The 60,899-nt window shown below is 38.0% G+C and overlaps 1 protein-coding gene and 2 pseudogenes across 1 annotated transcript; 1 reads left to right on the forward strand and 2 right to left on the reverse strand.

Moving 5' to 3' along the window:
• Positions 1-853: 853 nt before the first annotated feature.
• Positions 854-56,023, forward strand: CFAP206 (cilia and flagella associated protein 206). The gene is made up of 13 exons (XM_025383748.1): positions 854-965; positions 2,666-2,778; positions 3,423-3,506; positions 6,638-6,728; positions 8,552-8,740; positions 9,539-9,697; positions 11,073-11,281; positions 19,053-19,172; positions 20,311-20,509; positions 22,719-22,859; positions 26,514-26,707; positions 52,553-52,696; positions 55,582-56,023. The coding sequence occupies exons 2-13, from the start codon at positions 2,671-2,673 to the stop codon at positions 55,810-55,812; spliced, it is 1,869 nt and encodes a 622-aa protein (XP_025239533.1). The 5' UTR covers positions 854-965; positions 2,666-2,670; the 3' UTR covers positions 55,813-56,023.
• LOC112622129 lies at positions 33,046-34,095 on the reverse strand (annotated as a pseudogene).
• On the reverse strand, positions 36,668-52,077 carry LOC112622130 (annotated as a pseudogene).
• Positions 56,024-60,899: the final 4,876 nt, after the last annotated feature.

The following is a 60,899-nucleotide window of genomic DNA, read 5'->3' on the forward strand; positions in this document are numbered from 1 at the left end:
AACATAATTTTAAATACCTGCCTGACGTTTTACTTAAATATCGTGTTTAGATTTCCAAGGTTGTGGTATTATAAATCATGTTACTCTGAACATCTATTTTTACACAAGCTTCATCCACATTCCGGGAACATTTTCTAGAAGGTGGAAATAAAATTGTGTTATATTATGATGTGTATTCTTGAGTTTTTGTGTTGATTCATTTCCTAGTAATCAGGGAATGTCCTTAAGCAAAGCATATTCTGCATGTTTGTTTGCAGTTTGAGAAAAGTTACTGTCTAAAAATAAAACCTTGTTGTTTGATGCTCTCCTTCTAATGCGTATTTAATCCTTTTTCACACTTTCACGTCTGAAGGTGGGCCTAACGACATTATCGTTAAGGGATAAAACTTCATTATTTTGACTCGGACACTAATGTGTTCTTATCATGTGCTTCTTGAATGAGCAGTTTTCTCTTCGGGCATCTTGGAGCGTTCTGTTACAGACTTCCTTGAACAACGGGACATGAAATAAAACCTCGATACTTTTTACTTTTGTTTTTTAAATCTAGATACTTTTACAAGAACTCTATTTGTCCAGGATACAGCCCTTCCGTTTTCCCAGCCTCTCCAACTGGCTCCTCCCTCTCCCCGACCCCGCTTTCAAAGCCGCCCCATCGTTCCCACGCTAGCAAGTTAATGTCCTTATTTACGAGAACTTGTGTTTCACAGTCTTAACCACGGAGGTTAAGATGTCTCTGCCTGGAATTGCCTTGTTTTTAAAGTTTTTCCAGCCCATCTTTCGCGGAAAAGACCCTCAAAGTGGGACCCAGCCCCGCCCCCACCTGGCCCCACCCCCTCTGGTCCGGAGTCTTCCATCTCCATGGTTACGCGTCGGTTGCTGCGAGAGCCCAACTGCCCTGACGGTCGCGGTGAGGGCCCCAGGACGGAAGCAGACAGACACGGCTCCTGCTGTCGATTCCGATCCAGGTCAGCCTACTCGGGGCTCCGCGCCCTTGACCCGGAGGTGTGTCCCGCCAGGCGGCGAGCGTGGGGCAGCTGGCGGAGCCCGGGCGGCTGGAGGACCGCGTCCTGCCTAGTCGAGACTTAGCTCTCAGTCTCGATCCTTTAGGCTGCGCCGCCGCTGAGCTGGAACAGCGGTCCATTCCCGCCGGAGGCGCCCAGGGCTGCAGGGCGGCCCTCTAGCCACTGCGCGGGTGCCTGAGGCCTTCCGCCTCTGTTCCACTCCACTGGCTACCCCAGAAGCCGGACCTCGGGAGACTTAGTAATTGGTGGGTGGATGCCGGGAAAATGCTGAGCCGCGTCCCTAGCGACCCGGCAGCGTTGCGCATGCGCACACAGACCCGGAGCGGGACGGACTCTCCCACAGACTGACACTCGCGCATGCGCTGCCTGCGATCCTGGAGTACTGATTCAAAGCTGTTTTAAGCGATTCCCTTATGCCGCGAACTGTTGTAACCACAAAACAGATAGGACTAATTTAGTCCTCACGCTTCTGGAAAGAAGTGAAACAAGTGCCCAAGATCTCACAGCTAGACAGTGGTCGGGTCACGATGGAATCCAAGCAATCTGGTTTCACTGGACAAAATGCCTCGTGCTTCCGTACCCATCCATCGGAAAGCTAATAATGCTGAGGAGTTGGCTTTATCTACCTGATATTGCCTTTGTTATACTCTACATGCCAAGTTCCATTGTGCTCAGTTACTAATATTCAGGAAAATCAGAAAACTCGGTCAAAAGCTGCCACTTTTTCCTTATAGTAAATGGAATTAATAACCAGGAGTTCATTTTTTTCCATGATGCATAACTCTTACGTTTGGTTTTTGCTTTTGTGTTTTTTATCGACAGTCTGAACTCCATTTTAGATGTGCGGAAAAGATTATTTTAATGATCTGAGCAAGAATTGTTTTCCAAGATTCTAGTACAATTACGAAAGGTTATTTAGTGAATGTGGTGGAATAAGCATTTCCTCTTTCAAGCTGTACTCTTGGGTTTCTCGTTAATTTTACCTTCCTCCCCTACACATACTGCTTAGCCTTTTTTTTTTTTTTTTTTTTTTGAGACGCAGTTTCGCTCTTGTTGCCCAGGCTGGAGTGCAATGGCGTGATCTCGGCTCACCGCAACCTCCGCCTCCCGGGTTCAAGCGATTCTCCTGCCTCAGCCTCCGGAGTAGCTGGGATTACAGGCGCCCGCCACCAAGCCCGGCTAATTTTGTATTTTTAGTAGAGACGGGGTTTCTCCGTGTTGGTCAGGCTGGTCTCGAACTCCGGACCTCAGCTGATCCGCCTGCCTCGGCCTCCCAAAATGCTGGGATTACAGGCGTGAGCCATCGCGCCCAGCCTGCTTAGCCTTTTTTTTTTTTTTTTTTTTTTTAAATTAAGAATATCATGATAGGAATATATGTTTAGTGACCATAATTTAAATAATTGAAAATGTTAATTATCAGATGTTTCAATTATTTGAAATCCCAATCATTGTCTGTCTTCAATAAAGTCCTTCATTTTTAAAAATAATGAAAAACAGGAGAGGCCTAGATACTAATAAAAATACTAATAAGCTAATAGATGATATTATGACTCTTTACAAATACAATATTGGAGAAATCAGAAGAGAAAAAAACAAATTTGCATAAACCCACGTTTTTAAAAAAAAATTGTTGTTTTATTTAGCCAGAATGCCTCCAACTCAGGCCGAAAGTGTTATAAGGAGTATTATACGAGAAATAGGACAAGAATGTGCAGCCCATGGAGAGATTGTTTCTGAAACTCTGATTGCTTTTATGGTAAGAAGAAATCATTTTGTGATTACTACTTTATTAACAGCTTTTTTAAGATGTGGTGTCCATTTTCCCCTTTAAATTCTGTGAAGCTTTCATAGATGTTTTTCAGCTTAAACATAATGAGATCATCGGACAAGTTAGTGAAAACATTTTAAAAACGTTTATAGAGCATGTGAGTTGTAGATTTACAGAGACTGATTTAGAAGACCTTGATGAGTTTGGAAAACATAAATAATGTTCTCCTGTGTGGGAATTTTTTGGTGTGTATTTTTGTTTGCCGTTGTTAAAAATTACTCATTGCTATGGTTTCTCTGTTCTTGCTTTTGGTTAAGATAACAATACACAATAAAAATACAGTAAAATATACCATAGTTTCCCAACTGAAAACCTAGCCATTGCTTTCAACTTATTTCCCCATATAACTTTTCTAGCACCCCATTCAAATTTGATGTTTGTCGCTTCTTTTCTTCAGCCTCTAACAAGGGTACTGATGAGTTCAGTAGTAAGAAAAATAGTTGAAAAACCAACCCCACTGTAATCAGGAGGTAGTTGTTTAAAAAATGGAAACACATTAAACTAATAATATGAAATAAAATTGCTTAATGGATTCTTTCCTACTTAATGGACTTGTTCCTACTTTTTTCCAGGTGAAAGCTGTTGTCCTGGATCCAAGTAATGGCTTTAACATGGATAGAACCCTCATGAAAAGTGATGTGCAGAATCTTGTTAAGGTGATTACCCAACAGTCCTCAAATTTGCAATTACTTATTCTCAGTTGTAAACACAGTATTTGTGTTAGTCATTATTGCCTTCAGCTAAATGAAACAAAAGCCCACAAAATAGTAGTACACATGAGGTATTTTTCTCATAACACAAAGTGTGGAGAGACATAGACCCTTCTTCCTGGCTTCCTGGGGCATGCCATCCTTGCAATATGGTCATCTGATGGTCAAAAGATAGCTACCCTACCTCTAGGTAGAAAGAAGGGGGGAAGGCAAAGGGCAAAATACATGTGCCAGTTGGGTCTATCACCTTCTCTCCAGAAAATAATAATTTTCCCAGAATCCCTTCCATCTACTTACATTTATTGACCAGAATGATACTGTAAGTGACCTAGGGACATTCACTTCTTTTTTATTTTTTAGATGAATAAATCCCTGCCCCAATCCAAATTGAGGCTCTGTTAGTAAGGAAGGAAGGGCAGGGAAATTGGGCAGGCAGCAGCATCTGCTACAATATTTTAGTGAAACCTTGTTATTAATCTCTTACATTGCAAATATTAACTGGTTTGTCATGCACTGTGAAGTTAAATAGAACTAAATTAATTTGCATTTCTCTAATGCTGAGTGATGTTGAGCATTTTTTTCATGCTTGTTGGCCATTTGTATGTCTTCTTTTGAAAAATGTCTATTCATGGCCTTTGCCCACTTTATAATGGGGTTATTTGTTGTTGTCGAGTTGTTTGAGTTCCTCGTAGATCCTGAATATTAGTCCTTTGTCAGATGCATAGTTTGTACATATTTTCTCCCATTCTGCAGGTTTTCTTTTCACTCTGTTGATTATTCATTTTGATGTGTAGAAGCTTTTTAGTTTATTTAAATCCAATTTGTCTATTTCTGTTGCATTTGCTTTTAAGTAATGAATTCTTTGCATAGGCCAATGTCCAGCCCTAGGTTTTTTTCTGGTATTTTTATAGTTTCAGGTCTTACATTTAAGTCTTTAATCAATCTTGAGTTGTTAATTTTTGTATATGGTGAGACATTGGGATCGGTTTCATTCTTCTACATATGGTAATCCAATTTTCCCAGCACCATTTATTGAATAGGATGTCATTTCTCCAGTGTATGTTTCTGTTGACTTTGTCAAAGATCACCTGACTGCAGGTATGTGGCTTTATGTCTGGATTTTCTATTCTGACAATGAGATACAATCTTACACCAGTTAGAATGTCTTTAAAAAGTCAAAACATAACAGATATTGGGGAGGATGCAGAGAAAAGATGGTATAAAACTTGTTCTTAGCAATAAGGGAAGTGATTATGACAGTCAGAAATGTTATTGGAAAGCTGTGGAAGAGAATCAAGGAAGGGCAGAAAATAAGTTGTTCTCCTTGTCAGGACCCAGGAAGACTTCTCCATTCCCCTCAAGCTCCAACTCAACTACGTTGGAAAGAATCAAGCCAATATACTTTTAATATGACAGGTACATAAACTAACAACGTATAATTCAAGTGACAATATTTTTCTCAACTAAAAATCATGTGGATGAGCTATTTTTTTAAAGTGTGCATTTTAAAACAGTACTTCTCTATGTGGAAGGATCCAGGTGCACAGGCTTCTGCAAAGACACAGTGTCCAGTCCTCAGTCTTGCATTCTCCCCTCCCTCCTTCCAGGAAAGCAGGGCTGGTGCTCAGGGAGACAGGTTGAGAGTGAGCTGCCAAGTGCCTGCCAGCTGCAGTATATTCAGCCTACAGGGTGAGCAGTGAAGGAAGTGGGGGAGGGAGGTGATGAGTAGAGATGAGAGAAGGAAAGAAAAACTGAGGTTGATATTCAATCTAAAGAGGCAAGGCAGAGAAGGGAAATGAGCCATCCATGTGGGGGCTCATGGGAGAAAACAGACCAGGAGAAGAAATAGCAAGGGTAGAACTAGAGAAATTTTGTGAAGAGAGGGGTGGTAGTTACAGCAGCTTTTAAATTTAAATTTTATTTAATTTTATTTTATTTTTTGAGATGGAGTCTCACTCTGTCTCCCAAGCTGGAGTGTAGTGGCACGATCTTGCCTCATTGCCATGTCCACCTCCCAGGTTCTCAAGCAATTCTCCTGTCTCAGCCTCCCGAGTAGCTGGGACTACAGGTGTGCGCCACCACGCCCAGCTAATTTTTGTATTTTTAGTAGAGACGGGGTTTAATCATGTTAACCAGGCTGGTCTCGAACTCCCGACCTCAGGTGATCTGCCCACCTCAGCCTCCCAAAGTGCTGGGATTACAGGTGTGAGCCACTGTGCTGGCTGCAGCAGCTTTTTATAAAATAAACTTAGCAGTGTTGTTCAAGGCACAAATAAATAGTAACGAGGAAATCTAGAAGAGTTTTAGACTGGAATATAAGCTTTGTGGAACATTTACCCACATTTAGACTGCCCAAACTAACCAAAACATCAGGTTTCTTGCCTTCAACTAGACTACTAGCCACCCGGGCATAATAATTATTGGTTAACTCAAGGGAAACGACTTATTGCTTAACAAAAGTTATTGGTAGTAAAGATATGGAATCAACCTAAGTGTCCATCAACAGATGATTGGATAAAGAAAATGTATATACACATACATACAATGGAATACTATGAGCCATAAAAAATGATGAAATCATGTCTTGTGGCAACATGGATGGAACTGGAGGCTACTATCTTAAGTGAAATAACTTAGAAAGTAAAATACCACATGTTCTCACTTACAAGTGGGAGCTAAATAATATGTACACAGGGACATAGAGAGTGAAGCAGTAGACATTGGAGACTTGGGAGGGTGAGAGGGGAGTGAGGGATGAGAAATCACTTAATGGGTACAGTGTCCACTATTCAGGTGTTAGCTACCCTAAAAGCCCAGGCTTCACCACTACACACAATATATCCATGTAACAAAATGACACTTGTACCCCCTAAATCTATAAAAATAAAAAAAGTTATTGGTTAAATAAACTATAAAGCCTGAAGTCTTCAAGGAGAAAAAATAATAATAAAAGGGGTTATTGGTGAATAAATATCAGGAACCACTGCTTTTCCCTTTATTTTTGAAAATAACTTTAGGAAATACTTACTTGTCTCAGAAACTATAACTAGAAGTATTCATGGGCTATTCTTTTCTAGCTTTGTATGACTCGGCTATTGGATACTAAAAATCCATCCCTGGACACTATTAAGATGCAAGTCTACTTTGATATGAATTATACAAATCGAGGTAACATATACTACCTATTTTTATACTTAAATTTCGTATTGTATTTCAGCTAAGAAGGGCTTCATTTGGCTGACAATGAATTTAATTGTTTAATCAATTTAACAATTTAATTTTTGGCAATCTTTTGAAATGTTTTTCAACTTTGAGGACTATAACAATGTTAGAAATGCTAAATGAAAAAAAAACCGTTGGCCTTTGTGAGGGTTAAAAGCGAATTCCAATTATTATGCTCATAATTATTGTTTCCAAGTCTGTTGTCTTTTAACCTTTATGGCACTAATACATAATAATTAGGAATTCGAACAACCAGCCCATTGAAGTTAAAAGTTTTTAATTTGTAGATTTCCCTGTTCCTGGTTTATGTTATTTTTTCATAATAATTACCTAAATTATATAACTATTCAAAAATGAAATGAATGATGGGGAGTTTAGAAAGCTTTTCAATATGTAACTTTTTTTTCTTTTCAGACAGAGTCTTGCTCTGTCACCCAGGCGGGAGTATAGTGGCACGTTCCACAGATCACTACAACCTCTGACTCCGGGGTTGAAGCAATTCTCCCACCTCAGCCTCCCGAGTAGCTGGGACTATAGGCGTGTGCCACCTTGCCCAGCTAATTTTTGTATTCTTAGTAGAGACGGGATTTTGCCATGCTGCCCAGGCTGGTGTTGAACTCCAGGCCTAAGCCTGGAGTTCTGTCCGCACCTTGGACTCCCAAAGTGCTGGGATTATGAGTGTGAGCCACCACGCCCAGCTCATTATGTAAATAATTTAATGCATACATCAAACACAAGTTGGAAACAAAAGAAAAAGGAAAATGTAATTCTCTATGGACCGCCTCTGCCCCTGCTGTATAAAACAAATCTATTTCTCTATGGACTACCTCTACCTCTACTATATAGTACAATCATTATTAACAATTTGATGATTTTTCTCTTTATTAGTTTCAGTTATGCTACCTATGTAAAAGTATGTATCTTGCATTTTTGCTTAATAGGGAAATTTTAAAGTAATAAAATAGTCATAGAATTGATAAAATTTAACCTATACATTTTTACATTTGTTATTTAAACATATTTTTAATTTGCAAAGTTCTCAGTTGGTTTTGTGGCAAGAGTATAGGTATAAACTGTGTGTGGTGGATATGTTAATTATTGCCCTTGTAATGGTAATATGGGTTGTCTTACAGAGTCTTTGCAAGAACTGTACTTGCAACAACTCAGTGAACAGTGTCCTGTCAAAGTTAAGCCTATCCCTCAGCATATCACAGGAGGAATGAGGAGGGATACAGTTCTCGATGCAACATCGTATTATCAATAATGCTTTTCAGAGGAAATTTATCTAGAACTGAAATAAAAATACACGTAACCAAAAGGAACATATATACTACATATATATTTCTGCTACTATATACGCTTATGTATAGTATACGACATGTGCTTACATATAGCATAAATATATAATATGTATATATTTATATTTTCATATAGTATTATATATATGCTGTAGAAATGGCCTTCTTTATTTTCTGCTTAATTGGGAGGTTTTAACCTTTTCTGAAATTTACTGTTTAGTTTGGCTGTTTAAAGTCTTAGGTGTTTTGACAAAGTATTCCATTTAAGTCACTGTCATAAATCTTTCCTACTGGATTTTTGTCTTGAGGCTACTTGCTGGCTACTGTTTTTCATTTCATTACTACAGCTTAAGAAATTGCTTGTTTTCCTGAAGTAGAATTGCCATATCCAATCCCAGTTTTTCTCTAGTTCTTATGTAAGAAGAATTCTAAAAATCAAATATATAGAACATTGTTATTTGGCAATTTTAGTGGAATTTCTTGAAGAACATCACCGGGTCCTAGAGTCTAGATTAGGCTCTGTTACCAGAGAAATTACAGATAACAGAGCATGTGCTAAAGAAGAATTGGAAAGCCTGTACCGGAAGATTATCAGCTATGTGTTACTCCGCTCTGGCCTTGGATCCCCTACAGACATCAAGACTGTCAGAGAGGTAACAGGTAAAAAGTATAACCAATTTCCATTTCATAAGTGAAAATATATGATCATTGTATTTTATAAAATATGTTAAATTAGAGGTGTTAAAAATTGAAGTTTCCTTTTTATCTGAAAAAAAAAAAAATCAGCACGAATGAGTTAAAACGTACCCACTCTCCTTTTACACTGTGTGTCCGTTCTGAAACTCAAGTAGCACCTCTAGAAAGTGAAATATTGCTAATTTTCCTAGAGCTGCACATATCTAGGGACCTATTACACCTCATTAGAGAGACATTGATAGTAGGATTGAGGGTACCAGGCTGATTGAGTAAATGGAAAAGCTGGAAAGGGATATTTCATATTGATGAAAAGAATTGAGTCTGTCATTTAAAATGGATGATGGAAAGGGGCACTGTTTATCCTTAGGAAATCTTTGCCCTCTTTCATCCTTCAAAATGAGGAACAGGAAAAATGTCTAGCTCTCCTATGGCCTTCCTTCATAATTATTTTAAAGCATCCATTTTTCAGCTCAGATCCCTAATTAGAAAGCTCGTTTTCATGCCCGTTGCCAAACAGTTACTGCTGGATGTGCTTAATTATTAAAAATGGACATGAGGCAATGGCATAACTCTCAGTAATCCAGCTTTGATGTGTGCTACATTTTATTATGTATTCTGTAACCAGGTATCAGTAATTTAAAGAATCATGTAAGTAACTCAGACTCTTAACTTGCTGCTAAAGAAAAAAACTTATTTAACTTCTGATATCTTTATTCTATCATTTTGTTTTCCTTTTTTTTTTTTTTTTCTGGTTTATTTTAGCTGCTCTACAGAGCATTTTTCCTCAGGCTGAGCTTGGGACGTTTCTAACTCTGTCTAAGAAGGACAAAGAACGCCAGCTGAAAGAACTCACCATGATTGTTACTGGAATTCGTTTATTTAACAGAGACTGTGGAAAAGGTGGAGAAGGCATTGATGATTGTAGGTATATCATTAGGTTAATGCTAAAGGTCATGTATGTTTAAAATTTAAGTTGCACAGTGAGGAAAATAATAAACAACACACCAGGGGCATTCTTAAATTTAAGATTTGCATTTTTTTACTGTTTCCTGAAGAATAACTACTGTTTATAATGTATAGTGATTTTTACTTTTGCTGGGGCAAGACTTTACATTTTATGTACCATGAAGCTAGTAGGAGAAAGTGAATCAGTGAAAGCGATGAAGGGCCCTGCTCAAAGCTAACCTCCCTGTTCAGCGGGGCTTTGTGTTCATTACTGCAAGTCAGTAACCAAAAGGGAGTACAATTTAGTTATTTAAAAAATAAAAATCTTCCTGAAAACAGTTCCTGGTGCAGTTAATGGAATGAAAAGATCCACAAAGAGATATTTAAAATCTCTAAATTCGGGGGCATCTGCTTTGTGGTTATATACTTAATGCATTCTTTATAAGTTTGAAAGTACTTATGAAATATTTAATGAAGTATCTACCACTAGAAGTAACTTCCTTATGAAATTTGGTACTCCTGTATGTCCACCGATAAGGTGTTAGTGTCTTTCACTAAATCGCTAATCTAGAATAAAAGGGTAATTTTTTTCTAGTTTAAAACCTGTTCTAAAAAGTCAAATTTCCATTTTCATAAATGACCCTCCCTTGCTAGACTATTCTGTCATTTTTCACCATCCAGATGAGTTTCTTAACAAACATTCCTTTTTTTTTTTAAATAACTAGAAGATATACAAAAGGAAGGGTCAGTGGCTCTTCTGGAAGCACATGGTTAACAACACATAATACCAAACTCTGCCTATTCTCTAAACTCTTCTATATTTAGTGGCAAAAGCTGACTTACTATAACTGGGTTATTCTGATAATATCTTTTGTTTGAACTTGTTTGTTTTAGGTTTTTTTTTTTTTTTTTTTGAGATGGAGTTTCGCTCTTGTGTTCCAGATTGGAGTGCAATGGCGCGATCTCGGCTCACTGCAACTTCCCCCTCCCGGGTTCAAGTGATTCTCCTGTGCTGAGATTACAGGCGCGCGGCACCACACCCGGTTAATTTTTGTATTTTTAGTAGACACAGGGTTTCACCATGTTGGCCAGGATGGTCTCAATCTCTTGACCTCATGATCCGCCCGCCTCAGCCTCCCAAGGTGCTGGGATTACAGGCGTGAGCCACCGCCCCCAGCCTAGATTCTTTTCTTTATGTGGTGGGACCCATGAAACACATGCCTCATTATTACTAATTTGATTGGGGAAAAAACCCTAACTTAATGCTTAAAATGTAACTACTTTCTAGGCTTCTTCTCCTTAATTGTTTTTAGTCTCCTTTATGACTGCCTTTTTATACTCTTACAAACAGTGCCAGCTGTTCTCCATGTAGCAATCCCAGCCACCATGCAGCATATTGATTACCAGCTTGAGACTGCCCGGAGCCAGGTATACCGCTACACAGCCATCCTTGAGAAGGCAGCCAACGACCCACACATGAGAGCTGAACTTCAGCCATATATGTTAAAAGAAGCGCTCTATAATATACGACAATATGAGGTCTTCCTTCAGATCATTTTGGTGAGTTAAGTTCATAAGATATAAGTATCTTTTTCCGTATAACGCAATCTCTTTATATAAGGCCACATCAGGTAGAACCAGGTCACTAATTAAGGAGACAACCTCAATAACTGCTCGGTTTATATTGCTTTGGTAGGGTTAGGAATCAAAATAGAAATAGAAGAGTTGGGTTTTGATTTTAATGAAAATCTTTTGGTAGAAATTGAATTTGTATTTTTTCATTGGTACTTGATAATATGATTGTTAGCATACTGTAGTTAAACAATGGTGTGTATGTAAGTAATACTATGTTTATTTTAGTTCAGAGCAAGTAGCTAACATTGTTTGGCAGGTGGTTGCCTTTCAAATAATTTTTGTGTAATTATTTGTTCTCACTGTAACTGGTAGAAAGGATTTTTTTTTAAAGGTTTTTTGTAGGCCAGGCACAGTGGCTCATGTCTGCAATCTTGGCACTTTGGGAGGCAAAGGTGGGCAGATCGCTTGAGCCCAAGAGTTCAAAACCAGCCCGGCCAACATGGCAAAACGCTGTCTCTACAAAAAGTAAGAAAATTAGCCGGGCACCGTGACATGTGCCTGTATTCTCAGCTGCTGAAGAGGCTGAGGTGGGAGGATCACTTGAGCCTGGGGGGCAGAGGTTGCAGTGAGGCCAAGATCACACCACTGCACTCTGGCATGGGTGACAGAGGGAGACCCTGACCCTGACTCAAAAAAACTTAAAAAAAAAAATATAGAGTGGGGTCTTGCTATGTTGCCCAGGCTAGTCTCGAACATCTGGCCTCAAGCAATCCTCCTGCCTCGGCTTCCCAAAGTGCTGGGGTAACAGGCATAAGCCACCACACCTAGCCAAATAAGATTTTTATATCTGGTGTTTCTAGATCTAATGAACAAGCCACACAGTATCCCTAGAGAGTTAGAAAATATGGTAAAGTGGTGGTTATAACCTTTTTAAAAAGTAGCAGTGCCCTTTCTGTCAGATAGAAACTTACTCAGAATCTTACAAATATAAAACAGATATCTACATAAAGGGATTGGAGGACCTTTTCACTAAGGGATATCCCCATGACACTCTAGGGTTGTAAGGAAGACAGTCTGTTAATTACTGCATGATGCCAAGTTATGTTCCCACTCATCACCATTTACTTTTACACAACCTCTGTTTTCCAGTAACTATGAGATTCTCGGTTAATGGATGAGTGAATGCTAATTTCTTGAGGGGTAGAATAGGATGTATTCTGACCACCTCTTCTTTTTAACTTGTATTTTAATGACTTGGTACTACTATTGGATGCACTTGGTCTGTCCTCTCTCCTTACCTAGCTGTCCAGATGACATGACTTCATTCAGACTAGGGGTTGTCCTCACAACTAGCCTATCTAATTGTCTTCAGAAGGAGGATCCTAGCTGGGAGGCTGAGGTTAGAGAACTGCTTGAGGCCAGGAATTCAAGACCAGCCTGGGCAACATTACGAGACCCTGTCTCTACAAAAAATAAAATTAAGCAAGCGTAGTACTAATGGTACTAACTTATAATCCCAGCTACTCAGGAGGCTGAAGTAGGAAAATTGCTTGAGCCCAGGAGTTTGAGGATACAGTAAGCTTTGGCTATGCCACTGCGCTCCAGCTTGGGTAGCCAAGGAAGACCCCATCTCTAAAAAGAATAAATATATAAATAATAATAAAAACCAAGTCACTCTCTTGGGGTAGATATTTCCCTTTACATTACCTTGTGGCTATCAGCCTTATGTTAACTAGTCAGCTACTAAGGGGATTTTGTAATCAGTTTATTTTGAAGTGCATGTGAGTCCACAGGAGTAGAACTTTGCATTCACATTTGTCACCTGCATTCAAAGGCGATACTATAAGAAAGAACCTTGGGAAACTGTCACACAACTGTAAGGATGTTGCAGAAGATGTCATTCATTATATAGAATCTTCTCATAGCTTTCAATCATGAATCCACCAACTGTCTTAAATTCTTATTGGCGTTCTACTTCTCACAGCTAGAGAGGGACAGTGAGTAAAGTGTAGAAGTGATGAGTGTGGGCTTTGCAACCAGACTACATGCATTCTAATCATGACTTTGCCAATTACTAAATCTGTGTCCCTAAGGAAGCTGCTTAACTTCCCTGTGCCTTGGTTTCCATATCTGTAAAATGGGGTTATTCATAGTCTTCACCATGTAAATAAGGCAGCATAGCGCCTGGTGCAAAGGCTCAATAAAGTGATGATGATGTTGTTTATGATTATCATCATCATCGTTAGGGTGTTAGCTGAACAGCTGTGATTTCATTTGTCTAGTGGAACAGCTGAAGAGCTTTTATTTTTCCATACAGTATCTCATTTCCAAGCTCCTTGCTGCTCATGTTGGTGAAAAAGTTAATTTTCTTATCCAAGCGCTCTTTATGGCCATTTTGTGCTGACCTTAGTCAGGATCAGGATGAGTTTTAACTTTCTGATTCTTTGCTCAAAGAGTCTTTTTTGTTTTGTCTTGTTTTTAAACTATTCAATCCTTCCCTATCAGTCTTAGTGACAATTAAGGTTGATTATTATGAAATGGATATTGGTTTAATCAGTATTATCTCTAGATTATAAACTGCATCAATTTAAAATTAGCCAAGATTTTTCCTATATTAAAATCTATGAATATTCTTTTTAAAGTCACATTATTTGAACAGATACTAATTAAAAATTTTAAAGTAGCAATTTTGATTTTTAAAAATTCTCTCCTCAAAGTTTCAGTTTATGTGAACATTTAAAAAATCCAATATGGGCCGAGTGCGGTGGCTCATGCCTGTAATCCCAGCACTTTGGGAGGCTGAGGCAGGCAGATCACCTGAGGTCAGAAGTTCGAGACCAGCCTGGCCAACATGGTGAAACCCCATCTCTACTAAAAATACAAAAGTTAGCTGGGCATGGTTGTGGGTGCCTGTAATCCCAGCTACTCAGGAGGCTGAGGCAGGAGAATCGCTTGAACCCAGGAGACAGAGGTTGCAGTGAGCCAAGATTGTGCCACTGCATTCCAGTCTGGGTGACAGAGTGAGACTCTGTCTAAAAAAAAAAAAAAAAAAAAATATATATATATATATATACACACACACACACACATATATATATATAGCCTATGTAAGATAGTGAATTATTTTGTTTTGATCAGGCCTTTATCTGCTGCAGTGAACACACGGAAATATTCTAGAAAAGAAAAGGAAGTGATGATCATAGTTTTGCTGACTCTTTACTGAGAGAATAAAATTCCATCCTCCATGGGCTTTTAAAGTGCAAGGCAGACACCAAAGAGAGAAAGCTGCATGATATTGTGCAAGTAAGAGTTGCATTTGACAGCACATTTGTTAAAACCTGTAAGTCAAGATTTTTGTAGAGTTCTTTCCCCCCAAGCTATTTTTGCAGGGCCCATCCACAGACACACAACACAGGGCTTCTTGATTCTCCTTGATAAAGCAAGTAAACAAATCAGGTGGAATTTGTGCTTGTTTTATTATATTTTATTTCTGTTGTAATAAGAACATTAAACATCAGAGATTCCGTTCTAATTTCTGCTTCTATAAGTTTGACTAGACTTGTTGAAAATTGTCCGTGGAAGAAAGTATGAGGAACTTATAAAAAATGTTTAAAAGGTAGGGGGAAGCGGAAGAAGACAAAGAAACATGCTGGGATCACATGCTTTTGCCAAACATTTGAATGTTATGATAAATTTTTTTTAAGTGATAGCATTTTTAGAGGACTAATATTATAATTAAAAACTCTAGATGGGCTGGGTGTGGTGGCTTGCGGGAGGCCGAGGCGGGCGGATCACCTGAGGTCAGGAGTTCGAGACCAGCCTGGCTAACATGGTGAAACCCCATTTCTACTAAAAATACAAAAAATCAGCCAGGCATGGTGGTGGGAGCCTGTAATCCTAGCTACTCAGGAGGCTGAGGCAGGAGAATCGCTTGAACCCGGGAGGCAGAGGTTGCAGTAAGCCAGATCGCACCATTGCACTCCAGGTTGGACAACAAGAGTGAAACTCCATCTCCAAAAAAAAAAAAAAAGGTCCGGGTGCAGTGGCTCACGCCTGTAATCCCAGCACTTTGGGAGGCTGAGACGGGTTGATCACGAGGTCAGGAGTTCAAGAGCAGCCCGGTCAAGATGGTGAAACCCCATCTCTACTAAAAATACAAAAAATTAGCCAGGTGCGGTGGCAGGCGCCTGTAATCCCAGCTACTTGGGAGCCTGAGGCAGGAGAATCGCTTGAATTCGGAGAGCGAAGGCTGCAGTGAGCCAAGATTGTGCCACTGCACTCCAGCCTGGACGACAGAGTGAGACTCTGTCTCAAAAAAAAAAAAAAAAAAAAACTCTGGATGATTGTGAATAAATTCTTTTTAGTAAAATGTAAATAATTTCTAGGATATTATTAGAAAAAAGCAAGAAGCTCTGTGTGCCTACTCTGAATGGATCCTGCAAATATAGCTTGGGGGAGGGGTCTACAGTATTTTTTTTTTTCTTTTTGAGACAGGGTCTCGCTCTGTCACCCAGGCTGGAGTGCAATGGCGCGATCTCCGCTCACTGCAAGCTCCGCCTCCCGGGTTCATGCCATTCTCCTGCCTCAGCCTCCCGAGTAGCTGGGATTACAGGCGCCCGCCACCATGCCCGGCTAATTTTTTGTATTTTTAGTAGAGATGGGGTTTCACTGTGTTAGCCAGGAAGGTCTCTTATCTCTTGACCTTGTGATCCCCCCCTTGGCCTCCCAAAGTTCTGGGATTACAGGCGTGAGCCACTGCCCCCCGCCCAGCCTTAGAATATTTTCAATTGTAGGTTTTAATAAGTATAGCATGTCAAATGCCACTTTTACTTTGGAGAACGTGTGCAAATGTATTCCTGTTTCTTGTTGCTGTTGCACAAATCTTAAAAGACTTTAAAGACTGCATTTTCATATTGATTCCTAAAACAAAACTTAACAAGCAAGGGGAAAAAAACTGTATGAGGGTAGACAAGAGACCTGTTCGATGTAATAGATAATAGTGTATGGAAGAATAAAGCAGGAGGAGGAGTAATGCTTAAACAGCAGTATGGGTAAAATTAAAACAGGATACATATTACATTTATGAATAAAAATTTGTTAGTTGTAATACAATGATAATAGCTGATGTTACTCATGAAGTAATTATTTTTGTCATTTAAAAGAGTCTAGAAAGCATTTAATTAGGTTACATATAGATGTCTGAGGATGCAAATGTACTTTTTTCTCTTCAAATAGATGTCATTCTTTTATGCTATACTGATAAACCCACACCACAACCATTTCTGGTGACATCTGGGGCAACACGGTATAATGGTTAAGAGCTGGGCTGTGGGCTCAGATGGTTTGGGATCCACCATGATGCTACCCCTTATTAGCTGCATCTACTTAGACAATTTACTTACCTTACTATTCTTTGATTTTCTCACTTGTATTTATCCCTTTTCGTATTTGTAAGTATTTAATGTGGTGCTTAGCATATAGTAAGAATAAATATAATTCTTTCTTTCTTTTTTTTTTGGGGGGGGACAGAGTTTTGCTCTGTTGCCCAAGCTGGAGTGCAGTGGCTCGATCTTGGCTCACTGCAACTTCTGCCTCCTGAGTTCAAGCTGTTCTCCTGCCTCAGCCTCCTGAGTAGCTGGGACTATAGGCACGTGCCACCACGCCAAGCTAATTTTTTGTATTTTTAGTAGAGATGGGGTTTCACCGTGTTAGCCAGGATGGTCTCGATCTCCTGACCTCATGATACACCTGCCTCAGCCTCCCAAAGTGCTGGGATTATAGGCGCGAGCCACCATGCTCGGCCAAATATAATTATTTCAAATTCAGCGTTTAGCAACTTATTTTCAGACCATGATTGTTGTATCAAATATATTGTTTTTCTCTCAATGTGGTAACTTTTAAGATTTTCTGCATTCTTCAATGTGATTTTTTTTGTTTAATTTTTCATACTTTATTCCTTGATTCCTTGTATCAATAGATTAAGAAAGTAAACGTTTCCCAAGTGTTGATTTATAATGTTTGTGTCACACAAAAAGTTCAGTTTCACAAAGAGTAACATTCAGTGATCTATTTGAATGTAATTTTAATCCTTTTCTTAAACTAAAGGCTTTACAATAAGCTAAATACACACAAACCTGTATATCCTGAACTGCAAAAGCAGTTTCCATAGCCATATATATTTTAATCAAGTACACATTTCCACAATGAACAAGTACTTACAAATATGTTAATAGAATATTATCTGAAATGCTTATCCTGTCATCAACTTTTAAAACTATTCTTGCTACTGAAAGCATTTATTCTGAGAAGATTTAATCTGATGTGGGAACATGAGTTCTCCTAAAACTTAACAGACAGTATTTTATAAGCCTCAGAAGGTTTTAAATCAAAAATGCCTTCTAACAAGCATTCACATGAAACTTAGTTTCTTGAAAAATAATCACTCTTGTTATATGAAGAAAAGAATATTAAGACAAATTATCTTTTAAGACAGATAAAAATTCTTACAAAGAACCGTATTTTTCTTTATCATCTCCTTAGAAGGATCACAAACCAGTTCACTACCTTTAATAACCTTTCAGTTTAGTTGTCTAAAAACTTAAGGATACATGAAGCATTTCTTAGTTATCATAAAGTCAAAGATGTCTTTTAGATCTTGCATAATAAATAGCTACAGTATAGCTTACAATGGCACAAATATAGCTAACATATAAATACTACTTCATCCTTTAGATAGTCAAAAGTCAGAAAGAAATAAATGGTTTACAAGGTACTTTAACTTATTATGTGTGATCATTGAAACCCAACAAGTATTTCAAGTATGCTTATTATATAAAGACAGGTGATTAAAGGCTCAAAGATCACCCTAAAATTGAAGGCATGAAAATAAAAGCTAAAAACTTTGTGTTTTTCCATCTTTCATTTACATGGCTTGATATCTATCAGGACCTTACTATAGAAAATATACAGTTAATGTATGTACTTCCCCCAGATGATAATGAAGTTTCAGAAAGTACAAAAGGTGTCAAGATCCATAGTTTGCTTCATCAAATGGTTTTCAGTTCATTTCAGGTCTGCATTCATAGTAATCAAGCCTTTAACCCTAGCAAACTTCCTTGGGTCCCTTCAAATCAAGAAAACAATATTGTAAACTTGTACTCAACCTTGTCTTCCAATTCACAGTGCCTTGTGAGTCATTTCAATGATGAACTCTATGACAGGGTCTTCAAGAATATCCCCTGACTCAGTACAAGGATTCTGGTCATCCCCTAAACCATATGTCATACATCACAGGTGAGATCTCTCTAGCTTGCCAATCTGCAGTGCCCTGCTGGCTCACTCCTAACAGGTTTTTCTCAATGTGATTTTATTAAATCTTGTTATCAACATAATTATCAGAGGAACCCCTAATTAGTTTTATCATTGAGGAATAGGAAAATAACAGCTATACAAAAATGGATACTTGAGGATCCATTTCTCAAGAATGCAATTATACTTAAATCTAAGAATACCTGTATACATTTAAGAAAAATTATATCCATTGTATTTCAAAAGATTCATCCAACTCACAAATATCTTGGAAGCCCCATACATATGCTGATACTGTTCTAGGTGTTGAGGATCTCACGGAGAACAGACTTCCTGCTGTCATTGAGCCTACTTTCAGAAGATGTGGGGAGCAGGTATGGTCTGAAACACATATGATTTTTATACTAGAATTATAAAAATATTAATGCAAATTATATTGTTTTCACAGTCAGATATAATTACTGGTGCTCAAGAAGTGGAAATGATGACAAAACAGTTAGGAGCCCATCTGGAACAACTAAAAATGACCATAAAATCAAAGACAGCAGTCCCAACATCACAAGTCTTTGTAAGTATTTGTCATAAACTTTGACCTTAAGGTGAATTTCCTTTTGAGCCCTATAATATTGGATCACAAGTCATTATAATTATGTTTAATTTCTAAAAATACAATGTTTTATATAAGTTTATCCTGTTCTTTATGGTTACTTTGCCATAATAGTAAATTATAAGTTGGATGAGAGAATTCCCCTACATAAGCAACTGCTACTAAAGGAACTGCAACTGTATAGTATGATAACCATATCAGTATTGGCTGTGACAACAGAAATAATCATAGTACTGTGGTTGAAAATGTATTCATAGTAGCTGGTCAGAAATTGCCTCCAGTACAGACATGATGTAACTCGTGACCTTTCTGAAAAGACAGATAATAATCACTTTGTTTACCAGGCCTGCACTTAAATACTGGTTTTCTGATTATCTGCACCATTTTATGGACAAACCTGGCAAACCTTATCTGGATAAGGAGGTATAAAATGTATGTGCAGTATTTTATTTATTTATTTATTTATTTATTTATTTATTTATTTGAGACAGAGTCTCGCTTTGTTGCCCAGGCTGGAGTGCAGTGGCACGATCTTGGCTCACTGCAAGCTCCACCTCCCGGGTTCACGCCATTCTCCTGCCTCAGCCTCCCAAGTAGCTGGGGTTACAGTTGCCCACCACCATGCCCAGCTAATTTTTGTATTTTTAGTGGAGATGGGGTTTTGCCATGTTGGCCAGGCTGGTTTGAACTCCTGACCTCAGGTGATCTGCCCACCTTGGCCTCCCAAAATGCTGGGATTACAGGCGTGAGCTACTGTGCGTAGCCCTCTTTTTTTTTCTTAAGACATTTTTCCCTTGGTTTTTTGAGATGAAGGGTCCATAAATCTTTCTTAGGTGATCACATGTGTTTGGCTTTTTAAAGTAAACTAACTTTATAATAATCATACCAAAATAAAATGCTTTGAAATAAAATGCAAATTTACTTTCTCATAATTTATGAGTTAAATTTCTATCTAAAGTCTGCTGTCTAAGTTCGTAAGACTTTTGCTTAGGGAGAATTAACTTCTTTACAAATGACAATTGTATTTATCTTAAAGAGTACAGTGATTTATAATTTTATTACACAGTTGCATTTTGAATTTTTTTTTTCTCTGCCTCAGCCTATCTTCATTGCACTTTCTACTCTGTGGACCAGCTTGCAAGACGAAACTATTGTGGTTGGTGTCCTCAGTAATTTATTCACTCACATTCAGCCGTTCCTGGGTGCTCACGAACTTTACTTTCCTGAGAGAGCAATGCAACGTCATCTTAATGGAGCGACTGTGAAAACTGATGTGTGTAGAATGAAAGAGCACATGGGTAATGAAAATCATCCATTATTTCCTCTTCTTTTTAAAATTACCTCTAGAATAAAGTCACTCTTTTGTTCTAAAAATTTCATATCTTTCTGATAAAGCATTAAACATTTTTCTTGATTATAAAGTACTAATGAGGGCCGGGTGTGGTGGCTCATGCCTGTAATCCCAGCACTTTGGGGGGCTGAGGCGGGTGGATCACCTGAGGCCAGGAGTTCGAAACCAACCTGGCCAACATGGCAAAACTCTGTCTCTATTAAAAATACAAAAATTAGCCGGGCATGGTGGCGGGCGCTTGTAATCCCAGCTACCCGGGAGGCTGAGGCACAAGAATCGCTTAAACCCAGTGGGGCAGAGGTTGCAGTGAGCCAAGATTGTGCCATTGCACTCCAGCCTGGGTGACAGAGTGAGGCTCCATCTCAGGGAAGAAAAAAAAAAAAAAGCACTCATGTTCATGAGAGAAAGTGTGGAAAACAGAAAAAATGTAAACTGAATAACTTACTATCCAGCAATAACCATTCCTAGTGTTATCGTTCATGTTTTGGTTAACAATCATTTTTTGTGCAGATGTGTTTCTATTGCAGTCCTAGTAATTTTATTATTGATTTGTTGGAGAAAAGAATATTAATCCTTGCTATTTTGTTGCAAATAAAGCTCCATTTCTTTAGAATGTTATTTGTTACATATCTACCTCAGATTCAAGTTGAGAATTTACAAACCAATAAATGTTATCCCTGTAAAATTAATTGAGCTTATTTAGGTCCTTTAGAAGATGCATTGATTCTTACAGAAAAACAATCTTTATCAATAAACTTTTAACCATTTTAGACCCTTCTATCTTAGCTAAAGACAAGTTAACATTTATGAGGAATGCCAAAAAAGAGCCTGGGACTTGAGATGCTGATGTTGCATAAAAAGAGAGTTTTTTCAGAAAATAAAATTAATAATTTACGAATTTTCTTTTCAAATTCTACTTTTTAAAGATGAAAAATAAAAATATAGCAGTGATTTCTTAAACTATTAGAATGCATAAAAACTGAAAACTAAATCAGAAACTAAAAAATATCCTTTCAGTTCAAGTTTTTTATTTCTCATTTCATTTCATTAAAGCAGCATATCTAAGCAAATATTAAATGAAATTGAAAAGTTAAAGTAGCTTCAACAGTGGATGTTAAGCTAACCATATTGGCAAGACTGTTTACCTGCAGCTTCTTAGATTTAGATGTGTCATTTTCTACCGTACGTCAGAACTTTTTATTCACTACAACACTATTAAATTACTGCTCCAGTGAATTGGTCAAGCCAGTGTTCTAAAAGAATTTCATTTACACCTTCCACATACTGTCATTGTTAGAGGCTTTCAGGCATATCAGGAAAAAAGAGAGAGGATTTATTTTCTATAAATTATGCATTTACTTTTAGTGGTAGCCACAAGATCATTTGTGGTGCCTGCTTTTTGGGTTTAGAACCAGGCATAGAAGTGTACATGGGATTGTGAAAGCTAAGAAACTTCGGGAACCATGTTTTATAAATACGTGGTATTATTTGTGTAAAAATGTATTCAGTTTGCTTATCAAATGTAAACAGGTAAGCTAACCAACAGTAGGAAGAATTTTTAAAAATACAAAGAACAAAAATTACACACCTTGTTATCAAAATCAGTTAACATTTTCTTGACTGTCTTTGCTCAGAACCTTCTCTGTTGTTTCAAGAAGCAATAGTCCTAGTTTATAAGCGTCATATTAAACATATGTTGCCACCTAGCATGTTATTAAGAACAACGCTATATTGAATGAGGTCAATGTATCTCTGTCTGGGTCACATAGCAGCTAGTCTATTCTGCTCAACTCCTTGGGTTATTTACTCTGCAGCAGCAGGAAGCACCACACACTTTCGGAAGTGCCCCAGTCAGCTTTTCTCTCAGCAGCAGAGCATGCTTGTCAGAAATGGCCTCTCCTTTCTGTTCTTCATTCTGGAGCAAAGTCCTACCTCCAAGTTTGCCCCAGAAACTTTACATGCCACTGAGGTCATTTGTACTTCTTTGCTTCAATAGACTTCCTCATAAATCTGGTTTTGTGAATATCAAGTTTTTGCCCATCGGGAAAAGTACAAAGCAATAAAAAGGTAATGTTTAGAATGAGCTCCTGCTGATTTATTTTGGAAATTTAACCTTCTCACTGAATTAAAACTTTTCTTGTTCTCCTTTATTTCAGAAGATAGAGTAAATGTGGCAGATTTCAGAAAACTAGAATGGCTTTTCCCAGAAACAACAGCAAATTTTGATAAACTATTAATTCAATATCGGGGATTTTGTGCTTACACGTTTGCTGCAACAGATGGTCTTCTCCTTCCAGGTATATCATTGGAAATGAGACTGCTCTCCTTTCCCCAATTTTTTCTTTATATGGAGTTCTGTCATTGTCACTTGAATATTCACTTTAAAAACTTTATGAACTCTAATGGTGAACTAACGAAGGATCTACAAAGATGATCCAGACAAAGTCTTCATTTTGGAGGTGCTCTGGTAGACTGACATAAGTAAGAAATTGTAAGTGATTAGTAATGGAAAGCGTATATGTGTTATGAAATATGGATGCTGTAGTACCATTGAAAGGGGATGACTTATATGGCCAATGAAGAATTCTAGAAATGTTACACGACATTGACTGGATGCAGTGGCTCATGCCTGTAATCCCAGCACTTTGGGAGGCCAAGGCGGGTGGATCACTTGAGGTCAGGGGTTGGAGACCAGCCTGGCCAACATGGTGAAACCCTGTCTTTACTAAAAATGCAAAAATTAGCCAGGCGTGGTGGTACATGCCTGTAGTCCCAGCTACTCGGGAGGCTGAGGCAGGAGAGCCACTTGAACTCGGGAGGCAGAGATTGCAGTGAGCAGAGATCATTTCACTGCACTTCAGCTGGGCAACAAAGTGAGACTTCCTTTCAAAAACAAAACAAAACAAATGTTACACAACATTACTAAAAATACATAATCTTCCAAAGTAATTACTGAAAGAGCAACACTTATTTGACTGACATGTTTGTTTAAAAATATTCTTTGTTACTTTACAGTTATATTTCACTGGCATAGATCAGGATTTCTCTGTTAGACCCCATAAGGAAATGGCTAATATCAAGTAAAATTTCTCTATGATGTATATATTATTAGAGCTTCTCCAAAATAAAGAATAAATCAGAGATAGAGATGAAATAAATTACTATCCAAAAAGTGCTGTGTGAATTGTGAATAAGAAAAAGCCTGCCAGGGCTAGAATGAAAACTGTGACAAGATTGTGTCTTAATTTACTTTACACCATTAACCTTATTTTTCTTCTTTCTCCTTTTTTTTTCTTTATTTCTTTTGTTACATTTCAAAATTGGGTATTTTTTCGTTAAAAATAACTATTGGGATTGTATGTATACAGGCTAGAGAGAGCACACAATTGGCTCATTTAAAAAATGTTATTACATTTTTGATAATGGGAATAACAAAATATTTACTGTGGGAAATTGAGAGTAATATTCTGAGGCCCAATGAGGGTCACTGGTACTGGGGAGAAAACAATCAAGAGCCTTGCAGAGGTAAAATGCAATGGAATGTAGATAGTTTCCTTTTCTTTCTCCTCCCTCCCTCTCTCCCTCCCTCACCTCCCTCCTCCTCTCCATTCCTTCCTTCCTTCCCTGTTTCACACAAATAAGAAAGGAAAGGAGAAACATGGATGTGGCATGATGGCAGAGGAAGCATGATGTGGTTGGAAAAGCTATGGGCTAGGGTTCAGAAGAGCCTGGTCTGTGTCCTTAGTGAACTAGGTAACATTTATGAAATCTCACACCTTCTGTGAACTTCAGTTTCCCCTCAGGAAAATGAAAAGGATCAACCAGGAGGTCTGTATGGTCCCTTCCAGGGTCTCCCAGCTATAAGTCTAAGAAGAAAGAGGGCAAAGTAGAGAAGTAGAAGAACTTGTGGGGCCATGAGTTTCAGATTCCTCTCTGAATAAGTGAATTCTGACTATTTCTGCTTGCTACATTATTTCTACTTCATTATTTTCTGGGCAGCAGCAACCTGCATTACCTCAGATGAATTCTGTAGAACTTCCCTTCTTCCATTCAGGAGTGGAGACCACATGACTTAAATCCCAGGGTAACACTGGTGCTTAGCAGTCAGGGTCCTTTTCTGATGACTTCATTGCCTACCACACCTTCCCTTGTTTGCTCCATTCCAGTGGCTCTGGCTTTCTTGCTGCTATTGAACAGTCGAAGCCCACTTTCACCTCAGAGCCTTTGCACTCTACTTGGAAAGCTCTGCCTTCCAGGTTGCTACTTGCCTTGCTGCCTCATTTTATTCAGTCTTCCCTAATCACTCAATTTAAAATATCACTTGTACACTTCTTCCTTTTACTATGTGTTTAACCTCCTTTATTACTTTTTTCATGTAGCACTTGTCACTCTGTGGCCTATGATATATTTGTGATTTTTTGAGAGCAGGGAATCTGTTCAGGCTTGGCACGAGGAACATGGTCAATAACTATTTGTTGGATAAATGAAAGAATAAATGAATAAGACAGTTACTCTTTCTAATACAACTTCCACAAACTATGTGGATATTTAATTATCTATAGTCTATGTAGTATCTTTTTACAATGAAAAATATTTGCTAATATGCAAATTTGCATTTTGGAAAAGATGTCCCATGTTTGTAGTTCTTACTGGGTTATTTTAAACATAGACCTTGCAGTAGTTAGTTGAAGTAGCTTTGAAAAATCTGCCAGATGAGTAAGTGGCTTTTCATAAAAGATTTTAAAAATTATTATATCTGAATAGTGGAAAGTATTTTTACATAAAATACAGTTTAAAATCATACTTTAACATAATATAATTAGTATGGATTTCACATATCATTTAAAAATGTATAAATTAAAATGCTAATTATAACATCTTAGCAAAAAAAGCATAAGTAATATGTTAAAAATGGAGTGGAAGGGGCTGAGCGTGGTGGCTCATGCCTGTAATCTCAGCACTTTGGGAGGCTGAGGCAGGTGGATCACCTGAGGTCAGGAGTTCAAGACCAGCCTGACCAATTTGTTGAAACCCCATCTCTATTAAAAATACAAAAATTAGCCGGGTATAGTGGTGCACACCTGTAATCCCAGCTACTCAAGAAGCTGAGACAGGAGAATTGCTTGAACCCGGGAGGCAGAGGTTGCAGTGAGCTGAGATCATGCAACTTGACTCTGGCCTGGGTGACAGAGCAAGACTTTGTTTCAAAAAAAAAAAAAAAAGTGGAAGGGCCAGGAGTGGTGGCTCATGTCAGTAATCCCAGCACTTTGGTAGGCCGAGGGGAGCAGATCGCTTGAGTCTAGGAGTTTGAGACCAGCCTGGGTGACGTGGTGAAACCCCATCTCTCCAAAAACGGGTTAGCTAGGTGGGGTGGCAAATGTCTGTAGTCCCAGCTACCTGGGAGGGTAAGGCAGGAGGATCCCTCGAGCCTGGGATGTTGATGCTGTAGTGAGCTAAGATTGTGCCACTGCACTCCAGCCAGGATGATAAGAGTGGGACACAGTGTAAAAAAAAAAAAAAAAAAAAGGAGTGGAGGAATGGCTCTATGGTATGTTACAAACACAGAGTAACAATATTTCTTTTCTTTTTTCTTTTTTTTTTTTTCTTGAGACAGAGTCTCGCTCTGTCACTCAGGCTGGAGTGCAATGGCACGATCTCAGCTCACTGCAACCTCCGCCTCTCAGGTTCAAGCTATTCTCCTGCCTCAGCCTCCTGAGTAGCTGGGATTACAGGCGCATACCACCATGCCCATCTAATTTTTGTGTTTTTAGTAGAGACGGGGTTTCACCTTGTTGGTCAGGCTGGTCTTGAACTCCTGACCTCAGGTGGTCTGCCTGCTTTGGCCTCCCAAAGTGTTGGAATAACAGGTGTGAGCCACCGTGCCTGGCCAGAATAACAATATTTCATAAATGATCAAGACATTTCATGTTTAATTCTTTTTTTATTTTCAGGAAATCCAGCAATTGGAATTTTAAAATATAAAGAAAAATATTACACATTCAATAGTAAAGATGCTGCATATTCATTTGCAGAAAATCCTGAACATTATATTGATATAGTTAGAGAAAAGGCCAAAAAAAATACAGAGTTAATTCAGCTATTGGAACTTCATCAACAGTTTGAAACACTGATTCCATATTCTCAGGTAAGCAGGGTCAATATTTTATGAATTTATTATGACATTTAAAAATATAGTTAATTAAAAAGTTGTATTTTGTTGTAGAATGCTTCCCAAGTCCAGGCAGAGAGAGAGAGTCAGCTGAGGGTCTTTACAGGTTGTCTGAAAGGGATTCACATCTGAAGATGAAAACTAATGGAATAAATAAAGAATAATGAAAACAGGATGTGGAGTCAAATTGATGAATTAGGAAATGGGGAAATCTGAATGCAAAGGACTTCATTGACTTGTAAATAATTGAAGCTGCAGTATATTTCTGTATCTAACATTGGAGGAGCTCAACACAGATAACATGGATAGTAACTTATACTCAGAGCTGCAAAACAATTTAACAGGTTTAAACTGTAGTAGTCTGAAAGGCCACAAAATGGATCTCGCGGTGGGTTTCTTGTATGTCTGTGTCTATTGATTAATTCATTCATCTTATTTAGTAAGCCACTTATTGTGTGTTGGTAATTATTCTTGGCATAAGGGATTTCATTAAACAAAACAGATAAAAATCTCTACCAGTTTGGAACTCACATTTGAATGCTATATATTCTCACATTCTTCCTCTTTGTCTCTCATTTTCATTGTTCATCTCTTTTTATGTTGTTTTTAGAGACAAGGTCTCACTCTGTCACCCAGGATGGAGAACAGTGGCACAATCATAGCTCACTGTAGCCTTCAACTCCTGGGTTCAAGGGATCCTCTTGCCTCAGTCTCCCAAGAAGTGGGACTACAGGCAAGTGCCACCATGCCTGGCTAATTTTTTAAAAAAACTTTTTTTGTAGAGATAGGGTCTTGCCATGTTGCCCAGGCTGGTCTCAAACTTGTGGCTTCAAGTTATCCTCCTGCCTTGGCAACCCAAAGTATTGGGATTATAGGCATGAGCCACCATGCCCAGCCTGTTGTTCATCTCTTAAGTGGTCTTTCTGTCTCTCCTCTCTCTTGTTGAGTTCCTCTCTTTTAAACTCACTAAAATGAAAACATTTTGAAATACATGGTTTAAAATGTCTATTGTTTGCTTTTTTTTTTTTTTTGACCAAGTCTTGCTCTGTTGCCCAGGCTGGAGTGCAGTGGCGTGATCTTGGCTCACTGCAACTTCCACCTCCCAGATTCAAGCAATTCTCCTGTCTTAACCTTCTGAGTATCTGGGACTACAGGCGGACGGCACCACGCCTGGCTAATTTTTTGTATTTTTAGTAGAGATGGAGTTTCACCATGTTGGCCAGGCTGGTCTCGAACTCCTGATCTCAGGTGATCCACCCACCTTGGCCTCCCAAAGTGCTGGGATTACAGGTGTGAGCCACCACGCCCGGACTCGTTTGCTATTTTTTGTCAACATTTTAACTATGAAGCAGGTGGGCTTTGTGCCACTGACCTGGCCAGCAGAGATCCAACCAGTAATTCGGGAGAGGACTGTTGGGCTGGTGACAGTGGAGCACAGAGGATGGTCTGAACACTTGGGCAGGAAGATCAGAAACAAGCTAAGGACGTTGAGGCGGGTGGGGGGAAGTATGGCAGTCAGGACCATGGACAGCTCAGTTGGTGCTGTTATTCTGACATCCTGATGTGCTGTGTTCTGACATTGGGTTATTCTGACATTGTGATGACATCGTTGATGTAGCACTCCAGCTCCCCTTTCCAATGAAGCTATTCTGCAGAGCCTTCTAGGTTCCTCCTGTTGTGATGAGAAATTGGTCTTGTCTACAGTGTCTTTCTGTATGTGAGCCAAATAGTAGGTAGGCCTACAATTTTTATTTCCACTAAAAGGTTAGTTACTCTGAAAATGTACCAATTTAACTTCATTATAAGGCTTGTCAGTTATCCATAATCCTGCGAGGACTTGTTAATACCTCAGTTTGTAATATTTGCCAATTTGATGAATTTAAAATGGTACTTATTATTGTTTCTTTTTTTTTTTTTCCTGAGATGGACTCTTGCTCTGTTGTCCAGGCTGGAGTGCAGTGGCGCGATATCAGCTCACTGCAAGCTCCGCCTCCCTGGTTCAAGCAATTCTCTGCCTCAGCCTCCTGAGTAGTTGGGATTACAGGCGTCCACCACCACGCCTGGCTAATTTTTGTATTTTTAGCAGAGACGGGGTTTCACCATCTTGGCCTGGCTAGTCTTGAACTCTTGACCTCATGATCCACCCACCTTGGCCTCCCAAAGTGCTGGGATTACAGGCATGAGCCACCGCGCTGGGCCCTTATTACTGTTTTATTGTGCATTTTTCTAATAGTGAAGTTTAGCATTTCTTCTTATTTATCTGTTCAGGTTTCCCCTTCTGTGCATTGCCTATTTATAACTTTTGCCAGTTTTTTTTTTTTTTTTTTTTCCATTCGCTCTTTCTGTTTTTAAGTTGTTGATTGGCAGTTCCTTTCTATTCTAAATATTAATCTTTTCTAAGTTATAGAAGTTGCAAATGTCTTTCCCAGCCTGACACCTCTCTGTTAACTTTGTAAGTCGAATCCTTCATTGAAGACACATCTTTAATTTTAATGTAGTCGTATCTAATGATTTTTTCCTTTAAAGATTGTACTTTTTAAAAATCTTATTTTAGAAATTCTTCTCTGTCCTAAGATTATTCTTTTACATTTTATTTTTATTTTATTTTTATTTTTTTGAGACAGAGGCTCACTCTGTAGCCCAGGCTGGAGTGCAGTGGCATGAACATAGCTCACTACAGTGTTGACCTTCTGGGTTCAAGCAATCCTCTTGCCTTGGGCTTTTGTGTAGCTGAGACCACAGGCATGCACCACCATGCCTGGATAATTTTTTTTTTTTTTTTTTAGTTTTTCTAGAGACGGTGCCTCACTTTGTTGCTCAGGCTGGTCTTGAACTCCTAGGCTCAAGCAATCCTCTTGCCTCAGCCTCCCAAAGTGCTGGGATTACACGCGTGAGCCACCACATCCAGCCCATTTTCTTCTTTTTAAATTGTCAATCTAAATAACAGATACTCTCTAAAAGAAAATGATATTTGCTCAGGACAAGGCACTGCAATGGGAATACACTTACCATAGTAAACTATGTGTGTATTCAGAGAGGTAAAGAAAGACAAAGTCTGTTAAGGGAAAAGTTAGGAGGATTACATAATTGTTGAAGATAATTATCCTGGCCAGGCGTGGTGGCTTATGCCTGTAATCCCAGCACTTTGGGAGGCTGAGGTGGGTGGATTATAAGGTCAGGAGTTCGAGACTATCCTGGTCAACATGGTGAAACCCTGTCTCTACTAAAAATATGAAAATTAGCTGGGCGTTGTGGCGCGTGCCTGTATTCCCAGCTACTTGGGAGACTGAGGCAGGAGAATTGCTTGAACCAGAGAGTCGGAGGTTGCAGCGAGCCGAGATCACACCACTCCACTCCAGCCTGGCAACAGAGCGAGACTCTGTCTCACAAAAAAATAATAATAATAATTATCCTTGGCTTGGTTGGACAGGCAGTTGCTGGGCAGATGTCATCACAGAAATATTTTTTCTGTGTAAGGTTGTGGTGACCTTTGTGCAGGATTGTGTTTTTTGGAGAGTCTTTTTGATAATTTTAAAAAGGGATTTGCCATGGGAGCCCTTCCTTCCTGGCCGTCCCTGGCTCTGTTTGTCAGAGTTTTTAACACAAGTGACACCATTTTGATTCTGACAACTTTCACACAATTTATTTTTTACACTGAGATCTTTAGTCTATTTGGAGATAATAAAGGATTCTAACGTTATTTTTCTTCATGTAGTAAGCCAGTTTTCCTAATACGATTTACTAAATAATGTAAGTGTATTTCCCACAAAATATGATGCACCTCTATTGCATTAACAACTTTCATATGAAATAGGTTTATTTCTAGGCTTTCTATTCCATTGCATTGGTCTATTTATCTCTATCCTAATGCCACACTGCTTTAATTACTATTGCTTTATAACATATTTTATTATCTGATAAGGAGGCTCTCTTCTTTGCCTTTTAGTTTTCAAAATTTTCCATGTAAGTTTCTTAATGAATTTGCTAAGTTTCCCCAAAAAATCTTACTGGAATTTTAACTGGAATTGCATTAAACTAATGAAATAATTTGTGGGAGAATTTATATATTTATTGTACTGAATTGTCCCCTCAATAAAAATACCATTTTCATAGTGTTTTTTTCCTATAGTAGTTTCATTAATTATGCCTTCATAAAACTTGATGGATTTAGTTATATTTTATTCTCTACTTATTTCTAAAATAGTAGTTGAATTTTTGCCATTCATGTATGTATTCCTAAATAATATATATCTGTGAAACAACTTCATTTTGCCCAATTTTCTGTTCGTTGATTTCTCTTTATCTTAGTGATTTGCAGGAAGTGTTTTTTCAAAATTATATTTTGGATATGAATTCTTTGTTAAATATATGTTTTGAGGATATGTTTTCTCAGTTTGTGGCTTATGTTTTCATTCTTTTTGTGGTATCTCTTGATGAACAAGTCTTCCATTTTAATGTGTAATGTGTCATTTTTTCTTCATGTCTTGTTTAAGAAGTTCTTATGTATTCTGAGGTCACAAAAATATTCTTACCTTTTTTTTAAAAAAAGAAATGTATTTTGTCTATTATGTAGAGCCTTTAGTTCACTTGGATTTTATTTTTGTTTGTGGTGGGAGGTAAAGAACCAATTTTATTTTTTTCCCATTTGTAGTGAAATTGTTGTAGACCATTTGTTTAATAGTCTCTCCTTTCCTCACTGATCTACAGTGTCTTATCAATAACCACAGGCTTATTTTTGCACTCTCTATTATGTTCAGTTACTCAATTTTTAAAAAATTCCTGTATTGATGTCTTCAATAGCTTTATAAGTCTTGATATCTGGTAGAGTAAATTTTCACATTCTTTCTTCTCTGAAAAGTCTTGTCTGTACTAGACTTTTTACTTTTATAAATTTGAGAAGTACATAATGAAATTCCATTAAAAACCCTTGAAGGAATTCTGATTGAAATTGCCTTGTATATGTAGGTTAGTAAGAGAAGAATGGACATTTTTACAACATTGAGTCTCCCTGTCCAAAGCATCAATGTAGTTTTGTAATATTTCCTATCAAAGAATTGCACATTTTTTGGTTAGATTTATTTGTAGGGACTTCATATTTTTTGTTGCTATTTTAAATGCTGTTGATGCTTAGGATTGAATTTTAGTTCATTATTGCTTATATTATGGAAATACAGTTTATTTCTGCATATTGATTTTATATTCAGCAACCTTAATAAACTCCCTTACTAATTCTAATAATTGATATTTGACAGTCTATTGATATTTAGAGTCTGTTAGTTGTTTTTTTTTTTAATGTGGGCCATCACAATATATGCAAATAATAATTCTTTCCCCTAGACTTTGTATTTTTTTAACGCTATATTGCTTTATTACAGGAGGTGAGTGTTGTTGTGGGGAGTGGGGGGCATCCTGGTGAGGAAATAAATCAGAGGACTGCAAATGCAGGGAGCGATAATGTTAAAATCGTAATATGCAAAATGAATAATTGCAATCATTTTCTTAAGACTCAACTCATAGATGGAAAATTTTAATTGCTATTGCAGAAAGCATCTGTATGAAGTAGAAAGTGGTTTTGATAACATAAGTAGAGAATATCTAGAAAATAGAGGTAAATTGGATGTAAAATTCTGGCAGCAATGTAATGTCCCCAGTGGTAAGGCTGAGGCCAGCGCCTAATGAGGATGACAGTTCTGTGGGGAATTTTGGGTGGTACTTGGAGAAATATTACACTATGCATAAACCAAGCTGAACTGCTTTCACAAGTGTTACAAAGTTTCATATAGTAAAAGGTTTGTTTGTTTTTTCTACAAGCACTCCATTTTCACAGCAAGAGTGTACTGAATACTTAAACAAGGAAGAGCGTATACATGGAAGATATAGTATGTAGCTCTTTGATATACTAATGCATAAAATTCAAAATGATTAAACTATAGCACATGTGGGGCTTTTTTTTTTTTCTTTTTTTTTGAGACAGAGTCTTGCTCTGTCGCCCAGGCTGGAGTGCAGTGGCACGATCTCGGCTCACTGCAAGCTCCGCCTCCCGGGTTCACACCATTCTCCTGCCTCAGCCTCCAGAGAAGCTGGCACTACAGGCGCCCGCCACCACGCCCAGCTAATTTATTTGTATTTTTAGTAGAGACAGGGTTTCACCGTGTTAGCTAGGATGGTCTCGATCTCCTGACCTCGTGGTCAACCCGCCTGGGCCTCCCAAAGTGCTGGGATTACAGGCGTGAGCCACCGTGCCCGGCCCATGTGGGGCTTTTTACAATGACAAGGTGGTGGTTACAGAAAGCATGACCCTAGGGTATCAGTCTCTAGAAAGCAACCATCACCCTTCTATGGGTGTTTTCATTTTGCATTTTTTCTTCATTTTTCTTAATCAGCTCTGCTGTTGGCTGCTTCTTAGCAAAACCGCTAAGAACAAAATTGTAATCATTGAACATAGTACTCTGGCAATCAGGACATTTAAAACCTTCCATATTCTAGGGGCAAAGAAAGTAGTGTGTGACATTTAAAACTATGATTTACAAGCAAGGTAGCACAAATTTTCCTGCATGAAAGACTTCCACAACTTTCCCAGCCAGGTCATCATAAAAGGTCTGACTTAAGGTTGTTTTGAAGCTAACATAAAAAAATTATGTTTCTGGAGTGATGTGAATAGTCTGGTAAATTCCATCCGATTTCATTCCATTGATTGAATACCCACAAGGATTTAACAGTGTGGCAGAACCTAGTATTAGGTCACTATTTCCACTCTCATGAGTGACATCCTTTGTAGTGATGCCATCTTTCATGTAGGACTGATTCATAACTGCTTGGTCAAGCTCACTATCAAAATTTCCAGGGTTTAATCTGTTTGCTTGCCAGATTCTCTGGGAAATCCAGAGTATGTACAAGTACCAACAGTCAGAATTCACACATTCCATACAATATGCTATTCCACTTGGGAAAATTATATTAAGAAACTGTTTCTTCCTGGAAATTCTGGTGTGGGCACACTTGGTGAGAAGGCTTCATGAAATTTCAGGCAAATAAGAGAAGCTTTTCATTGAGCCAAATCCGCTGTAATCCCTAGCAGGCTTCAACAGGTGAACCAGTGCTTTCAGCAAAAGTTGGTCCCATATGTCTTCCAAATAAAACGTCTCTTGGAGATAAACGTGCTACTGTCACTGAGTACATAAGCTTCCTGATTGTCAGTTTTTGTCACACTTACAATGGAACATTGCAGATCCTTCCAAAATATGTCACCCTCAGATCTTGGAGTGGTAAAAAGATTTCCAGATTTTTGGTTTGCATGGGGTTGCTGCCAGGAGAACCTCCAGCAGCTTCTAGGTCCCATTGAAAAACCGTGCAACTTCCGTCATCGTGAGACTAGAGAACAATCAACAACCACAGTAAATCAACTAAATGAAATACTTTTTTATTCTGCTGCTGCTGCTGCAAATTGTTCAGGATGTGTTACATTCCGCTTCCTTTTTTGCTATAATTTTATATTGATATTTTTTAAGGATTAAAAACTCTTCCTGCTTTTTCTTTCTTTCTTTTTTTGATAAGTAAAAGTTGGACTTCAGACTGAAAATAGAGGCAGATACAATTCAGTCTCCTGTAGTCTGTTGTTTCACCATTAGAGAGTACAGTGAGCACTAGCTAATGTTGCAGTCTGTACTGTGGAGGGCTGTAGATGTCATTATACTCTACTTTTGTCTTATCTTCCTACATTGACAAGCAACTCTAGTATAGTATTAAATAGAGGTAGCGAAATTGGGTAGCTTTGTCTTCTTATCCCCCCAAATAATTTTCTGATATTTCATAATTGCAGTGCTCATTGTAGCTTTTTGTGGATTTCGTTTTCTTAAGGATTTCCTCTCTAATCTCATTTGCTGAGAGTTTTTTATATGAATAATTATTGAATTGTATCAAATACTGTTTCTGCATCTTTTGAGATGAGCGATTGGCATTTATCCTTTAATCTGCTAATGTGGTGAATTATATTATTTCTAAAATTAAGCCAACTTTGCATTCCTGGGATCAATCCAACTTGGTATGGTTTATTTATTTAAAAAATACATTCTTGAGTTCAGCTTTTTAATTTTTCTTTGGCAGTTTTACATTTATATTCCTCAGTGCAATTAACCTATGCATTTCCTTTCTTTTACTGTCCATTGTTTTGATGTGAAAGTTATACATGTCTTATAAATGAGTATGAATGTTTTACATTTTCTTTTCTCTGAAATAATTTATGTATAATTGGAATTATCTGGTAATGTATGCTGATAAAGTTCTCTGGGCTTCTTTGGTTGGAAACATTATAACTATGCTAAATTAAACTATAAATTTAACTACTTCTGTGATTACAGGAATTTTTTCCAGGTAGTTTATTTCTTTTGTATCAGATTGAATAAGTTGTATTTTTCTAGGAATTTATTCAAATCATCTAAGTTTTTAAACTTATTCTCATGAAGATTTCACAATATCCTTTTATTATTTGCTTAATCTCTAAATTATCTTATGGTCTCTTTTAAACTCCAGATATTGTTTATTTCAGCCTTCTCTTTATTTTGATCAATCTTGCCAGAGCACTAGTTTCTCAGTCTTTCTAAAGAATCAGCATTTGACTTTATTGACCCTATTTCATGACTGCTTTCATTTTATATTTTCATCTCTGATCTTTATTATTTTCCTTTATCTAGTTCATTTATTTTATTCTATTTGTTTTTTAGCTTTTAAAGATAGATGCTTAGCTCATTAGTTTTTAGCCTTTCTTTTTAACTTAATGCAATACATTTCCTTTTTACTATACTATGAGAGTTGTATGTCACTTAAGTTTTTAAAAAATAATTACAACCTTTATTTTAGATTCAGGGGGCACATGTGCATGTTTGTTACATGGGTTTATTATAAGCATGAAGCCGAGGTTTGGGGTATGATTGATCTTGTCACCCAGGTAGTGAGCATAGCTCCCAACAGTTTTTCCGCCCTTGCCCCCCTCTCTCCCTCCCCACTCTAGTAGCCCCCACTATCTATTGTTGCCATCTTGATGTCCATGAGTGTCCAGTGTTTAGCTCCCACTTTTGAGTGAGAACATATGGTATTTGGTTTTCTGTTCCTGCATTAATTTGCTCAGGATAATGGCCTCCAGCTACATCCATGTTTCTGCAGCATACTTTTAAACATAGTTATTTTCATCATAGTTCGGTTCTGAATATTTTTTTTTTTTTTTTTGAGACGGAGTCTCGCTCTGCCGCCCAGGCTGGAGTGCAGTGGCCGGATCTCAGCTCACTGCAAGCTCCGCCTCCCGGGTTTACGCCATTCTCCTGCCTCAGCCTCCCGAGTAGCTGGGACTACAGGCGCCCGCCACCTCGCCCGGCTAGTTTTTTGTATTTTTTAGTAGAGACGGGGTTTCACCGTGTTAGCCAGGATGGTCTCGGTCTCCTGACCTCGTGATCCGCCCATCTCGGCCTCCCAAAGTGCTGGGATTACAGGCTTGAGCCACCGCGCCCGGCCGGTTCTGAATATTTTCTAATTCTCTTTAGCATTTCTTCTTTAGACTACAGGCTGTTTATGTTTGTTAGTTATACTCACAAAGAGTTTCCATTTTACATTGCAAAGCTATTATTAATATCTAATTTTTAAAAAGAATCCAAGAGACTTTTAAAATTTGTTTTAAATATTTTTAAGGTTTAAAAAGTGTTTAACGTTTGTAATTCCTAGTAGGAAAACATTATCTGAATGCATACCCTAATGGCAAACCACTGTAAAATGCTTCAGCTGCATTTGGGGTAGAGGGGTAGGGATTATCCTCGAAGCACCCCAGCTCTCTTGATGAGAAAGTCAGAGGTAGAGTGGTTTGTATTATTGCAACATCCATTAGATGGTCCAGGTTGCGCTTCCTTCACCAAGGGCTTTTTTTTTTTTTTTTTTTTAATCAGATGGGTATTATGCCTGACCTCCAAATTTGGCTGACAATTTACTAATGAGATTTGTAACCTTTCCATTGTACCGGTATTTTGACATACTTGCTGGGTTCTAGGCCACATCCTAGAAGGCCACCATAACTTCTGGACCCGCATGGCTGCAAGAACCTCTGGCTCACTAAGAATGTCATTGCGTCCAGGCATTCCTGCCATTCCAGGCATTCCTCCGTGAATATTACCAGGGCTTTCCACAGGAAAGCCAGCTGGGAAAGAGAGCCTACTGAGTTCCTGATCCTTCTGGGCTCTCTCATGCTCTTTTTGAACCTTTTAAACTATTTTTTCTTTGATCTCTCACTCTTTATGATTTTGCTCATACTTTCTCTGATGTTCTGCAATTTTCTAGGCCCTAAGTTGAACTTTCAGCATTGTGCCAGCATCTTCATAATCCAATTTACAGACAAGGGGCAACATCACGGGCCGCTTCTCCCCAGTGGCCCAGAAGTCTGTGTGCGAAAACCACTTGTAAGGCTTGCCACTTGTAAGGCTGGGCTGAATCAGGATTTATTTCTATGGCTCTGTTACAGTATCAGATGGCAGCATTTGGCCTCTGTAATTTGTTGAAGACACTGGCTCTCATTAGCATACAGAATGGTCAAGAGATTCAGCTTGAAGGCATCTGTGAATAAGTCAATGACTTTTTGTGGTTCACCATCATTTAGGGCTTCAATGGCAGCCACTTTCTTATCATTTGCCTGATCCAGCATCTGTTATCTCTGCATTTTCATCTCCCTTTTCTTTTTTATTTTTAAAATTTATTATTACTTTTAAAATTTTAAGTTCCAGGATACATGTGCAGGACATGCAGGTTTATTACAGAGGTAAATGAGTGCTGTGGTGGTTTGCTGCCCCTGTCAACCCATCACCTAGGTATTAAGCCCAGCATGCATTAGCTATTTTTCCTGATGCTTTCCCTCTCCCTGCCCCTCCAACAAGCCCCGCTGTGTGTTGTTCCCCCTCTGTGTCCATGTTTTCTCATTGTTCAGCTCCCACTTATAAGTGAGAACACGCAGTGTTTGGTTTTCTGTTCCTGCGTTAGTTTGTTGAGGATAATGTCTTCCAGCTCCATCCATGTCCCTGCAAAAGTCATGATCTCATTCCTTTTTATAGCTGCATATTATTCCATGGTGTATATGTACCACATTTTCTTTATGCAGTCAACCATTGATGGGTACTTAGGTTGATTCCATGTCTTTGCTATTGTGAATAGTGCTGCAGTGAACATACACATGCATGTGTCTTTATAATAGAATAATTTATATTCCTTTCGGTATATACCGAGTAATGGGAGTGCTGGGTCAAAAGGTATTTCTGGTTCTTAAGTCTTTGAGGAATCACCACACTGTCTTCCACAATGGTTGAACTAATTTACACTCCCACTAACAGTGTAAAAGCATTGCTATTTCTCCGCAGCCTCACCAGCATCTGTTGTTTCTTCACTTTTTAATAATCGCCATTCTGACAGGCATGAGATGGTATCTCATTGTGGTTTTGATTTGCATTTCTCTAATGATCAATGATGTTGAGCTTTTTTTCATATGTTTGTTGGTTGCATGAATGTTTTCTTTTGATAAGTGTCTGTTCATGTCCTTTGCCCACTTTTTAATGGGGTTGTTTGTTTTTTTCTTGCAAATTTAAGTTCCTTATAGATTCTGGATATCAGACCTTTATCAGATGGATAGATTGTAAAACTTTTCTCCCATTCTGTGGCCTGTCTGTTCACTCTGATGATAGTTTCTTTTGCTGTGCAGAAGCTCTTTAGTTTAGTTAGATCCCATTCATCAGTTTTTGCTTCTGTTGCTGTTGCTTTTGACATTTTTGTCATTTAATCTTTGCCTGTGTCTATGTCCTGAATAGTATTGCCTAGATTTTCCTTTAGGGTTTTTATAGTTTTATAGTTTTGGGTTTTACATTTAAGTTTTTAATTCATCTTGAGTTAATTTTTGTATAAGGTGTAAGGAAGGGGTCTAGTTTCAATTTTCTGCATATGGCTAGCCAGTTCTTCCAGCACCATTTATTAAATAGGGCATCCTTTCCCCATTGGTTGTCAAAGATCACATGGTTGTAGATGTGCAGTTTTATTACTGAGTTCTCTATTCTGTTCCATCAGTCTATGTGTCTGTTTTTGTACCAGTACCATGCTGTTTTGGTTGCTGCAGGTTGCAGTATAGTTTGAAGTTGGGTAGCATGATGCCTCCAGCTCTGTTCTTTTTGCTTAGGATTGTCTTGACTATATGGGCTCTTTTTTGGCTCCATATGAATTCTAAAGTAGTTTTTTCTAATATGTGAAGTATGTCAATGGTAGTTTAATGGGAATACCATTGAATGTATAAGTTACTTTGAGCAATATGGCCATTTTCACAATATTGATTCTTCCTATTCATGAGAATGGAATGTTTTTCCATTCGTTTGTGTCTTCTCTGATTTCCTTGAGCAGTGGTTTATAGTTCTCCTTGAAGAGGTCCTTCACTTCCCTTACTAGCTGTATTTCTAGGTATTTTATTCTCTTTGTGGCAATTGTGAATGGAAGTTCATATCATGATTTGGCTTTCTGCTTGTCTATTGTTGGTGTACAGGAATGCTTGTGATTTTTGCAAATTGATTTTGTATCCTGAGACTTTGCTGAAGTTGCTTATCACCTTAAGACGCTTTTGGGCTAAGACAGTCGGGTTTTCTAGATAGAGGATCATGTCGTCTGGAAACAGACAGTTTTACTTCCTCTCTTCCTATCTGAATATCCTTTATTTTTTTCTCTTGCCTGACAGAACTTCCAATACTATGTTGAATAGGAGTGGTGAGAGAGGGCATCCTTGTCTTGTGCTGGTTTTCAAGGGGAATGCTCCCAGCTTTTGCCCATTCAGTATATTGGCTGTGGGTTTGTCATAAATGACACTTATTATTTTGAGGGATGTTCTATCAATACCTAGTTTATTGAGAGTTTTTAACATGAAGAGATGTTGAAATCTACGGAATGCCTTTTCTGTGTCTGTTGAGATAATCATGTGGTTTTTGTCTTTTGTTCTGTTTCTGTGATGAATTACATTTATTGATTTACATATATTGAACCAGCCTTGAATCCCGGGAATGAAGCCAACCTGATCATGGTGGATAAGCTTTTTGATGAGCTGCTGGATTCAGTTTGCATCAGGATTGCATTGAGGATTTTTACATCAATGTTCATCAGGGATATTGGCCTGTAGTTTTTGTTGTTGTTGTATCTCTGCCAGGTTTTGGTATCAGGATGATACTAGTCTCAAAAAATGAGTTAGGGAGGAGTCCTTCCTTTTCCGTTGTTCGGAAGAATATCAAAAGAAATGGTACCAGTTTCTCCTTGTACCTCTGGTAGAATTCAGCTGGAAATCTGTCTGGTCCTGGGCTTTTTTTGGTTGGTAGGCTATTTATTACTGCCTCTATTTCAGAACTCGTTATTAGTCTATTCAGGGATCCAACTTCTTCCTGGTTCAGTCTTGGGAGGATGTATGTGTCTAGGAATTTATCCATTTCTTCTAGATTTTCTTTTTTATTATTATTATACTTTAAGTTCTGGGATACATGTGCAGAACGTGCAGGTTTGTTAAATAGGTATACACATGCCATGGTGGTTTGTTGCACCTATCAACCTGTTATCTAAATTAGGTGTTTCTCCTAATGCTATCCCTCCCCTAGTCCCCCAACCCCCGACAGGCCCCAGCATGTGATGTTCCCCTCCCTGTGTCCATATGTTCTCATTGTTCAATGCCCACTTATGAGTGAGAACATGCGATGTTTGGTTTTGTGTGATCATAGCCCACTGCAGCCTCAAACTTCTGTTTCAAGCAATCCTCCTGCCTTGGCCTCCCAATTAGCTGGGACTATAGCCACATGCCACTGGACCTGGTTTTAGAATCTCTTTTTAACTTGAGTTTTCATGTGTCCTTAATTTTTAAAATTTTCTATTGATACATAATAAATGTATATATTTGTGGGGTACATGTAATATTTTGATACATGTATATAATGTATAATGATCAAATCAGGGTAACTGGCATATCCGTCACCTCAAATGTTTACTACTTCTTTGTGTTGGGAACATTCAGAATCCTCTCCTCTAGCTATTTTGAAATATAAAATACATTTTTGTTAACTATAGTTGCCCTACTGTGCCCTAGAATACTAGAACTTATTCCTCCTTTCTAACTGTAATTTTGTCCCTATCCACTGCCCTTCCCAGCCTCTAGTAACCACTATTCTCCTCCCTACTTATATGGGCATGATCTATGGGATCAACCCTTTTAGCTCCTACATGAGTGAAACATGGTATTTGTCTTTCTGTGTCTTGTTTATTTCATTTAATATAATGTCCTCCAGTTCAATCCATGTTGCTGTAAATGACAGGATTTCATTCTTTTTTATGGTTGAATGATATTCTATTGTGTAAATATACCACATTTTCTTTATCTGTTCTCCTGTTGGTGGACACTTAGGTTGTTTCCATATCTTGACTATTGTGAGTAGTGCTGTGATAAACATAGGAGTGCAGATATCTCTTTGAGATACTAATTTCCTTTCCTTTGGATATATGCCCAGCAGCGGGATTACTGGATCATATGGTATTTCTATTTTTAGTTTTTTTGAGGAGCCTTCATACTGTTTTCCATAATGACTTGCATTCCCATCAAACTTGCATTCCCATCAAAAGTGTATGAGTTCCCTTTCTCGGGCCGGGCGCGGTGACTCACGCCTGTAATCCCAGCACTTTGGGAGGCCGAGGTGGGTGGATTACGAGGTCAGGAGATTGAGACCATCCTGGCTAACATGGTGAAACCCCGTCTCTGCTAAAAAATACAAAAAATTAGCCAGGCATGGTGGCAGGCGCCTGTAGTCCCAGCTACTTGGGAAGCTGAGGTAGGAGAATGGCATGAACCCAGGAGGCAGAGCTTGCAGTGAGCGGAGATTGTGCCACTGCACTCCAGCCTGGGAGACAGTGAGACTCTGTCTCACAAAAAAAAAAAAAAAAAAAAAAAAAAAAAAAAAGTTCCCTTTCTCTACATCCTCACCAGCATTTGTTGTTTTTTGTCTTTTTTATAATAGGCATTTTAACTGGGATGAGATGATAGCTGATTATGCATTTCCCTGATTATTAGTGACATTGAGCATTTCTTATATACCTTTGGCCATTTATATGTTTTATTCTAAGAAATGTCTCTTCAGATCATTTGCCCTTTTTAAAATTGGATTATTTGTTGTTTTTGTTTTGTTTTTGCTGAGCTGAGTTCCTTGTAAGTTCTGGATATTAATCCCTGAATGGATAGTTTGCAAATGTTTTCTCCCATTCTGTAGGTTGTCTCTTTCCTCTGTTGATTGTTTCTTTTGCTGTGCAGAAGCTTTTTAGTTTGATATAATCCCATTTCTCTATTTTTGCTTTGGTTGCCTGGGCTTTTGAGGTCTTATCCAAAAGATCTTTGCCCAGACCAATGCCCTGAAGCATTCTCCTCTTTTCTTCCAGTAATTTCATAATTTTGGTTCTTACATTTAAGTCTTCATTTTGAGTTGATTTTTACATAAGGTGAGAGATAGAGGTCTAGTTTCATTCTTCTGCATATGGATATCCAGTTTTCCAAGCACCATTTATTGAGGAGACTGTCCTTTCTCCAGTGTGTGCTTTTGGCACCTTTGTTGAAAAATCAGTTGGCTGTAAATGTGTGGATTTATTTCTGAGTTCTGTATTCTAGTCTATTGGTCTCTGTGTTTTTATGCCAATACCATGCTCTTTTGGTTACTATAGTTTTGTAGCATATTTTGAAGTCAGGTAGTGTGATATCTCCAGATTTGTTCTCTTTGCTCAGGATTGTTTGGCTAATCTGGGTCTTTTGTGGTTCCACATGAATTTTAGGATTATTTTTCTATTTCTTGAAGAATGTCATTGGTATTATGATAGGGATTGTGTTGAATTTGTGGATTGCTTTGGGTAGTATCATGATTTTTTAATGTACCATTTCTTTATAAATGTGTGTATATATTTCCTTTGAATAAAAAATGAAAATGTGTGTGTGTGTGTGTAATTTTGGAGCTATGATATAGCCACTTACCATAAAAAGTCTCAAAGCTACTTATGGCAAAAAAAACAAAAACAAAACAAAACAAAAAAAAGGTATGTTTCACCCTTCAAATTACCACCAGATTGAGAGGCAGAGCAAGATGGCAGAATAGAACCCTCCAGTGATCATCCCCCGACAGGAACATCAAATTGAACAAGTATCTACGTAAGAAAGGACCTTCATAAAAGAACTAAAAATCAGGAGAGCAATCACAGTACCTTTTGTAAACATCATATCAAGGAAAGAGGTACTGAAGAGGGTAGGAAAGACAGTCTTTAATTGCCTATACTACCCTTCCCTCATGCCCCAGTAGCGGCCACGTGACACAGAGAGAGAATCTGTGTTCTTGGTGGAGGGAGAGTAAAGTGATCGTTGGGACTTTGCATTGGAATTCAGTGCTGCCCTGTCACAGCATAAAGCAGTACAGGGTAGAATTCAGCCAGTGCCCATGGCGGGAGCATTCAGACTAGCCCTAGCCAGAAGGGAACTGTCCATCTCAGCAGTTGGAACCTGAGTTCTGGCTAGGCCCAGTATCATGGGCTATAGTGTACTAGGGTCCTGATAAACTTGAAAGGCAGTCTAGGCCACACTGACTACAGTTCCTGGGCAAGTCCTGGTGCCATGCTGGGCTCAGAGCCAGTGGACTTGGGTGCATGTGACCCAGTGAGACACCAGCTGCAGTAGACAAGGGAGTGCTTCCATTACCCCTTTCCCAACTCTAGACAGTGCTGCTTGGAGTTCTGGGAGGAAAGGGAAGAGTACAGAGGACTTTGTCTTGCAATTTGGATACCAGCTTAGCCACAGTAAAATAAAGCTCCAAGCAGAGTCCTGAAGCCCCCATTCCAGGCCATAGTTTGTAGATGACATTTCTAGACCCACCCTAGGCCAGAAGGTAACCCATTGCCCTGAAGGCAAGGACCCAGTTTTGGCAGAATTCACCACCTGCTGACCAAAGAGCCCTTGGGTTTTGAATAAATATCAATAGTAGCCAGGCAGCACTCACCATGGGCCTTGGGCAAGACCCAGTACATGCTGGCTTCAGTGTGATCCACCACATTCATCGCTGTGGTGGCCACAAGGAGAGACTCTTTCTGCTTGAGGAAAGGAGAAGGATAGTAAAAACAACTTTATCTTGCAACTTGGATGCCAGCTCAGTCACAGTATAATAAAGTGCAAAGCAAACTCCTAAAGTTCCTGTTTCTGGGCCTTAGCTCCTGAAGGGCATTTCTAGATCTGTCCTGGGCCAGTAAGAAATCCACTTCCCTGACAGGGGAGGCCTAGTCCTGGCAGGATCTATCACTTACTGACTAAAGAGCCCTTGAGCCTTGAATAAACATCAGCAGTCGCCAGAAAATAGTTGCCACAGTACCGAAACCCAGTACTGTGCTGGCTTCAGGTGTGACCCAGCACAGCCCCAGTGGTGGTGTCCAAGGGGGTGCTTGCCTCACCTCTCCTCCCACTCCATTTGGCACAACATGGAGAGAGAGATTTTGTTTGCTTGGGAGAAAGTAAGGGAGGAGAACAAGAGCCTCTGCCTAGTAATCCAGGGAATTCTCCCAATCTTACCAAGACCACCAAGGCAGTACCTCTATGGGTCTGCAACAGTCATAGTGTTACTGGGCTTGGGGTGCCCCCTAATATACATATGGCTGCAATGACCAAAGACATAGATCACAACACTCAATTCCCTTTGAATACTTGGAAAGCCTTCTCAAGAAGGACAGGTACAAACAAGCCCAGATTGCTAAGATTAGAATAAATACCTAATTGTCAATACCCAGACATTGACAAACATCCAGAAGCATCAAGACCATCCAGGAAAACGTGACCTCACCAAGCAAACTAAATAAGGCACCAGGGACCATTTCTGGAGTGACAGAGATATGTGGCCTTTCAGACAGAATTCAAAATAGCTGTTTTGAGGAAGCTCAGTGAAATCCAAGATAATGCAGAGAAGGAATTGAGAATCCCATCAGATAAATTTAACAAAGAGATTGAAATAATTAAAAACAGGAAGTTCTGGATCTGAAAAATCTGACAAATCAAAGAATGTATCAAAGTCTCTCAATAAATACTTGACCAAGCAGAAAAAACAATTGGTGAGCTCGAAGACAGGCTATTTGAAAATACATAGTCAGAGGAGTCAAAAGAAGAAAGAATAAAAAATAATACAGCACATTTACAGGATCTAAAAAATAGCCTCAAAAGGACAAATCTAAGAGTTATTGACCATGAGGAGGTAGAGAAGAGATAGGGGTAGAAAGTTTATTTGAAGAGATATTAACAAATAATTTCCCAAACATAGAGAAAAATATCAAAATTCAAGTATAAGAAGGTTATAAAATGCCAAGCAGATTTAACCCAAACACTACCTCAAGAAATTTAATAATCAAACTCCTAAAGGTCAGGGATAAAGGATCCTAAAAAGAGCAAGAGAAAAGAAAGAAATAACATATACAGGAGCTCCAATACATCTGGCAGCAGATTTCTCTGTGGAAACTTTACAGGCCAGGAGAGAATGGCATGACATACTTAAAGTGCTGAAGGAAAAAAACAAAACAAAACAAAACAAAACAACTTTTATCCTAGAATAGTATATATCTGGTGAAAATATCCTTCAAACATGAAAGAGAAAGACTTTCCCAGACAAATAAAAGCTGAGGGATTTCATCACCACCAGACCTGTTCTACAAGAAAAGTTAAAGGGAGTTCTTCAATCTGAAAGAAAAGGATGTTAACAAGCAATAACAAATCATCTGAAGGCATAAAACTCATTAATAGTAAGTACACAGACAAATACAAAATGTTATAATGCTGTCATTGTGGGGTGTAAACTATTTATATCTTGAGTAGGAAGACTAAAAGAATAACCTATCAAAAATAATAACTACAACAACTTTTAAAGACATAGATAGTATAATAAGATTTAAATAGAAACAACAAAAAGTTAAGTGGCGGTGGGGGGGGGGTTTATCAGTTTTTTCTTTGCTTGTTTTTGCAATCAGAATTAAGTTGTCATCAGTTTAAAATAATGGGTTATAAGATGTTACTTGCAAGCCTCTTGGTAACTTTGAATTTTAAAACATACAATAGATACGCAAAAATGTAAAGTAGGAAATTGAAACATACCACCAAAGAAACCCACTTTCACAAAACAGAAGACAGGAAGGAAGGAAGAAAGAGAAGGCCACAAAACAACCAGAAAACAAATCACAAAATGGCAATAATAAACCCTTATTTATCAATAATAGCACTGAATTAAATAGACTGAACGACTCTCCAGTCAAAAGACAGAGTAGCTGAATGGATTTAAAAAAACAAAACCCAATGATCTGTTGCCTACAAGAAGCACACTTCACCTATAAAGACAAACATAGACTGAAAATAAAGGGATGAAAAAGGTTATTCCATGCAAATGAAAACCAAAAAACAGCAGGAGTGGCCATACTTGTATCAGACAAAATAGATTTTAAGACAAAAACTATAAAAAGACACAGGGAAGGTCATTATATGATAAATGTATCAATTCAGCAAGAGGATGTAATAGTTATTAATATATATGCACCCAACACTGGAGTATCCAGACATATGAAACAAATATTAGAGCTAAAGAGAGAAATAGACGCCAATACAATAATAGCTGGAGACTTCAACATCCCACTTCAGCATTGGATATATCTTCCAGACAGAAAATCAGCAAAGAAACATAAGACTTAATCTGCACTGTAGACCAAATTGACCAAATACTTACAGAACATTTTGTCCAAAGGCGACAGAATACATATTCTTCTCCTTAGCACAAGGATCAGTCTCAAGGATAAGACAAAATACAAAATAATTTTTGTATTTTTGTAGAGACTGGGTTTTGCAATGTTGGCCAGGCTGGACTCGAACTCCTGACCTCAAGTCATCCACCCACTTCGGCCTCCCAAAGTGCTGGGATTACAGGTGTGAGCCATCACACCTAGACTGGAACTTTGGAAACCATATAAACACATAGAAATTAAGCAAGACGTTCCTTAATGACCAATGGGTCAGTGAAGGAATTAAGGAAATTAAATTTCTTGAAACAATGAAAGTGGAAACACAAAAGCAGTACTAAGAGAGAAGCTTATAGCAATAACCATCTACATGAAAACAGTAGAAAGATATCAAATAAAAAACCCAAGCATGCATCTTAAAAAACTGGAAAAGCAAGAGCAAACCACACCCAAAATTAGTAGATGAAAAGAAATAATAAAGATCAGAGCAGAAATAAATGAAATTGAAATGAAAAAAATATAAAAGATCAATAAAATGAAAAGGTACTTTTTAAAAAAAGGTAAAATAGACAAATTGTTAGCCAATAGTTACACTTTAGCCAGGCTAGGAAAACATGAGAGAAGACCCAAAGAAAATCAAAGATAAAAAAGGAGACATTACAACTGATATCACAAAAATTCAAAGGACCATTAGAGGCTACTATGAGCAACTACATGCCAATAAATTGGAAAACTCAGAAGAAATAAATTCATAGACACATCAAACCTACCAAGATTGAACCATGAAGAAATACAAAACCTGAATAGATGAATAACAAGTAAGGAGATGAAACCCTTAATAAAAGGTCTCCCAGCAAAGAGAAGCCAGGGACCCAGTGGCTTCACTGCTGAATTCTACCAAACATTTAAAGAAGAATGAATATCAGTCCTTCTCAAACTCTTTCAAAAGGTAGAGGAAGAGGGAATACTTCCAAACTCATTCTACAAGGCAAGTATTATGCTGATACCAAAACCAGGCAAAGACACATCAAAAAAAGAAAACTGCAGGTCAGTATTGCTGATGAACATTGATGTGAAATCCTTAACAAAATACTAACAAACTGAATTCAACAACACATTAAAAAGATCTTTCATTATGACCAAGTGGGATTCATCCCATAGATGCAAGGGTAGTTCAACATATGCAAATCAATGTGATACATCATGTCAGCAGAATGAAGACAAAAACCATATGACCATTTTAATTGATGCTGAAAAAGCATTTGATAAAATTCAACATCATTCTATGATTTAAAAACCTCAAAAAAAACTGGGCATAGAAGGAATATACCTCAACACAATAAAAGCCATATACAGCAGACCCACAGGTAGTATACTGAACGGGGAAAAATGAAAGCCTTTCCTCTGATATCTGGAACAAGACAAATATGTCCACTTTAAACACTGTTATTCAACATAGTACTAGAATTCCTAGCTAGAGCAATCAGACAATGGAAAGAAATGAAGACATCCACCTTGGAAAGGAAGAAGTCAAATTATGCTTGTTTGCAGATGATATGATCTTACATTTGGAAAAACCTTAAGACTCCACCAAAAAACTAATACAACTGATAAACAAATACAGTAAAGTTGCAGAATACAAAATCAACATACAAAAATCAGTAGCATCTCTGTATGCCAACAGCAAAGAATCTGAAAAAAGTCAAGAAAGTAATCCCATTTTCAATAGCCACAAATAAAATTAAATACCTAGGAATAAACTTAACCAAAGAAGTGAAAGATCTCTATGAAGATAACTATGAAACATTGAAGAAAGAAACTGAAGTTGGCTGAACACGGTGGCTCACGCTTGTAATCCCAGCACTTTGGGAAGCTGAGATGGGTGGATCATGAGGTCAGGGGATCGAAACCATCCTGGTTAACACAGTGAAATCCCATTTCTACTAAAAATACAAAAAAATTAGCCAGGCATGGTGGCGGGCACCTGTAGTCCCAGCTACTCGGGAGGCTGAGGCAGAAGAATGGTGTGAACCTGGGAGGCGGGGCTTGCAGTGAGCCGAGATGGCGCCACTGCACTCCAGCTTGGGCGACAGAGTGAGACTCCGTCTCAAAAACAAACAAACAAACAAACAAACAAAAACAGAAAAGAAAGAAAAAAGAAATTGAAGAGGACACAAAGCAACATAATGGATTGGACAAATTAATATTGTTAAAATGTTCATATTACTCAAGCATCTACAGATTCAATGCAATCCCTATCAAAATACCAATGACATAAATAGAAAAAATAACCTTACAACTTATATGGAATCACAAAAGACCCAACTTATATGGAACCACAAAAGACCCTGAATAGCCAACCCATCCTAAGCAAAAAGAACAAAACTGGAGAAATCACATTACCTAATCTCAAATTATACTACAGAGCTATAGTAAGCAAAATAGCATGGTACTGGCATAAAAACAAGACACAGACCAATGGAACAGAATAGATAACCTAGAAATAAATCCATACATGTACTGTGAACTCATTTTAAATAAAGGTGCCAAGAATATACATTGGAGAAAGGACAGTCTCTTCAACAAATGTTGCTGGGAAAACTGGATATCCATGTGCAGAAGAATGAAACTAGACCCTGTCTCTTGCCATATACAAGAATCAAATCAAAGTGGATTAAAGACTTAAATCTGAGACTTCAAACTATTAAACTATTAATACTACAAGAAAACATTGGGGAAACTCTCCAGGACATTGGACTGGGCAAAGATTTTTTGGGTAATTCCCCACCAGCACAGACAACCAAAGCAAAAATGGACAAATGTGATCACATCAAGTTAAAAAACTTCTGCACAGCGAAGGAAACAACAAAGTGAAGAGACAACTCACAGAATGGGAGAAAATATTTGCAAACTATCCATCTGATAAGGGACTAATAACCAGAATATATAAGGAGCTCAAACAACTCAAGTAGGAAAGAATCTAGTAATCCAACTGAAAAATAGGCAAAAGATCTGGATAGACATTTCTCAAAAGAAGATATACAAATGGCAAATAGATATATGAAAAGGTGCTCAACATCACTGATCATCAGGGAAATGCAAATCAAAACCATAATGAGATATCATCCCATCCCAGTTAAAATGGCTTATATCAAAAAGACAGGCAATAACGAATGCTGGTGAGGATATGGAGAAAGGGAACCCTAGTACACTGTTGGTGGGAATGTAAATTAGTAAGCCACCATGGAGAACAGTATAGAAGTTCCTTAAAAAACCTAAATATAGAAATACCATATGATCCTGCAATCCCACTGCTAGATGTATATCCAAAAGAAAGGAAATCAGTATATCAAAGAGGTATCTGCACTCCCATATTTATTACAGCACTATCCACAGTAGCCAAGATTTGGAAGCAACCTATGTATCCATCAAAGATAACTGGATAAAGAAAATGTGGTACATATACATAACAGACTACTATTCAGCTATAAAAAAGAAAGAGATCTGTCATTTGCAAAAACATGGATGGAACTGGAGAACATTATTTTCAGTGAAATAAGCCAGGCACAGAAAGACAAACTTCATATGTTCTCACTCCTTTGTGGGAGCTAAAAACTAAACTGAAATGGAGATAGCAGAATGATGATTACCAGAGGGCTGGGAAAGGTAGTTGTGGGGAGTGAGAAATGGGGATGGTTAATGGGTACAAAAATATAGTTAAATAAATGGATTAAGATATAGTATTTGATAGCACAACATGGTGAGTATAGTCAACAGTAATTTGTTGTACATTTCAGAATAACTGAAAGAGTACAACTGGAATATTCATAACATGAAGACATGATGACTGTTTGAGGTGATGGACACCCCATTTACCTAATGTGATTATTAATCATTGTGTGCCTTATCAAAATATCTCATGTACCTGATAATTACGTACACCTACTATATACCCATAAAAATTAAAAAATACCACCAAATTAAGTTTGCCAAGTCAGTAGTTCTCAAATTTGTTCAAATTGTAGAGTTCCTGGAGCTGGTAATTCATTTTGATGAGTATTATAAATGTTGCTATCTTAAGTTTAACACATGTAATTGTTTGCTTAATTAGATGTTATACAAAATTCTAATTTAGAACAAATGATTGCAGGAGCCAACTACTTTGAAAAATTATGAGGGGAAAATTTACAATAGAAAATTTTAATAATTTTTCTGCAAATTAGAAAATGCCTTTCATTTTACTCTGAATTCAAAATTCTTCTGTTTTTTGTCTGTAAGATGAAATCCAAATTTGGGGGACTGGTGTTTGGGGCATACATGTCTTTTTATCCTTCTATTTCTACTAATTCCCTCCATGACCTCTCTGTCAGAAAAACTGTGAGATACATACTGGTCTTAAACTTGTTCTATATGGCCTAGTCTTCTATTTGTTAAAAGATAGTTTTCAAAAATGGGTAAAATTGTTGTCATGCAGATATGCAGATATGAAACTGAACATGTGTTAAGAGTAATCTATTCATTAATCAATGAGGGGACCAGGTAGATGTTATAACCAGTTCAAAAGAGAACCCTAAGAACAGACACATTTATAGATCAGGAATATTCAAATGAATGTGTAAATGGAGGCAACACTGATTTTTCCACGTGGGGAAAGGGAGTCAGCTGAACTTCTACAGACAGGATAGACTGCATGTCTACAGAAATTATTTAGTCTTGCTATCACTCATTTATAACTTACAGAGTTGTAAGATAGCCCAAGGACAGTGAAAGCGTAGAATCAGATGACTGAAAAGGTATGTTGTATGTGGATAATGCATAGTTTTCCACTAAAGCATAATTTTTTCCTATACACTTGGTCTTGTTTTTTCCTGTCTTTCTGGATATTTAATTCCCAGCTGACCTTTAATATCTGCAGAAATGAGTTTTCTCCCTGTCTTTTTCATGTAGTCTTTACTGTCTAATTATTTACTTGCCATTTACTTGTATGGTACAGTATTGTTAACTATCTTTTTAGCATTTTTAAAATCTACTTAACTATATCATAAGATAATTTTATAGTCAGAAATTATATCAAATGTTAGACACTCAGTGATTATCTGTTGTTTGGAAAGAATATCTTCTCCCTCCTTTTTACTGTGACCTAAGTTCCTTAAACCTCTACCACTCCCTCCAACAACGTCAACAATGTCATGTTCAGCACTAATATATCTTGTGTAGCCTGGAATTAGTGAATTCTTAATATTGGATTCCCCAGAAGAAAATCAGTATATTCAACTAAAAACAAAGCAAAAACCTTGGTTGACAACCTGCTATGTAGGCATAGCTTGAGTTCAACATATGTCTTAAAGAGGTTTCGATAGTTTAAATAGGTGTGATTTTTACCTAATGTTTAATAGCTATTTTCCATTTCTATCCATTTTCAACAGGTATTTACTTATGTTATCAGTTGTGCAAAGTGGGGAGGGATATTTGACTTGGGAATGAGGGATGTTTTCTGCTTCCAAAATACACGTCCTACAGAAAACCAAACACCGCATGTTCTCATTTATAAGTGGGAGCTAAAAATTGGGTATGCATGGACATAAAGGTGGGACCAGTAGACACTGGAGACTGCAACAGTAGAAAAAGTGGGAGGGGGGCATAGGCTGAAAAATGAACTATTGGGTACTGAGCTCACTGCCTGGGTGATGGGTTCAATCCTACCACAAATCTCAGCATCGTGTGATATACCGTTGTAACAAACCTGCACATGTGCCCCCCTGAATCTAAAATGAAAGTTAAAAATAAATACCCCCTACATAAACAAAATCATGAAGCCGTAATTCCCAGAAAAACAATTATATTCAGCTCATTAATTATGTGCTTATTTTCTTTACTGGTATTTACAAGTATATTCCATGTCCAAAAATTCTTGTTTTTTAAGTGTTTTGTCAGTTTTAGCTAAATATTTTAGTTATCGGTAAATAATGTTTATTTTTTCCAAGCACTAATTACAAAACTCCACTTCTTTAGATGAGAGATGCTGACAAACATTATATAAAACCAATTACAAAATGTGAAAGTAGCACACAGACGGATACACACATACTGCCACCAACAATTGTGAGATCATATGAGTGGAATGAATGGGAATTAAGAAGAAAAGCTATAAAATTGGTTTGTAACAATATTTTCTAAAATTATATGTTGGGGAATTTTAATCTGTTGTTAAAGAGTTGGTAAATTATTTATATAAAATAACGAGTTTTATACAGTGTTCTTTGCTAACAAAAATATAATTTATAATTTGCTAGGTTTACATTATAAGATTGTCTTCTAATTTTAAGCATATGTAGAACAATGGTAATTATCTATCTATCTATTTATCTGTCTGTCTATCTATCTATCTATCTATCTATCTATCTATCTATCTATCTATCTATCTATCATCAGTTTTAAAACTTGGTGCTAGTATTTAAAGCACTCCCAACTTCCTTTAATCACTTAAGGTATACCATTCTTTTTTTTTTTTTTTTTGGACCTTTTCTATTAAAGCATAGATATTTTCCTCTGAACAACGTATTATCTCCAGACCCTGAGCACTCTCATCCTTCTGATTCTCAGTCACCTTAACTACAATATACCTACCCTTAAAGCCTGTCTTCGAAACTCTCATCCCTGTCCAATTCAGTGAAATTCCCCCCACCAACCCCTCTTTATAGTATCTTGTCATTTTAAACAACGAATATTTATAGTATGGAAAAAATAAAATCTTTTATGTCTGTAGCCCCTTTTTAGTATATTTTATCCATCTCTTTAACTGAAATCAGGTGTGGAAATAAAATGCCTACCCAAATGTGAACAAAGGGAGGCTATTTATTTAGAGCTTGCTATAGCAAGGGAGTTAGACACTGTCACTTCTTGTTTGGTAGACTGAAAGCATGCAGAGGAGTAGGAAAGCTTTATAGTCAGAAAAGGGGGAAGCCTTTAGGTGTTCTCTGATTGTAGGTTGTTAACATGAGAAAACTGGAGGCAGGCTAACTAGAAGCAGGGCATTTTATATGATTGGTTTGGTGAGCATATCTAGGTTTCTCTGGTTGGTCCTGAGTTGGGGGAGAAGGAGCCAAAACATGGAGAAGCTGGCTAAGTCCTCAACATTCTGGGTCAATTGCTACAGCTACAGAGGTTGAGACTGGCTTCCCTGACTGGTCGATACAGAGGCTGCAAGTTAAGGAGTTCTATTGTCACATATGGTCTAGCCTTTGTCCATTTGTATATTCAGTCTCTCACAGGCTTCCCATTGACCACATTATTTCCTTTGCTACTCACTCTGGTGGCAGCTTTTCAGTTCCCTGGCATGAGGAAGGATCAGTTTCCCTATATATCTTCCAGATCATTGTTCCATTAGTATTCCTTCCTATCAGTTACTCTTCTGTAGTTCAAGAAATGCCCAATCCCCATATTATTTTCTATTATCTACTAAACTCACTTGAGTTCATCAGACTTATTAGGTAACATATATATCCCACTACTTTGTTCTTCATGGGCTAATTGTCTAGCAAGTGATATTGTTACATTAAAAATATTTCAGTACCTCCTTGTAAGTGGTGTAACAGAAATGAAATGAAAATTCTACTAAATTAACATAGGTGATATTTTAGGTTGCTTTTGAGATACAAATAGGCAAAGAGGAGGAGGGAAATGATGGCTGGATAGGATACGAGAGATAGAGGTGGCAACATAGGTATGGACTGGAAATGTTAAGAGAATGGGGTATTCAGGGGTCTGAACTTCACACTGACTGAGCCCTCTCTTCCCATTCCTCAATCTCCACTTAATTCTGACTCTCACCTTGGGCCTTATTATTCCCTAGAACTGTATTATATTGAATGCCAGCTCCCCAAGTGTCACCTACCCAACCTGTGGATAAGACAAAGCTGAGTTTACTGCTTACAGCCATAAGGGAAAACACCACCTCAACAGTGCTTTGGCAGTGTCTCAGAAGAGGAACTGCAAAGTCAGAATTTATTGAGAATTTGAAGTTTGCTAAGGCAGGTCTTCCAATGACTGAGATGGACTGGGGGTAGGATGGAGGTTTGAATCGGGTTGGGTAAGGATCATGAAAAAGCAGTCCAGCATTGGTGGGAATAGCAAGAAGATTTTTTGAGGCAAGGGATGCAGACTCTTAGGACTGAAACTGTGTGCTGATGTTTACTACTGAAGAGTTGACACATCTTTGAGGTAGTACTGAAATGAGCAATCAAGTTATTTGCTTAGGCAAGAGTCTCTTGGAATGGTAAAATTATGCTAATGAAGACAGTGGAATAGTAAAGTCTTATTAATGTGGACAATAACCTGGGTGTTGGGGAGTAGTTTCGGTTCTCAGTCATCTGCAGTATCTCAAACTCTGAAAATGTTTCCTCTAATTCCAGGTGTCTCCTTCTTCACTCACATGCTATAATGCCTTCTAAGGTTTTTCATGGCCTTTACTATAACCGCAGCAACCTTATTCTTCTTTTTATAAGCTCCTCCTTGCTTCCCAGCCTGAGTAGTCTGTTTAACCTCACATTTACTAGTAATCTATAAAGGGAGTAAGCAAAATGTAGAATACTGTAAAATACAAATGGAAAGCATCAGACCCTTTTATGTTAAAAATCTAGGGTGAAGCCCATTTTTAAAAGATAATACTGTATATAAATCTTAAATTTTTGTCAAAAAAATATAGTGGAAAAATCCAAGTTATAAGAATCTCAAAGTATAATAATGAAGGAATTAGATTATATTAACAAATAACTGGTTGAGTTCACTGTAATTTTGAATCTGTATGTTTTTTGAGGTCAATTTTCAACATTTTACATATTTTTCTACTTCTTGGTAAGGGATATTTAATTTTCTGTTATGTTCTAGATTTTCCAGTGTTTTATAGAAAAAATGCTATGTTATGGATTTAATTTCTTGTGGATTGAAGACAAAAATAGGCAGATATTAACTGGTATCTGATAGTATTTCAGGTTTTTTGTTCTTTAGAGAAATGTTAATTCCTGTATTCTCTTTCTCTTTAGGCTAATTTGCACCAGAAAGTTACTCACTCAGTACAAACTGATCTCAGTCACTTGAGAAGAGAAAATTGTTCCCAGGTGTACCCTCCAAAGGACACTAGCACCCAGTCCATGAGGGAAGACAGCACTGGGGTGCCCAGGCCTCAGATTTACCTGGCTGGTCTTCGTGGAGGAAAGAGTGAAATCACCGATGAGGTCAAGGTGAATTTAACTAGAGCTGTGGATGAAACCTAATTAGAGACAACGTTTTAAAGTAGATGCTACTCAATTATGAACACTAGCAAGTACTTAAAGGTATATTAACATCTATAAAAATTAATTTTGTGGGGTGGCACATTCATTGGTTGTATGTTTATTGGGTTCCCACATTTTATCAAACTGTTTTCTGTAATACAGTTTTCATTCTGTTGAAAAATAAAACTGTCCATTTATCTTTTATTTGTTAGAAAAAGTTTGTCAGCATTAAGATTGAAATTATAACATTTAGATAGAAATATATTATAAGATTATTACTGGAATAGAAGTCTATTTCTAAACCATATTTAGTGTTAAACATTACAAACTTTAGAAAACCTAATCAATATTTTCAGCTTTATTAGCTATTAAATGTTACCATAGATTAAACTGATGTGTAACAAAACCTTACAATTGGAGCAAAGGTCCATGTGATGTTTTTTTCTCTTTCTTTCTTTCTTTTTTTTTTTTTTTTTTTTGAGACAGGACCTTGCTCTGTCACCTAGGCTGGAATGCAGTGATATAATCACAGCTCACCACAGCCTCAACTTCCTGGGCTAAAGCAGTCCTACCTCAGCCTCCTGAGTAGCTGGGACCACAGGCGTGTGTTACCACACCTGACTAATTTTTAAAACAATTTTCTGTTGAGACAGAGTTTCACCATATTGCTCTGGCGGGTCTCGAATTCCTGGGCTCAAGTGATCCTTTCACCTCGGCCTCCCAACATGCTGGGATTATAGGCATGAGCCACCATGCCCACCTCATAGGATGTTTTTCAAAATCTAGAAATTTGACATAAAATCTGTATTTCTGACCCTTCAAAAAAAGAAGAAATCAGAATATCTGCTAATGCTTGGCCAGCATTCCTGCAAGTAGTAGCTTTGCCCATTCACAAGGCAGGTACTTTCAATCCTCCACTGTCTAATCTAGTTCCTGCTGCCTTATGGGCCTCCCACATCACTGCTTTGCCTTATTTGCCTGACTGCATAGGCAGTTGTGTTTAAAGCTCCCATGAATTACTGATAGCTGTATTTTACAACTGTGGTTTTATCACTCTCTTACATACTTCTAATACCAATTCATGGATAATAAAGCTTCTAGGAGGGGCTGTTTGACTTGCTTTAGTAGCTAGGAGGTCATTTTTATTTGGCATATTTTTTTTCTGCTCAGGTGAGTTTTTACTAAAGCATTTGTATAATTTGCTTTCTGTGTAGCTTAAATGTTTTTGTTTGTTTGTTTTTGAGACGGAGTCTTGCTCTGTTGCCCAGGCTGGAGTGCAGTGGTGTGATCTCAGCTCATGGCACTCTCTGCCTCCTGGGTTCAAGTGATTCTCCTGCCTCAGCCTCCCGAGTAGCTGGCATTACAGGTGTGCACCACCACACCTGACCAATTTTTGTATTTTTAGTAGAGATGGGGTTTTGCCATGTTGGCCAGGCTTGTCTGGAACTCCTGACCTCAAGTGATCTGCCCACCTTGGCCTCTCAAAGTGCTGGGATGATGGGTGTGAGCCACCGCGCCTGGCTGTTTGAATGTGTGATTTATACTATGAATATGCTTTGAAATGCATTTTCTGCATGTAAACTTCAAACCAACCTACTTCTAAGTTTTTGTGATTTTCATACCTGTAGTTTACAAATGATGTTTAAGACAGACTGGCTGGCTGTTAAGGCAGGGCCTGGAGGAGTGGGGTGATACTAAAATTTACAAATTCAGGAATGTCATTTTATCTGTTCAATTAACCGTTATTTGATTCTGCAAGATTCCTAAACACAGAAAAGAATGGCTGTAACCCGCAATTTGGGCTTATCAAGTTAAGGCTTGGAAGTAGAATGGCCAAGTGAATAAAAATACCAAATCCAATTTGAAAAGCCAGTCTTAATATCAGACAGTCACCTGGTAAGTACAACAGAATAAAGGGAGCTACATCCAATGGAAAACTCATCCTCTCCCTGGACCTCCACCATGTATTCAAGCCCCATTCTTCTGAAGATTTCCAACCATATGCTGAATTTAATGTCTGATGGTCACCCCCATTTCAGCAGGTCACAGATCAAAATAACTTTCTGTGTCAAACTTGTTTCTTTCTCTTTATTTTCTTCTATTTACAAAGGCACCACTGCCTTACTCAGTAGCATAAGTTAAAAACTTCCTGTTTTTACTAGCCTTCAAGCTCTGTTCATTTGACCTGAATTGTCACTGAGATTCATGTCTTCCTATTCTCCCCTCCCCTGCAGGACTTTGTCTTATTGCCTGGGTCTCTGCTGCCTCCATTTTTTATATGGTTCATCAGGATGTTTTCTCATGCATAAATCTGATCATGTCATCTGGCCTCCTCTTCCCCCCAGCCTTTGCCTCAGTTGCTTAAAAGTTACCAAAACTCTTGTCCACTTCCTAGGGAATGAACTAAAACATCCTTCATGTATTATGTAAAACTTTTCAAAATATGATCTCCATTTATCCTCCAGTTTCCTCTCCTACCCCTCCCATACTCTCTCCACACACCACACACATTAGCCAGATTGAACCAAAACTCTTCAAATAGGTCGTGGTCTTTTTTAAAAATTTAATTAATTTATCTTTTGAGATAGAGTCTTGCTCTGTTGCCCAGGCTGGAGTGCAGTGGCGTGATCTTGGTTCACTGCAACCTTTGCCTCCCAGGTTCAAGTGATTCTCATGCCCCAGCCTCCTGAGTAGCTGGGACTACAGGCATGTGCCACCACGCCCATCTTATTTTTGTATTTTTAGTAGAGATGGGGTTCTGCCATGTTGGCCAGGCTGGTCTCGAACTCCTGACCTCAAGTGATCAGCCCACCTTGGCCCAAAGTGTTGGGATTACAGGCATGAGCCCAGCCCAAATAGGTCATGGTCTTTTATACCCCCAAATCTTAACTTGTGCTTTTCACTCTCTGCCCTGGAATGTAGTCCACAGGTACAGTCCTCAAAGAGTGTGATCAGACTTTATCTTTTCCATGAAAGTTTTCCCCATTTCTTTTGAGCAAGTTAATTGCTTCCTTCTTTAAGTTTTCATTGGATTTTATTATTACTTTTATTATAGCACTTAAAATAAATTGATGTATAGATAGTAGTACATCTGTATTCTTCCTGTTAGATTTGAATTTCTTGAGATTTGAATTATGTGTTAGTCATCTTTATATCCCCTGGCATTTGTACCTTGTTGGATAAATGAATGAATTAAAAAAAGAAGGAATGAAAGGGCAAACTAGAAGCAGGGTATTGGTTGAGTGATTATTTGAATAGTCAAGGTGGGAGCTAATAGAGTTCAGCAGTAAAGTAGTTATTGCAAAAGAAGAGGGAGAAAAATGGTAAAGAGGGAAGGGGAGATTATTTTTGAGGAAGTGCTGGCAAATAAAGTTGACTAAACAGAGTTGGATGGTGTACTTTCTAGAGGACTTTGTAAGCCAAGCAGAGAAACATTTTGCCTTCCTGTGGTAGAACATTAGAAAATCATGGCAGATTCTTGAGTAGAATATCGATTGTGGGAGAGGGATACTCGCTTTGGAGAGACGTTTAGGAAGTTCCTGCAAGAATTGGGGCATGCATGATGGGGGAAGTGGAGGGGCAAATGCTAGATTAAATTAAGCAGACAGGATATAATATCTAAGGAAAAGGAAGAAAAATTCAAAGTATGACCTCAGGATTTCTGCCCTAGGAGACAAAGGATAACTGAGAACGGGAGCTGGTTATCAAAAAAGATAACATGTTCAGCACTAGAAAATTTGAGTTTAAGGGATGACAAGGATAGTAAAGCAGAGGTAATAGGAATTTGGGCTACACAAAGATAGTTTGGGAGGTCATCCCCATGAGAATGGGGGTTAAATGAGGAGGAAGGGAAGACAAAATAAGACAGAGTAGCAGTCAGAAGAGTAGAAAAAAGATGTAAAGTAAGCTCTGTGATCATGGAAAACAAGTCTAGCTCTTCTACTTACTAGCTGTACCACTTAACACCTCTCTGCTGCAGTTTCTGTATCATAAAAATGAGATAATAATAGTTCCAAACTCATTGATTGGGTTGTCATAAGGATTAAAGAAGTTAACACATACAAAGCACTTACCTGGTAAGTGCCTTGTCAATATTAGCTAAGAGAATAGAGATTCTCCAATGTCTATTGTATCCCCTTGCCCATTTTTCTTTACTTTTTGTTTTCTAGCCCTCGGTTAATCTTAGAATAACACCTGACACATTATGACTTTCAGAAAATGGTGAATAACAAAAGAGGATGATGGATTAGAGTCATCAATGGAGTAGGCAATTGCCAAACTCTCTTTTCATAGAGTTGGCTTGAGTGGAAATACCACTGAAGCAAAGCAAGCATAAAATGGTAGAAATAGGTACAAACCATCAGTGACTGGCAGGAAAAGGAAAGAGAGATTACGGTAATGAAAAAAGAAAAGAGAGGCAAGGGAGAGTTAAGCTCAAATATGAAACGTCTGGATACAGATGATTATTACTCATGTTTAATTCCTAGTCCAGACATTGAATTTTACATTATCTCCCTGTATCCTTTTATCAATTATAAAATGTGACAATTATTGGCTTCTTTTTAGTCATATTATACCATAGGAAATAATTGCTTTAAAATAAACAATAACTTGGGAGGCCAAGGCAGCAGATCACGAGGTCAGGAGTTTGAGACCAGTCTGGCCAACATAGTGAAACCCCGTCCCTACTAAAAATACAAAAAATTAGCTGGGTGTGGTGGTGTGTGCCTGTAATCCCAGCTACTTGGGAAGCTGAGGCAGGAAAACCGTGTGAACCCTGGAGGCAGAGGTTGCAGTGAGCCAAGATTGTGCCATTACACTCCAGCCCAGGCAACAGTGCAACACTCTGTCTCAAAAAATAAAAATAAATAAATAAAATAACAATAAGTTAGCAAATAGGTTTCGGATGCTTAATAGCACAATGAAAGTAATATGCTTAAATTGTCAGGGAAACAATTTTATTTTGGTATCTATATCTTGTCTATATGTTCTTTTTTTTTTTTTTTTTTTTTTTTTTTTTTTTTTGAGACGGAGTCTCGCTCTGTCGCCCAGGCTGGAGTACAGTGGCCGGATCTCAGCTCACTGCA

This window comes from Theropithecus gelada, chromosome 4 (assembly GCF_003255815.1).
Source record: "Theropithecus gelada isolate Dixy chromosome 4, Tgel_1.0, whole genome shotgun sequence".
NCBI classification, from domain to species: domain Eukaryota; kingdom Metazoa; phylum Chordata; class Mammalia; order Primates; family Cercopithecidae; genus Theropithecus; species Theropithecus gelada.

What these genes read in the sequence shown, in the direction of transcription:
- CFAP206 (XM_025383748.1), top strand. Translation starts at nt 2,671, where the DNA reads ATGCCTCCAACTCAGGCCGAAAGTGTTATAAGGAGTATTATACGAGAA. An exon ending in TATGAATTATACAAATCGAG is followed by an intron (nt 6,729 to 8,551) that starts GTAACATATACT and finishes TGGCAATTTTAG; the next exon opens with TGGAATTTCTTGAAGAACAT. An exon ending in AGATGGTCTTCTCCTTCCAG is followed by an intron (nt 22,860 to 26,513) that starts GTATATCATTGG and finishes TTTTATTTTCAG; the next exon opens with GAAATCCAGCAATTGGAATT.